At 41.5% G+C, this 72,089-nt stretch overlaps 1 protein-coding gene across 1 annotated transcript; it reads right to left on the bottom strand.

Moving 5' to 3' along the window:
- Positions 1–17,779: 17,779 nt before the first annotated feature.
- On the bottom strand, positions 17,780–51,010 carry LOC147881867 (putative E3 ubiquitin-protein ligase ARI7). Its single transcript, XM_087401297.1, has 15 exons — positions 50,023–51,010; positions 48,903–49,027; positions 43,510–43,618; positions 43,215–43,305; positions 42,772–42,944; positions 33,849–33,953; positions 33,618–33,706; positions 33,359–33,466; positions 32,931–33,021; positions 32,736–32,825; positions 32,537–32,584; positions 32,227–32,298; positions 31,139–31,238; positions 30,920–31,046; positions 17,780–18,633 (listed from the first exon to the last, which is right to left on the bottom strand). The coding sequence occupies exons 1-15, from the start codon at positions 50,218–50,220 to the stop codon at positions 18,360–18,362; spliced, it is 1,800 nt and encodes a 599-aa protein (XP_087257423.1). The 5' UTR covers positions 50,221–51,010; the 3' UTR covers positions 17,780–18,359.
- Between the last annotated feature and the right edge of the window lie 21,079 nt (positions 51,011–72,089).

Below are 72,089 nucleotides of genomic sequence, written 5' to 3'. Positions count from 1 at the left end.
AAGTGTATAAGTTCTACCAACTATTATCATTGGACCTTTGGAATATGGATGATTGTGAAGCAAATTATTGGTCGAGATGTGTTGAGAGTAGACTTTTAGAATTCCCTTCTTGCTCATTTGTTCTATATGAGTTTGCCTCTTGTTGGGATTTTCTTTTGTTACATGTCAAGACTAAGTGTTACTTCTCTTATTTCTTTTGATCTTTATTACTTGTTTCCAATGACATTTATTTCATTAATTATTCCATTTGACTTTTGATGTTCTTATTTCTTTGTGGGCAACCCAAATTTTTATGTAGACTCTATCATGATTTGAATTATTGGACTTGTATATGTTGTGTATTCCCTTGTATTACAAATGATGGCAAATCTCCCTTATTATTATACCAATGATTTGGGTGATGGATTAATTATTCAATATTCCATAGACCTAAATGGGTCTAACTTCAGGGATCTCCTACTTCATTAATGATCTTAACCTAGTGATGAGAGTTTTTGCAAGGATTTTTTCACTTTAGGTACACATTTTCTATCAAAGCCCCAGAATTTTGTATTTAACATTGTCCACAATAAAAAGTCCCATAGGTTATACTCAAAATCATGTTGGATCTTTAAAAGAAAGAACTATATTCTTGACATTATGGAAATTTTAGAATTAAAAATGGCCTGATAAGGAGTGGATTAGGAAAATGGATTAAGGACTAACAACACCTAATAAGGATCCCATCCTCCCATGTGACTCCAAAAAGTATGTCTCTCTAGGTTTTGGTGGTCCCAAACTATGCCTCAAATTTCCACCTCCCTCTGCCACTTGGAGGGGCCCCCACTTGCCCCTCTTTATGCATCCAAGCGGTCCTCATCCCCAAAAAGTGTCACGCACACTGAAATTTTCGAAAAGTGCCCAAATTGTTCTTAAACCCTTCCAAATCTTTCCCAAACCATTCCTATGCACCCAAATCACTTTCCAACCCCTAAAACTATCTTGTGACTACCTTTTCCCCCAAAAAAAATAGGAAACTTTTCCAAGTGTGCCAAAAATGGCCCGAAAGCCTTCCAAACCTTTCCGCAAACCATTCCCATGTATCCAAATCACTTCCCAACCCTTAAATTATTCTTCTTCTCCTAGTTGATGCTTGTTGCCATCTTCTTCTCCTAGTTGGGCTCCTATTGATGATGCCATTTCTTATGCTTGTTGAGGCCTGTTTGAGGATAAAACCTTTCTTGTTCCTGGCACTAGCAACTGGTTAACGTAGGTTGGAGGACGAACTGGATCCCTAAGGATTTTCTAGGTCATGTTGGAGAGAGTGTCATCATCTTTGGAGATTTTGGAGGATGGCAAGTAGCAACACCTTGTTGAGAGCCTGGCATATACCTTTTAGGAATTGCAAAATTTTCCTAGTCTTTAGGTTTTTGTTGTGACTGTGTGGATCGATTCACTCTCCCACCTTAGTACTGTCAACATAGAATGGTTTCTTGAGAGATTTGGTATTTCCCCTCCCTATCTTGTATTTTGGTTGCATGCAGAGGTTTGGGATTGAGCTTTCTCTCCCTATCAACTATAAGATCTTTTTTTTTTTAATGGAATAAGTTACGTTTTAATGTAAATCCTTCTTCTTCTCAACATCTTGTCAATATCTTGCCAATAAGAAGTCAAAAAAGTACCTTATACATTAAAGTTTGTATTGTATGTGTATGTGTATGTATATGTGTATGGGTATCTATATGGGTGCATTGTATGGGGATGTGTATGGGTGCATGTGTGTGTTAATTATAATATTGAACGGGGTCTAGACTTTTTAACAAGAAATAACTAAAACAAGGTGAATGATAATAAATCATTCATAAGGCTTGCCCTAGATCAGGAATTGGATGTGCAATACAAAAAAGAGGGCCGAGACGACAGAAGATGATGGAGAGAGAGAGAGAGAGAGAGAGTAGAAAAAGATGGAGGATTTCAAGGCAAGAAAATACCAAGTAGAACTTGGACTGAAGGCAAGAAAATAGCAAGTGGAACTTGGACCTATTATAACAATCTCAAACTAAAGAAATTAAATTAAAAATTTTCCTTTCTCAAACCAAACATTACTATAGCCTTCCCGTAGGGTACACCAAAAAGGCATCTTGGGCAAGATGGCAATCAGCATGCACATGGTCAAGACGACGATGGGCATGCACTTAAATTTTTTCTTTCTTTTGTTGCCCCTCTCCAACTCCTCCCAAGAACCCAATTTTTTGAAAATAGGGCCATTGTTGTGATTTTGCAAGTTCTCTCTTTTTTTTTAATACAAAAAAACGACCTTTTTTGGAGGCCCGTATCTAGACCCACACAGTGCAAAATCTGGAAATAATCAATTGTTGGACTTTTAGCCATCTTTCGATTCCCTTCAACTTTGCTCATCATCACTTTCTAGCAAAATCCGCCATCTTAGGCCTCAAACCACAAATCTAAGTGCACAAAAAGTCCAAAGTGCCTTTTCTTGATCTTCGGGCCATTATTTCCCCATCCAAATGAGAGAATCACGTAGATTACAAAGTATAAAAAAGTATAGTACTAGAAAGTCTACAACTCTCTCATACAGACTTTTCCCAAAATAAATCATCTTCCCATACATATTTGCCTTCCAAAAATGGTCACTATCAATGTTGGGATGACAAAATATAAAAAATGTGTAAACACAAAACTTGGATACAAAGGTAGCATGCAATGAGCATGGTTTCACAATATTCAAAAAATGTACACATATTATACACTACAAGGTTGATATACAAATTCTCATTTCGCAATTCATAGTTTATGTATATCCCATGTGCATCCCTTTTCTTGTTATATAATTATGATGCATGCAATGGATTTTGGATGCTAATCATTACAATATGATATGGATACCATCGTATGTTGGCTTTAAACCTTATATTCCAAATTTATAAACCGCACTTTCCACTTCTTTTAATAAAGACATTTAACTATTTTCCCACGTTTTCCTATCTATTTACTAAGATTTGCATGCTTGATTTCCACGGGGGATGTTTAAGGCAAGCATGCCAAAAAATGGCGAGCACACTCTCTCTCTTCTCTCTTCTCTCATCTCTCTTTGAATGTCTATTTCCCTCTCTCTAATCGTGCATGTACTCTTTCTTCTTCCCAAATCCCCTCTATCTCCTCATCCCCCTTTCACCCCCCTTCCCCAAATCTCCCCCCCTAGAGCCCCCCAACTTTTCAAAAAAAAGGCCCATTGAGAGAATCAAGAATATTACAAAATATCAAAAAGTATAGCCTACTAGAAAGTCTACAACTCTCTCATACAGACTTTTCTCAAAAATAATCATCTTCCCGTACATAGGTTTCTTCCAAAAATAGTCACTATCAATATTGGGATGAAAATATAAAAAATGTGTAAACAGAAAACTTGGAAGCAAAAGTAGCATGTAGTGAGCATGGTTTCACAATATTTCAAAAATGTACATATATTATACTCTACAAGGTTGATCTACAAATTCTCATTTCTCATTTCATAGTTTATGTATATCCCATGTGCATCCCTTTTCTTGTTATATACTTATGATGCATGCAATGGATTTTGGATGCTAATCATTACAATATGATATAGACATCATCCATCAAGCCTTGATGGATATGTTGGCTTTAAACCTTGAAAACCTTATAATCCAAACTTATATACTGCACTTTCCACTTCTTTCAATAAGGACATTTAACTATTTTCCCACGTTTTCTATCTTTTTAATAAGATTTGCATGCTTGATTTCCACCGAGGATGCTTTTTGGCGAGCATGCCAAAAAATGGCGAGCATACTCTCTCTCTCTTCTCCATTCTCTCGTCTCTCTTTCAATGTCTATTTCCCTCTCTCTAATTGCACATGTACTCTCTCTTCTTCTCAAATCCCCTCTATCTCCTCATCCCCCCCCCCCCCCCCCCTCTCTCTCTCTCTCTCTCTCTCTCTCTCTCTCTCTCTCTCTGTGACTCTCTCCCTCACACTTTTCTCTCTCTTCTCTCTTTGAATGCCCATTTCCCTTGCTCTCATCTCACATGTACTCTCTCTTCTCCATAACTCACCTCTATCTCCTTGTCCCCTTGCACCCCCCCCCCTCTCTCTCTCTCCCCAATATCCCCTCCTTACCCCCCTCCTCTCTCTCTCCATCTGCCCCCTCTCTGTCTCTCTCCCCCCTCCCTCCCTCTTGCTCCCTCCCCCCCCCCCCCTCCCTCTCTCTCTCTCTCTCTCTCTCTCTCTCTCTCTCTCTCTCTCTCTCTCTCTCTCTCTCTCTCTCTCTCTCTCACGCACACACAAAATAATTTTGATTAGTAATATATCTCACACACAAGGACACTTATTTCTTTACACACACACACACACATGTATACTTCGCCAACTATGAATTATTGTTTTATGTACCCCCATGAAATCTCTGCTTTACACTCTTTTTTTAATCACCCCACACCAAGCATACTAGTACTCCCATACCTCCACTAATCCCTTCTCAACCCATGTACTCATTGACTCCTTACTCCGACTTAAACTTCACTTGTGACTTAAAAGTTTTTTAAATTATATAAGAATCCATATTGTCTATATTCCTAGGTAAAGCGATAACAAGTCGAGGAAAATAAGCATTACCTATCTATCCAAATGTAACTATGATGTTCTAACACCTACTTTGTTTGGAGGGTGGTAGGTAAGTGGACCTTGACCTCGAATCCTGGACTCGAATCCTAGACTGCCTGAGGATTCGACATTTTTTTTCAATATTGTGTTTGTCAAAGTCAATATTCTTAAAATTTCTTAATTTTGGTGGAAATTTTTGCAAACTCTAGCTTTTGCATTTTTCAACTTAGATGTCTCAAACATTTTTTTCCCTTTTTTTTTCTTTTTATCCAATTGATTGTATGGCTCAATTGTTGATGGGACTTTTTAATCTAAACTCTCTCTCTCTCTCTCTCTCTCTCTCTCTCTCTCTCTCTCTATCTATCTATCTATCTATCTATCTATCTATCTATCTGTATCTATCTATTATCTATCTATCTATCTATCTATCTCTACACATCCCCCTCCATGACTCTTCTTATATCTTCCCATGTCCCTCCAACCACACCTTGTTAGAATGGTGATCCTCATGGAGTGCACTAGTTGCTTACTTGGCATGAGGGAGTGCATGTGATGGTTTGGCCTGTGCTTGGGCAGCTTACAATATGGGAGGTGATTGGATGAGCCATGCATAGCTACAACGTGGCAACATGAAGGTGGTTCTAGGAGCATCAAGTAGAGGTGGTTTACACAACTGGTTGTTTTGGCTTTTCATATACATGATCAAGTGAATTTGTTCTATCCTTTATCGAGGCCATAAGTGAGAGTGCCATGAGCCATAGCTTGTAGAAGAGTATTCTAGTAGTGTAGCTCTATATCAATGTCATAGGTTCATTAGTGGAGTCTTATAACTTCCAACAACAAACTTAGTAGAGGTGAGGTGAGATCATGAGTCAAGTCGTTTGGATGTATAGAAGATCTCGGTTGCAATTTGGATTGTATCTCTCATTTACATGCGTTCATCATTTGTGAAGCTTCTGGTTGATCATTGCATGTTATTTAATTATGAATATGTGAAGAGTGGATCTCATTGAAGGTTGATTTGCGAACTCCAACAAGTGGTATTAGAGCACGTGATCCTGAAGTGAATTTCATCCTAAGAGGAGGAGTGGGATATTGAATGCATGTTGAGAATATCTTTCAGGAAGATTGGTTCTGAGGCAGACACACTTACTTTCCCATGAACATACATGAGACCGAGGAGTAGGTCCAGTCTAAGAACAAGACTTGCAATTATGTGTTGGCTAAGGCATGTTTTCAAGCATCTCTATGTATTACTTTTCATTTCCGATTCAGTGAAGAAGACTAAGATTGAAGCATCCATTGTCAAGTTAAGTGATAGGAATTTTGCAAGTTGGCAACTACCCACGAAGTTGTTTTCATGAAAAAATGATTATGGGGTATCATTTTTGAGACAGAGAAGGAACTGACCACCACTGGTGAAGTTGAGAATCGAGCACAGAAGAAGGATACTGATAAGGCTATCAGGATGATGGGGAGAGCCCTAGGAGAAGACTATTTTCACCATTTGAATGTTATGAAATCTATAGTAGCCAACTAGACAATATTACAAGCTTTGTTTGGAGAGAAGATGTGTTATTCCAAGACTAGCTTGAAGCAAAAAATTATGATTTGCACATGAACAACAACAAAGATCTAGCAATCTTTCTGAACCACATGCAAGCCTTGCTAAAGCAGCTCCATGAAATTGGTTCCAAGGTCAAAGATGATTATTAGAAAGCAATACTATTGAAGAGTCTACCTTCCAAGTATAGTGACGCTGCTCAAGTGTTTAGATTGAATGATGAGGCTAACTTCATCAACTGTGTGGGATTGCTCATGAGTGAGGAGAAATGTGAGGAGACACTATTCCCACGTGATACTTCATATATGGAAAAGCACAAAAGAAAAGCAACTGGACACCTGAGAGCAAATGCCCATGTGTGTTACTATTTGTGGGAAGCCATTCCATATAGAAAGACATTGTGAGTGACAAGAAGCAAAAGGACAAGGCAGCCAAATAAGGAAAACCAAATGCTTGCATGGTTGAAGAGTCTTCACCCCTAGATGAGCTAGTGGTTCTTGTCTCATATAATTTTGCTAATCAAGATTAATCTTTTTGAGTCTTGATTGTGCTATAGGTTTCCAATGTAGATGGCTAGCTCGTGATTGTTGTTTTTTTTTTGGTAATGGTCAGTGACTGTTGTGGTTTGGCTATGAATCCGACACCAAGCTATGATGCTTGGAAAAGTTTCAATATTGGGCTACGATGCCTAGGTTTGTTTATGGGACTATGACATCCACTGGTTTCTGAAACCTCCCTATTCAAATCAAAGGACGGCGATAGAATGGTGATCCTCATGGAGTGCATTGGTTGCTTAGTTGGTTTGATGGAGTGCATGTGATGGTTTGAAGGTGGCCTATGATTGGGTGGCTTTGGTGCAAATTCATGGCTAGAACTGAGCTTTTGTCGCTCACTATTTAATAAATTACAAACTCTAGATTCTAATGCTTGAATTTAAGCATGGAGATTATCCTCTCTTCACCCAATTGTGGTGTTAGAGCCATCTCATGAGTCAGTCTTAATGCTTGTTGCACATTAAGCAAAGATTTGATGATATAATCTCCATTTTGGTCTTTTTGATTTACCTCTACATGAATATTTTCCCACGTGTCTCTTGTGGTTGCTACTAGATTATTGGCTATACTTATGGTATAAAAATGAGTGCATCCATCTTTGAGTTTTGGTCTCATAATTCATATAGTTTGTTAGATCCAATCTGCTATAGCAACCTATTACTTTTCATGATGTTGGTACTTGAAATGATTGTTAGTGGACTAGGATGATACGTGTATCACTAAAGTAAATAAATATTATTTAGGCACAGTACAGTCAACAATGTTGGCTCATTATAAGAATCCCTCATGAAATAATCTTTAAGCATTTGAAAATATCTAGTGTTCTCGTTATCTTCTTCTTCAAGTTGTAAAATCTTGTGAGGGTGAGAAATTAGAGAGGGTTGTGATTTGTTGAGAGCTTGGAGAGAAACTACAAAGGCTTATGAAGATATTATAAGTGGCCTAAAGATATTAAACTTGTATATCATTCTTTCATTATAAAGAAGTATACATCTATATAGAGTTGTGGTTTGTTGTTGTCATCTCCTAAACCTTTGACAGTTTCTCTCTTTTCCTCATCTCCCACATCTTCAACCACTTCTCTCAACATTAGGGGTTGCTCTTGTGAGATATCTAGCCATAGATTGGCACCCTATGGACATGAGAAGGGCCTAAGACAACCTAGAATCTTGACCTACATAGCAGCCCATATGATTGCACTTCATTAGTCTTATGCATTAACTAGTGTTGCCTTATTGGTTGTCCTGAATTTAAGTTAGGAAGGAAATACAAGTGTTGTTGTTATCCACATAAGCATAAATTTTTGTCTTGTCTCTAAGTTTAAATAGTCAATTTTTGAGGTAGGTCATGGAGTTGTTACCTGAGATCGATTTGAAGATAGTTCTTTTTCTTCTTCTTCTTCTTCATTTTCTACACACACACACACACAGACACACATGTATGTATGTATGTTCATCTCATTAAATTTTATATGTATGTATGTATCTATATATGTAAAGTTTATTTGTGTAATCTAGCCTCAAGAGTGACTCTAGGCTTTTGACATGGTCTGCAATTACCTTGGCACAATGCTTGTGAAAATCAATTCATTGCATTGAAAGGTATTTGACAATCTAGCCTCAGAAGCACTCTAATCTTTTGACATTCCCTTTGTAGAATGCTTATGAAAATCAATACATGTCATTGAAGTATATTTGTTCAATCTACCTTAGGAGCACTCCAATTGTTTAACATGGTTTGTACTTTCCCTGGCAGACTACTCATGAAAATAAATTCATCTCATTGAAGTGTATTTGTGTAATCTAGCCTCATGAGCACTCCAGTCTTTTGACATGGTCTACAATTCCCTTGGCAAATTTCTTATAAAATTAATTTATCTCATTAAAGTTTATTCATGCAATCTAGCCTCAAGAGGACTCCAGTATTTTGATATGGTCTATGATTCCCATGGTAGAATAGTTGTGAAATTAGATTCATCTCATTTGTAGTGTACTTTTGCAAACGTTGGAGCACTTTAGTCTTTTGACATGGTCTACGATTCCACTAGTAGAATTCTTGCAAAATAAATTCATCTTATTAAAGTATACTCATGCAATTGAGCCTCAGGAGAACCCTAGTCTTTTGACATGGTCTGTGATTCCCATGGTAGAATTATTGTGAAACTCAATTCATCTCATTACACTATATATATGTAATCTTGCCTCACGAGAACTCCAATCTTTTGACATGGTTTGTGATTCCCCTAGAAGAATGCTCATAAGAATCAATTCATCTCATTGAAGTATATTTGTGCAATTTAGCCTTAGGAGCATCCAGTATTTTTATATGGTTTGTAGTTTCCCTTGGCAGAATACTCGTGAAAATCAATTCAACCTGTTGAACTATATTTTGCAATCTAGTCTTATGAGCACTCTAATCTTTTGACATGGTCAATAGTTTCTTTGCCTGAATGCTTGTAAAACCTACTCATTTCATTGAAGTGTATTTGTTCAATCTAGCCTCAGGAGCACTCGAGTCTTTTGACGTGGTTTACAAATCCCCTAAAAAGTGCTCATGCAATTCAATTCATTCCTACAAGATAACATTTTAGAGTACGCCTTAGTTCTCTACATTAGTTGAAAAACAAACTGCATAGAAAGTTGGATGATAACTTAGATCTGATCTTGAGATTTTATTCTTGTTCTTATGATTTTAGTAGCTTTTGACATGATTGACTACTATGCACTTTGAAAGTCAAGTTGTAAAAGAAAAGATCTTATAGACTACTTTTTTCAAACTATCCACTATGACTTTGAGAGAACATTTTGCAATGGATTTGAAGGATATTCATTACCTTTGAACATAATTTTATTCTTTATGTACTTTATAACATCCTAAAATTGGCCAGTTAATTTATTTTTGGATTGTGCTAGTGGCCTATGACATAAGAAAATGCAGTAGCTTTTGGTTTTATTGATTTTTTTAATGTTTATGAAAGTTGTTTAAATGCTCGAGAATATTTTGCCAAAATTTAAAAGAAAGATTCTAATACAAGACAAACTTCTTCATCAATGATTCAAAACCATAAAAATAAACTATTTTTCTAGTATATTACAATTCTATATTACTATACCTTTGATAAAAGCATCCTTGCATGATAGGTGTAAGCTATAGCATGGAAAGTAATTATTGTGGACCGAGGTGGAAAAGAATCCTTGATCACAAGGTTTAAGGGAGATTATCATCTCCATCTGGGTTCAAGGGCACAAAAAAGGATTATAGGATTTAGGAGAAGAATAGGATTGAGAAATCTAACTAGGGATTTAAGGTTGACAGACAGTTATAGGGTCTAGGATGAGTTCAAGATTGAGGAGTGGAGAGAAAGTCTCCGTCATTGATTCATGAGGTTAAGGGTAGAGAAAGTAGGAGGGAGGAGGTGTTGAGAGTTCACGCTCAACATCATGTGATCATGTGTGCATAGCACCATCACGTGATCATATGTGCATAGTACTAACCTTATAGAGTGCTATAAAGGAAAGGGTTAGATGCCCTAACCCTAACCCTCAAAGGGTTTGTATATATTCTATTTTTTCAACTAAATCTAGTGTACAGTTAGTCATTTGTGGTGTGCTCTCTAACTGTGCCCTCTCTCCTCATCTCCACTCTTCTCCTCTCCCCTCTTCATATTTTGTCATGGTATCAGAGCTCCCTTGCCTTCCGCTGAGGCATTGCGATCCTTGAGAGTGCGAGAGAGATCGAGAGATTGAGATCAATTGAGTGAGCATCCTTTCACTTCCATTGAGTGATAGAGAAATTTCCATCCATCCGAGAGGAATTTCCGTCCATGAGAGATTTCCATTAATCTCCTTCCATTTGATTCATTGTTTCATTGAGAGATTCATTCGATTCTCTATTCTGTTCATTCTTCCGTGAGAGTGAGTGGTTCTTCATAGTGTGAGAGATCTCCTTCAGAGTTCACCCAAGAGATTTGAGAGAGAAAATTTTTGTCTATCCTTTTTTCGAGAAAGAGAGAGAGATCTAAATCATTGCTTAGAGAGAGTGATTCCTGAGTGTGTGTGATCCCTGTGAGAGATTCATATGTGAGAGGTAGTTTCAAAGTTTTTCGAGTTCTGCAAGGTTCAAGTAGACTCCATAACGAGATGCTAGCAGCCTCGACCTTGAGCGCTTCTACCACGCAACCAAAATGAATAGCAGCAAGCCCATAGCCTTACAGCCAAAAAGCCTCCATCGACATCCAACAGCCTTTGACTATCAATCTCCAAAGCTCAAATGCATCTCTTCAGCTGCAAGCGAGCTTTAGTTGCCTCCAAAGCCTCTCAACAAAGCTCCAACTCAACAATCGGCCAGCAGCAGCCCAAACAGTGCCAGTTCGTAGCCCCAGCGACGCAACCTCTCCATCGATAGTAGATATACACACCAGGCCTCCCACACGGCTACTCCGATGGAACCTCAAACAACCTACACGACAAGTCGGCTTGCCAATGACCGTAGAGCCTCACGGAACCTCACGCCTCCAACACGACTGTAGTAGAGCCAAGTGCAAGATGACCAGCGACGGCTCATATTGAAGGACTACTTGACATCAACGACCAATGACGGCTCCTACGTGACCCACTAGGCTCTATAAGCCTCTCCATCGTCCAGCAGCTCACAAAGGCAACCTCCATCGACAGACTTCTCTTGCAAAGCAACGATCCCACACATGGGCAACGACTAGCTCCATCGACGAAAATCCTGAGTGGTCGACGGAATCACTTGATTCCGTCAAAATCTTCAAAAAATTTCGGTGCCTCGCGTTTCGACATGTGGCAGATAGGTCTTGCTCGAGTTAGGTCAGCGGAACCTGGTTTGGTCAGTGGTCAGAGTTTTGCCATGTGGCAATGTTATCTTATCTGCCAACTGTCACCAACAGCCACATGTCAGTCCACGTCACCAACTGCCACATCATCATCAACTACCACGTCATCAGCCACGTGAGGTTGCCACGTCACCACTACCATGTCATTTGGCCACATCATCAGCCATGTCACTCGTGCCACATCAACACAAACATGTCATCACTGCCACATCAACATTGCCATGTCACCTTGCTGACATCATCATCTGTGCCACCTCAACAGTGCCATCACAGCTGTCCAGTCAGCACTGACCCTCTGTAGGCACACACAGTGCTTCCAAATGGCAGTATTCAGAGATACAAAGACAGACTAGTTGCAAAAGGATTTGCACAACAATATGGTCAGGACTATGATGAGACTTATGCTCCAGTAGCAAAGATGGATTCCATATGGTTCTTGATATCACTAGCAACACTCAGCAAATGGAATGTGTATCAGCTCGATGTCAAGAATGCATTTCTCAATGGTTCTCTAGACGAGGAAGTCTACATGCAACAACTAGCAGGTTATGTTGAGCCAGGAAAGGAGAATAAGGTTTGCCATCTCAAGAAAAGTCTCTACGGCTTAAAACAAGCACCCAGAAGTTGGTACAGCAGAATCAACAAGTATTTTGCTGATCTGGGATACATGAAGTCCAATGCAGATCATACTCTCTACTACAAAGTTCAAGGGGAAAAAATTACTATTGCACTTTTGTACGTAGATGATCTGATTGTGACAGGAAGCAAGGATAGCTTCATCAGAAAATTAAAACAAGACTTATCTACAGAGTTCGACATGAAAGATCTTGGACTTATGCACTATTGTCTTGGAATTGAGTTCTGGAGAGATTCAGATAGCACATTCATGAGTCAGCTCAAGTATGTTTACAGTAAATTTAAGAAGTTTCATATGGCAGATTGCAAGATTTCAGCCACTCCCATGGAATAGAGTTTGAAACTTACTAAAGATTCAAAAAAGCCTACAGTCAATGACAGATACTACAGGCAGCTCATCGGATCTCTTATATATCTGACAATCACACGGCCAGATATTTGTTATGCAGTAAGCTCACTAGCACAGTTTATGGCAAATCCAAAACAGTCTCACTGGAATGCAGCCAAAAGAGTCTTGAGATACATCAGAGATACAAGACAGTTTGGCATAGAATACAGAGGAAGTCATCCACGGTTGCATGGACACTATGACAGTGACTATGCCGGAGATCATGAGACCAGGATATCGACACAGGGATATGCATTTTTCCTTGGTCAAGGTTCTATATCATGGTTGTCAACAAACAACCAGCTGTTTCTTTGTCTTCGATTGAGGCAGAATATAGAGCACTCACTACAGGTGCATGTGAGGCTATATGGCTCGGAAGACTATTGTCAGAAATAGATTACTTTGATGAGACAAAGCCAACAACAATATACTGTGATAATCAATCGGCTCAAGCATTGGCCAAAATCTAGTATATCACTCCAGGACAAAGCACATTGATGTGAGAGAGCACTTCATTAGAGAAAGAGTGTTACTTGGTGACATCACACTGCAGCATTGTGATAGCAAAGAAAATGTTGCAGACATCTTTACCAAACCACAGTAAAGAGCTATTCGAGAAACACCAACTAGCTCTTGGTTTGACGCAAAGGAAGGACATTCCCATTAAAGGGGTGTGATGGAATGTAATGCTCAGTCCTTCTTCGATTCCCAAAATCATCATCTTGAGGGAAGGCCTACTTCATGATGTTGATCTTGAGGGAAGGTGTTGAGAGTTCACGCTCAACATCATGTGATCATGTGTGCATAGCACCAGGGCATGGATACAATTCACACTCTTTACATACACGATCCTTTTGGTAAGCTAAAAGCTACTCACAAACCCCCTAAAAATTCATTTGACACGTGATCATATGTGCATAGCACTAACCTTATAGAGTGCTATAAAGAAAAGGGTTAGATCCCCTAACCCTAACCCTAAAAGGGTTTGTATATATTCTTTTTTTTCAACTAAATCTAGTGTACAGTTAGTCATTTGTGGTGTGCTCTGGTGCATTGTTGATTTGGTTCATGAGCTATTTGTGGAGATTGTTTAGCTTTAGCAATACACCCGAGGAGGAAGGAAGAGGAGCAGGAAGGAGTAGAGAGGAGGAAGGAGGAGGAGGGATTGCAACAGTATGGGTTGCAAGGGTGACGGCATAATAGTACACATTGATGGTTTAAGGTAGTATGGTTTCCTAGAGATCAAGCACCTGAACACCAAAGATAAAGTAAATACTAAACCCCAAAGACAGGGAGATTCCTTGCATTAAGAGAGATTTATGAATGTTCTTAAATTTCCGTCCCTAGTCAAAGAGAGGGAGATTCTTTGCATTAAGAGAAATTTATGCATGTTCTTTAGTCTCCATCCCTATACAAAGTGTAAGGAGTTCCTCTCCCAAATTGTATTGATTTTCTCTTTCTAGCATGAAGTGTATGGAGTTTCTCTCTCATAAAAGTTATGGCGTTTCTCTCTCACAAAGTGTATGGAATTTCTCCCTCACATAAAAGTGTGGTTTATAGTCTTTCTCACTCTAGATCATGATTTTGCAAGTATGTCTAGATCTTTTGTAGAGATTGCTTTGGCTATCCCTATCCTATCAGATCCACCAAATCTGTCTTCAAGCTGAAGATATTACAAGAAGTGGAACTTTGTCACTACTCCATAGGCACACTGTTCTTCATATAAGTCTCCAATAGAATTACTGGGTAGTGGAAGTTTTCTATTTGCTATGCATCAATTCCAACTCCCATGTGGGTGTTTGGTCTGGATTATCCAAATCTTGAAACTAATAGGTTGACTCATTTTTTGCTTCATTCGTTAGAATGTCAATGGTGTCTAAAGAAGAGGATGAAGTTATGGGAGATAGTTATGAATGTCATTCGTTAGAATGTCAATGGTGTCTAAAGTCTTAAAGGAGAGGATGAAGTTATGGGAGATAGGTATGAGATGGAAACAAGTACAACAGTAGAAAATATGGGAGTGGGTATGACTAGGAGAAATGGAGGAAGGTTAGGGAAAATTGGCATGAGCTTCCTGACAGTCCTACAATGTAGGTTTATCAAGAGGTGGGAGAAAGTTAGGCATTAAAGGATGATATGTTTGAGAGTCATGGATTAGTTGGAAGTGGTGGGAGGCATGAGAAAAGAGGCATGGTAAGGAATATTGTTTATCTTGGATTTCAAGAAAGGCAAGGATTATGGTACTTGTTTTGGGGAGGGATGTGAGGCTATAAGTCCAGAGAGATATGGCATGTTGGGGTAGACCACACATTCTTCAGACAAGCTTTTTCCTATTTTGGATGGCATTGTCAGCCTTAAGGTTAGATTTGACTTGGAATTAAATCCCAAGAATGATGATGATGGATTTGCAAATAAATGCAATAGCCCATCTACTACTAAAGAGGAAGGATTCCCATCAAACATTACTACATCTTGTTTCATGTGTAGGAGACATGCATGCACTAAGAGACAATGCATTTTCTCATTCTCATCCATCTTTTAGCATAGATACTGGAGAGGCTTTTCAACCACTAGCCTATCCCAACTAAGAGTGGGTAATGCATGAGTTGCAATTGTCTTCACTGAATTGGATCTCTTCCTTCAAGATGATTATCTAATTTTATGGCTACAAGATTATCTTGGTACGATGTGGTGGTGTTTTGTAGCAATAGATCTTATACTAGCTATTCTAGATTTTCATTGGTTTTATTTAGTAACTAAAGTTCCAATTTTAAAATTATTTCCTTTAGCCTTACGTCTTTGTGCATTTCTCCCTATACTTACCATGTGTGGAGGTATAAGCAAGTCTAAGACTCTTGAGATATTGAGATCCTTCGGTTTGTGTGAGCAATTGGTCATTGTTAAAGGTAAGTGACATCCTTCAAGAGGAAAGGATAAAGAAAAGAAAAATTCAATGAGCAAGAGGACAAGAGAACCCAAAATGCAAAAGCTTATTTTTGTCTTATTGTGCCTCCTTCCTTCCAAGATACATGTAATATAGAACTCCAAGTTGGAAGGCCAATGGTATTGTTGGGAGTTGGTAAAAAAGAAACTCTAGAGCCCTTCACATCCCCTATGGTGTAAATGCACCATTATTGTGACTACTCTCTAATCTTAGTCTAGAATTTATCAACACCTAGCGATGGGCAAATTAAAAAAATATGCACTTGAACCCACAAAAAGCTTTCAAAGTGCTAAGCCTATTGCAATGCAAAAGAGCTATCCTATAGTACATGGCATGATATATGTCTTATTGTATAGTGAAGTGCATATGTGAATACAATGCCACCACTTTATGGTGCTATTTCTCCTACCCTTGAGAACCATTGATGTCACATTTCTCTACTATTGATGTGAAGTTTCTTTATAGCCCTCTCCCTTGGATCTTTATTATGTCATGTACCAAGGGACAAACGTCCAAAATATGCTCTTCCAAGGGAAAACCGTCCAAAATAGCCATCCTTATTTCACCCTTTTTCCCCTCCATGACATGAGCCCGTAAGTGAATGTTGGGAAAGTGGGATGGGTTGAATCAACTACTTGGTTATAAGATGATTTGATGTCAAATGAGGGATGTTCAAATTTAGCCTAAAAACCATTGCCAATTACTACAATATAATGAAGACTCTCGAAGTACATTGCATCCCAATCAACCTTAAGCATGTACTCTCCCAATAGATCAAATTAACCAAGTCAAGTGAGGAATGGCCCAAGAGGTGACCAAGACAATATGACTACCTTGCAGAGATGCTCTTACCTTGTATTTGCACTTGATGGAGGAGTATGTCCAAATTGGCTCTTGGTGACTACGAAAGAGATCCATTCACTTCTATGTCACAACAACATAAGAAAGAGATCCATTCACTTCTATGTCACAACAACATAAGAAATATCACCTTGGCCAAGGAAACGTTCAATATTCTCAATCATCAAATTTGCAAGCTCACAATTCCAACTTCTGATAAATGCTATAATCAAATATGGGTAACCAGCTTTGAAACCCACAAAGACCTATGCAAGGTTAACCTTGCAAAATTGGCAACAAGCAACAAATGCCTCTTGACCAGCCAATGTTTGACATCTATTGAACCATCCAAATCTATTGAACAAGGTGCATGAACTTGACTTGGTAATCTACACACTGCATGGGATCAATTACTAAAGGTGATCACTTAAATTCAAAGGCAACCTCTTTGATCACTTACCTTTACATGGCTTCAAGTTGTAACAAGTGTCAAAAGTTTGAAATATCACACCCATCCAGACTACAAATCAAGGAGCTCAAGTCCTACAATATAGGTTGACAGCATGGGTGCACCACCAGAAGTATGTGAATCTGTACACTATTTTGACGCAACAAAAATCAAGAAGAGTGTCAAAGCTTTGGATCCTTGTCATAGCATTGGAGATGGACACTCCCCTACTCAAATAATACACATGTGTGTATTACATTGTATTTTACATATTTTCCTCTTTGTGTGTGATCAATAATTGCTGCATTTGGAAAGGGCTATGAATTGTTTCTTATGTTTTCCTAACGGCAATATTCCTTAAAGATTTGAGTGCAACAGAAATGAGTTCGACAATGCATTCATAGTATCTATAATTTCACAGTGCGGAATGTAAATCTACCGCTCCAAGTGTGTCGAGAGTAGGCTAATGAGGCTATTTAGTTGAGGACCACACCGTTGAATCGACGTTCCGAGTCAACGTTGACTCATGCAGGTATTCATGAGTAAAGCACCTTCTCCTGGGGAGACGCCCAGAGATTTTAGTCCCCAACAGTGGAATGGAGCAGTGGAATACTATAGGCGGCGAGCTGGGACCCATAGAGGCTCCTTCAGCACCTCATGGAGAGACTAAATTTTTTATTGGTCTCAAAGCTTTTAATTAAGAGGGAAGGTCCATGCACAACTCAGTGCCAGGCTGATCTCGAAGAAATTCAGAGTACAACTGCGGTTCTTTTTTAAGTTACTGATCTTTCGTTCTCGACTAACCTCTTGGCACGCTGGCTCTATATTCTTTTTAAACCTAAATAATTAAAGCATATTTTAAATAAACACAACAAGGATTTTTTGAGCTGAACCCTGTGGAATATATTATTCACAATTGAGTAGTGAAAACACACCGTTGCACATCATACCAAAATTTTGTAGTATCAATTACAAGTTAAACCATCGTCGCATACCGGCCACTTCTTTTTCATTTGGCATTAGCTTTCCCTGATATAATCCAATCCCACCCTTATTAAACACCTGGCCTATAAACTGAGACAATCCTCGATTCACGACTGGAACCAAATCTAGCTTCTGATCACCCTTCATGATACAAAGTTAAGGCTGTACAATGTGTGCTGCAGGCCCACCTTTTGGACCATTCTTCAGCATATACTGATCTTTGAAGACAGTAAGTACATCAGACCTAATTAATGCGAGCATTTTATGGTAACTGCCAAAATCAGTCACCCCGGTCCCTGTTGCTCCTAAGGCTCAAACCTAAAAAGCTACCTATGTGGCAGCCATGAGCTCTACTTGTGGATTGAAACTAGAATCAACATAGAAGAGTCTAAATTGTATCTTCAAGTTGAATTAGCGAAACTCGCAGCACATGCAACAAAGAAACACCCTTCGTTGATCTTCAAGGTAAACACGGTAAAGAAAAACTTGGGAAATATTGCAAACATTGAAAGACTGAATGCACTTCACAACTGTGACTGATGGCACATGGCACATGTTGTTGCAGATGCGACATTTGCATACGTACACCGATTACAACCCCAGTGATTACTATCCTCTCCTGTTCGACTGGAACCACCTGTTTTTGAGCTGCCAGCCTTTGGTCTTCCTCCCCTTGCTTTGGAACTACCTGATGCCTTAGAGCTGCACCCGGACTTGGCTTGAGCTTTTGAATTATCTACATCTGCCAAACCATTTTCAAGCGCTCGAACTAGATTCTCAAAGTATGTTCTTGTCACACTGCACACAAGCATAACTTTTTGTCAGCTATACAAGACTCAAAAAATGGTATTGCATAAGCTTTGTTCCGTCATCTTTAATTTTCAAAGTGTGAATTATTCTTTAAAAGCCACAGCAATAGCGTATGCCATACATCGCTAGTCATATCATAGTACTCTAGTTTGCAGCAAGGATAGCACTGAACAGCATCGTTGAAGCTCTCTTTCCAAAAAGCGTACAGTACAAGGAAGCCAAACAAGTACAAGAATGTGTGACAGTAATCAGTCAGTTGCTCAATTTTACCAACAATTGATCCCCTGTACTACTTACCTCAGCCAGACAATCAATCAGAACATAAAAATGCTAGACTATTGCCATAGATGTTTGTTTGCAACAGTCTGCAATTGTAGAGAAGTCAAACTCATATCTGCTAATAAACATTCAATGATATCATTTACCAAAGGTACTGATTTCTTGCATCTGTCCACAAAGACCAAGGGAGAAAAGCCTTTTGGATTTGGGAGGGCCGTTCCCTGACAGAGGTGGAGTGGGACCCAGGGGAGTGGCGTTGGCCACCACTTGATGCTTCAGAGAACCTTACCCCCTTCTTCTCATATAGCGCGCATACCGGTAGGCATGCTCTTGGGGCTCTTCAGCGCAGGCTACCCACCCAGGCACATAGCTGGTATGCCTAGGGGATATCTCTGGTCTTTCTTCGTACGTTCTGGAAGACTATGGGCAAGCTGGCGGCCGAGGAAGATCTCTTACTTTCTTTGGATGGTGATCCATAAGGGGCTACCAGTTGGGGGCTGGCTGAAGCAGATGGGGCAGGAGGGGCACTGCCAGATGTGTTTTCAGGATGAGGAATCCCTGAAGCACTACCTTTGGAGCTGTTCGCATGCTCAGACAGTGTGGAAGGGAGCCATGGGGATCTTAGTGAGGGCGGCACCCGAGCTAGGACCGGTCACTTGGGGAGCTTTTTGTTGGTGCAGCACCGAGATGGGACATCACCTGGCCTACGAGTTCTCGGCAAGATCCAATTTTCTTCATCACGCAGGCCACCTGGGCACACATGGAAAGCTTCCCTTGGCATCTGACAGAGACAGATGTAGGAGCGATGACTCGGCACCCAGTTTGGGAGATCATTGGGAGTATCGTAGGCTGGCACATCTGGACCTCCAGATGCGCGCAGACCCTAGAAGATCAGGCTTCTTCCACTACCCAGACCCTCGCGGACATCTGGAGCACGATCATTCACACGCTCAAGGGTCAGTGGGATCAGATTCAGAGGGACTCCCGGGCAGGGAAGGAGAAGAGACGGCGCTTCCTTCGCGACTGGGACCATCAGGAGCTTTTCTTCCAGCACTCTGCTCAGAGTCTTCAGTGGCATTACTCGCTCCCACTGTGGCTGTTTGTCCACACTCAGATGATTATGCCCTGAGAGGCTTGTAATTTAATTTTTGTTTACCCCACTGGCCTTTAGGCCTTCTTGTACTCTCGTTTTTCAAGTAATATAACAAGCACTACTTTTTGAAAAAAAAAAAAAAGGGAGAAAAGCCAAAGCATGCCACAAGTATTGTGTCAACATCATCTAGAAGAGCTGGAGAATTAATGAAGGCGTCGACTGAAGGGTATTCACAACTCGGCCTTGAATGAATAACTGTTCAATTCAATTATATGAATTGCAACAACCTTTGTTGGAACTAATCAGGCAAGCATAGACTATCTAGCTTGTTTATCATAGCTGGTATAGCAAATAGAGAAAGCTGTATATATACCTTTGTAAGACTAGAATAAGTCCAATCATACAAATTTAGAATTTTTGTTGTTCTAAAGATCAAAAATCTACAAAGAAAATAAAAGAGAAAATGAAAAAGAAGAAAAAAGAGGTAAACAAAAACTTTTATGAAAAGCAAAAGGAAGACATACTTAGCAAGCAAAGCAACACTTATGTCGTCATCAGTGCCCAAGCATAAGCAGCTATACCGGGTTTCTAAAGACCCGCGGAGTCTCTTGGGCAAACCCAGTGCTTACTAAAATACGTCAAATAAACAAAAGAGAATGAAAACACGAAATAAAGAAGAAACGAAGCAGGTGACTTAAGCAAAAATAAACAAGCAAGTCAAGAAACAAAAACTTCCAAAAAACTAGAAACTCTCTCTCTCTCTCTCTCTCTCTCTCTCTCTCTCTCTCTCTTATTTAAAACATAAAAAGTTAAATGGCACTTTACACTTATGTCTCGTTTCTGCAAAGAGGCAAAAACTTAGAAAGCACAAGTATACTCAAATAAACTCTCTTTTGAAACTAAAAGAAAAACGGGCTATTCAGCTCCCCGCTTTTTGTTTTCAGCTTATGTTCAATCATTCTAAACAAACCTAAGGCCGAAACACCATAGATAAAAGACTTCATATCTAAGAATGTGCGAACTTTTTTCATTATTTTCCTTGGATTATACCTCTTGTGTAATAGTAAAGTGATCAAATTACTACATTGAGTGATAAAAGACTCCTTAGTTGTACAAAGGCGGGAAAGTCTATGGAATTGGGAAGAAATGACTCCATATTTCGCCAAATCAGAAATGTTTATGAGTCAATGTGAGGCATTTTTATAATGTGTAAACCACTATATTCAGGTTGTTCACGTTTATCGTATATATCATTGATACCTCTAATCCTATGGTAGATTGAGAAAGTCTAAGATCTAAGAAAACACAAGAATCCCCTCTTGAAGTGCAGTTCAGTTCACAAGAGTCACGAGGATAGATTCCTTCTCCAAAAGCTCTAGCGTCTTTGTACATAAAGTCTTGAAAGTTAGGAACATCTGGTACAAATAAATCATCTATAAAACGCCTAACTTGACTAAGCTTATGTAAAATGATAGGGCGGGTATTGATAGAAATAAGACGTTGCATAAACTCAAATTCATAAGTGAAAAGATAAAAGTTTGCTAAAAAGACGGCACAATTAGTGCCCATGGGGATTCCTATAACTTGTTGAAACAAAGAATCACCTATTGTGATGTAAAGATCATCTAAAAGAAAATCTATCCAAGAGCAAACATCTTCTACACTTACTACCTTTGTGTATCACTTCTTTTTAGAACCTATGTCATGATCTTTATTTTTTAGCCACAAAAAGTCAAAGCATAAGGCTGTTTTCTCAACTTTTAGCACTTTGCATCTATCTTTGTCAAATCTCAGCTTGAAAACATCAGCCACTAGCTTTTTAATTCTAAACTTCAGGTCTTCCAGCTCAATCTGTGTAAAGTGTCGTTAAATCATAGGTTTGAAGGAAAATTAGAGACTCTTTTTCCTGAATGCTTCGAGAGGAATTAAAAAATTTTACAACATGAATCACTGCTTGAGTTCGAGGGGACATCTGCCTCTTTTAATAAGTCCCTCCAAAGTTCATGGGCACTAGGCAACATGGCTTTGAAGCAGTAGCTTAGCCATTTAGAGACATTCGTCAAAGTAGTCTCACAAGCAGCTGCAATAAATCTTGGCTTTTTTGGAGTTTTGTGAAACTTCCAAGTAGCACAAAGAAAAGGTATGCTTGGATTGCAAACAAACCCAGAAGACTTGCAAAAACTCTGAGGTCTTGAGATCAAATCCTTTTGAGAAACTAAGGCAGGGGCGTAAGTTTTGGCAGACGAGTTCACTTCTCTCAAAAGACATTCTAAGTAAAACTTTTTGCAAATAAAAACAAAGTTACTGGAACATTTGTCCACATAAGAAATGACAAAATTCCTATGGAATTTTCGGAGAAGAGTTTCATCTTCTTTAGAAAGATGGTTACTTTCCTTTGAGCAAATAACCGAAGGTAGTTTCAAAGCAACTTTCTTCAAAATCTTCCCTTTCCATTCTGATAAGATATTTTTAACTCCTAAACATTCTTCTAATTGCAAAACAAACTTTGAGATTCCCTTATCGATAGCTTTTAAAAGGCAAGACTCTTTAAAAGAGTACAATCGAAATTTTGTGCCTTTCATGAAAAGGTCTCTTAGGTTACTAGAAAGCAAAATTGAGGTATCAGTTGTGACTACATGTCCTAAATCAGCATTAATAAAGCTTTGGAATCTCTTACTTTTACAACAACAAGGTTCTTTAAGGATAGAAGATTTTGAATGCTCGCAAAGCCTTTTACCTATCTCTCCATAGTTGAAAGCCTTTTGTCCTAAAGTTTTTACATACTTCCAAGCTACTACTGGATGCTTCCAGATTCTTCTCACAAAATGAGGGAGAGAATCCATTACTTCAGGAGACTTCAAAATGGAGTTTAAGCCTATCTTGTCAAGTGAGGGAGAAGTAAAAATACAAATCAAGAGTTCCTTATTTAGATAGACTTCTTTGCTTTGAAATGAAGCTTTTACTTTTAAGAAGCGATCCAACGAAGTTTAAGTTGTATATAATGGAGCTTATTTAGATTCAAATCCTCAAAAGAGAAGTTTTCCAAGGTGTATTGAAGTTTAAAAAGAACTTTGACATTATATTTTTCAAAAACTTTTATTGAAAAAAGACCCAATGACATTAATCTATCTAGGTAGAGTAGTCTTCTTGTATAGTCTCAAGAAGCAAAAACTCTTGGAACTGAGAAAGTTAAAGGAACTAAAGGAGGAGGAAGTGGAGGAAGAGGAAGTGAGGAAGGCAACTCACGAACTACATGTGAGATTGCAGGAGAGCTAGGACAACCTCGTAACATAGCTTTAGGTTTCCATACGATGTTAGGTGTATGAATATGTTGGTAATGATGAATGTTAAAGGGCTTGATATGAGTTCTCCACATCAAAGGGTTCTTTTTAGAGGTTCTTTTATTTTTACAAAGAGTTGATTTTCCTTCCAAATTAAAACCTCTTGGGAAGAAAGTGTGTAAAGTTCTCATCCAAAACAATTCACGAGGACAAGCAGCCTTGTAAAAGTCCTTGGCATTATTAAAATGGCCCTCTATATGCTCAATGGGAAAGCAACGAAACGATTCAAAACCAGACTTTGCCATTGCTGCATATAAGGGTTTTGAATTCTCAATTAAGGAATTCTTCCTATGAACTTTTCTAGCTTCCCTAACATGTTCTTGAAAACGAATAAAAGCTGTCCTATAGGTTTGTCCTACATAAAGCATATTACTACTATGTATGTTATAGACAATATAAATTACTTGCATGGCATGAATAGGACTAATAGAAATAGAAGTCTTAAGATGCTTGTTTCTAAGACGTCTTAGTTTATTAAGAATTCTTATGTTATTATTAGTATAATGAGTGCTAACTAATAAAGCCTTAAAGTTAGACCAATTAATGTTACCTTCCCCAAAATCATGAAGATTATTCATGTTTGACCTAGCTAAAAAGTTATACCTTTCTCTATAAATGTTTCTTCTAACTTTTTTGTTTTGATTTACCATGCTAGACCCAACTAAATCACCTACCAAAGAGACAAGACCATCACTAGAATTTCCAATGTTGTTCGGTGAGGTCAAACGATCCAACATTGGGAAACTTGCTTGCACTCTCCTTGCCCATCCCAAGGCAGTTTCTCCCTTGCTATATCCCCTAACTCTAGCAGGAGCGAGACTAGTATTTAGGGGGGGGCTTGCTTGCACAGTCGTTACTCGTCCCAAGGTAACTCCTCACTTACTACTACTACAAGGGAATGTCACAGGAGCCAGATGACATCCCAGGAGATCGCCCTGTTGGTTTCCAAAAGGCGAATTCATCATAGCATATATACCTTTCTAAGACTAGAATATATCCAATCATATATAGAGGAAGCTGTACTCTCGTCTAGTTGTATAAACATTTAGTGGCATGGCCTGTCTACTCCTCCAGCTGAGATTTAAACCTTGCTAGGGAGTCCAGATATAAAAATATAAACATTGGGTGAATGGCAGGATTTTGATTTGGTGGAAATTTAGATGACAGAAACTGCACCGAAGTGCAAAAGAGCTATCAAGAAATTGTTTAAGACAGAAGCTGCCATAAATGCAAGGATAAAATCTCCTTTTCATTTAATACCTGAAAGAAAATAATACAACATGCACTGTAAAGGACGTGTATATAACAGACATCACGTCTCGATGAGTTCTACCTTTGCTGGTTTCATGGCTTGCATTCAACTAATCCAAAAAGAAGAAAATATGACAATGTGCATAAGGCTAAAAGCCATGCATTCACGTTTGTTAACTCTGAAAATCAGAAAGATTCATTATTGAGCTGCACCAATCTTGGAGATTCTACTCTACCTATTTTTGCTGTGTAATCTCTAACCTGTGTCTTCAGTGCTTATGGCTCATGATGGTGCACTGAACTTGAGAAAATGAACCTAAAATGTTTCTTCCTTCCCTCTCAAACAGAACGTGCTGCATACATAAGGTGCCTGAAACAGATTATATACTACAATTTGCTTGTCCCTACAGAACAAGTAGAGATCTCTGTTAGAAAACAGAAGGAAAGAATCACTCAAACCTCCAGCCAAGATCTCTCCCGCTCTTGCAACACTCAACTCAGATAACTGATCACAGATACAATACTCACTCAGAGAAAACTTAGACAGAGAGAGAATATATTCATCCACCGGATGGTGGGCAGAAAACTGGCTCCAGGGGAGCAATACAAAACTCAGCCAAGTGCTGAGGAGAACTGAAGGAACTCTCTCTGTCAGAAGATACCAGATCTGAGTGCACAGCACAGCCTATGACTGAGGCTTTCTGTCCTGCACTGGATGCCAGAATGGAGAGAAGTGTGGGCCTTTTATAGGCACTGCCCAGGCCTTCTGGTCTGGCCAACCAGCAGGGTCGGTCCCCTGACTGGTGACCGACCAGAACAGTCTGGAAAACCGACCAGGGTCGGCCCTGGTCGGTGGCCCTGGTTGGGCCGACTGGCCCTGCCACAGGCCCCTATAAAAGGGTGCCCTGTGCAGCCAGTCCATGCTTCTAGGGAGGCAAAGGGCCCCCCCCAATTCTCTGCTGCTTGCAGACAGCAGCCAGCCCGTGTGCTGGTTGCCAACTCTGTTTTCCTGGGTCTCTCTTTCCCATCCCTCCTTACTCTCACTGCCCCTTGTCCCCACAAAACGGGGGCTCACAGGTGGGCACAGTGAGTCTCTAACACCCCCCCTCAATGTCACAACTGTGGGCCAATCCCCATGCGTTTGATGAGGTGCTCCATCTGTTCTCGAGGGAGTGCCTTCGTGAAGAGGTCGGACAAGTTGTCGGCGGTCGGGCAGTAGATAAGCTTGATCACGTCGTCGATGATGAGCTCTCGAACAAAATGGTAATGAACTTCAATGTGTTTGGTCCGCGCATGGTACACTGGATTCTTGGCAATAGCTATGCAACTCTGATTGTCACACGTCAGCACTGTCGCATTCTCCTGACACACATCCATGTCCTCCAGAATCCACCTCAACCACAGTGTCTCACAAGCTGCTGTACACGCGGCTCTGTACTCTGCCTCTGTAGATGAAAGGGACACTGTGGGTTGCTTCTTACTTAGCCAAGAGATGGCACCAGATGCAAGTAAGAAACAATATCCTGTCGTCGACCTTCTGGTGTCCACATCACCTGCCCAATCACTGTCACAGAACCCGCCTAGTTCGATGCCTTTGGTGTAGCTGATCCCAAAGGTGCAAGTACCCTTCAGATACTTCAGCACTCGTAAACCTGCATCCCAATGACTCTTCCTGGGAGAAGCAGAGAACTGGCATAATAGCCCAACTGCATAACAAATATCAGGGCGAGTATTGGTAAGGTAAAGCAAACTTCCTACCAATCGTCGATACAAGGGAGTATCAACCGGCTGAGATGTGTCGTGAACACTTAGCTTCAGCCCGACCTCCATGGGAGTTAATGCTATTCTGCAATCCTCCATCTGAAATCTCTTCAGAATTTCTTTGTAATATTTCTCCTGTGAAATGAAGATTCTGTCTTTGGCCTGCTTTACTTCAATCCCAAGGAAGTAATGTAATAACCCAAGGTCAGTCATCTCAAACTCAGACATGAGTAGCTCCTTGACCTGTGTAATCTTCTTGACATGATCGCCTGTCAAGATAAGATCATCAACATAGAGGATGAGTACCAATCACAATCCCTTCTCAATGAACAAGTAAAGGTTTGCCTCACAAGGACTCCGACTGAGCCCTATCTTCTGAAAGAATATATCAATCCTTTGGTACCAAGCTCTGGGGGCCTGTTTCAGCCCGTATAACGCCTTCTTCAACCTACAGACCTTTAATGGGGACACTGGATCTCGAAAGCCCGGTGGCTGCTCCACGTATACCTCCTCCTCCAGGGTTCCATTAAGGAATGCGGACTTCACATCCATTTGAAAAATAGGCCACTGGAATTGGGCAGCAAGGGCAATCACTGTCCGGATAGTAACCATGTGGGCTGTGGGAGCAAAGGTTTCATCAAAATCCATGCCTTCAGTTTGAGCAAAACCTTTCACTACTAACCTTGCTTTATACTTATCCAAGCTGCCGTCGGATTTGTATTTAAGTTTGTATACCCACTTAGTGCCGATGACTTTCCGTCGCAGGGGCCTGGCCACTAAGTCCCATGTATGGTTCTTCAGGATAGCATCCATCTCTGCCTGCATGGCAGCCTGCCATTCAGGATTGTCCTTCGCCTCCTCGAAGGTTCTTGGCTCAACAATCTGAGCCACCAAAGCAAAATTCACGGATGGGGCCTTTTGAAGACGTTGAGACCGTCGCAATCCGGAACTGCTACTCTCAGGTACTGAGGTAACCCGAGACTCTTCCAATGTCCGGAGGTACCATTGGGGCAACTTTTTCTGCTTCTCTGTGGGAGGAGGAACGGGAACTTCTTCTAGAACATCCTGCTCTTCCTGAGTATCTTGTGGAATATCAGCTTTTGATTTGGTAACCTCTTGAATGGTCAACCTGGGACGGGGTGGGATCGGGGGTTGAACAATCTCCTCCTCCTCAATCTGAGGCTCCTCCTAGGGTTCAGGTTCTTTTTCCGCGAAGACAACATCCCGACTGATGAGTATTTGCTTCTTTACTGGGTTGAAGAGGTGGTAGGCCTTGGATTCTTCACTATACCCAACAAAGATACATTGTCTGCTCCGGGAATCAACTTCGTCCTGTCTTCCTTGTGCACATGCACCCATGCGTTAGAACCAAAAATGCGGAGATGAGTGATAGAGGGCTTCTAACCATAAAATGCCTCATATGGAGTCTTGTCCTTGACGGCCTTCGTCTTGGTCCGGTTGAGAATGTGTACGGCTGTATTGATAGCTTCACTCCAATAGGCTTAAGAAAGATTCCTCCCTCGAAGCATAGCAAGCCCTGTCTTGGTGGTGGTTCTATGCTTTCTCTCGGCTACCCCGTTTTGCTGAGAAGTATGTGCCGTGGTGAGTTGTCGCTTGATCCCATGCTTGCGACAAAATGTGTTGAACTCACTTGAGGTGAATTCTCCCCCCCTGTCTGGCGGAATGTCTTGACATCCTCCCCTGTCTCCTTTTCAACTCTAGTCTTCCAGTCTTTGAACTTCTCAAAAGCCTGAGACTTTTTAGCCAAACAATATACCCAAGTCATTCTACTGAAATCATCCACAAATAGAAGTGAATACCTGGATCCTGCCCACGATGCTGTAGACATTGGACCACAAATGTCGGCGTGAACCAACTCAAGTGGTTTGCTGGCCCGAAACGAAGCCTCTTGTGGGAACTTATCCCTGTGCTGCTTGCCTTCTAGACAAGCCTTACACACATCATCCTTGCCTGTAATTGGTGGAAGTCCATCCACCATCTTCGACTTTGACATTTCAGCCAAGATTCCATAGCTGACATGACCGAAGCGCTCATGCCAAAGTTTGGACTTTCCGTGATCGTCATGAACCAACATTGCACTGAGACGGTACAGTCCATTCTCTTCAACACCCTGAGCCACCATCTGCCCATTTCCTTTGGATGTCACGGTGACCTTGCCATCTTGAAAAAGAACTGCCATGTTGTTTTTGTCCATCTGACTTACAGATAGTAAATTCTTGCAAAGGTCGGGTACATAAAGTACTCCAGAGATATCCTTCTCCTCACCCGCTGTGGTAATGAAAGGAATGCTACCGATGCCCTTCACAGGACATGTCCGGCTATCCCCGACAGAAACTTTGGAATCCGGGTGTGTACTTTCCATGGTTTTGAACCAAGTCCTTCTGTTGGACATGTGCTTAGAAGCACCGCTGTCAACATACCAACCCTCTTTACCTTCACTAACTGCATAAGCTGAACAATGTTCACTGAGTAAGAATAACTGTCCAGTTGTCACATTGGCAGAATCACTCTTAGGTTCTTCTTTGTTTTTGGCTTCTCTTTTCCGCTTTTGATCCGCCTTCTTCTTCCGGCATTCTTTGGCGGAGTGGCCAAGCTTTTCTCAGTAAAAGCACTTCATTTTCTTCTTACGTTCGGCGTCCTCTGATTTCTTGGAATCCTTTGGCTTGCCTTTTCCAAGCTTGTCTTTGGCAACCAATGCCTTTTCGTCGGTTTGCGTAAAGAGTTTCTCTCGAGCCTCCTCCTGAAGCAGAAGTGAACCAAGCTCCTCAAAGGTGATTGGCTTTGTCCGTTGACCCGCAGTGACCGTAGTCACAAAACTTTTGAAACTCCGTGGCAACTTGTGGAGTGTGAGTAATGCTAATTGACTCGTGTCCACCTTCTGACCAACCGCTGCGAGCTGGTCCCGCACAACTTTCACCTTTGTCAGATGATCATGCACACTATCACCCTCATTCATATCAAGATTATAAAGCTCATGCTGAAGTGTAATGATACGAGCTGTATTATCGGTTTCATACAGCTCCTTCAGTATGGCCCACGCCTCTGAAGACGTCTCTGCCAACTGGATATGAGGAATCACAGCATCTGCTGTCGTGCCTATAAGCATTGCTAAGGCTTGAGCATCCCTCTCCTCCCATGCACAGAGTTCATCCGCATCTGCTTCAGCTAGAACTTCACCTCTTTTGTCCACAAGGTCCTCCGGCTTTTCTTCGGTCCCATTCACAATCTTCCACAACCTCCGTGCCAACAGATGGCTTCGGATCTTGACTTACCAGATTGGAAAGTCGTTCCATCGAGCTTTCCAGCTTCACCGAAATTAGGAATAAATGCAGAAGGAAGATGACTGGAGAAGGAGGAAGGACGAGCAATGGATGTAGAGGCTTCTGATCGCTGATCCATCTCGGTGAATAGCAAAAAAAAACTGAATAACTGAAACAGAAATAAATGAACTGACCTTCTGTACTAGACTGAGCTGAAAACAGAGTTGCCTTACTGCCAAGGAACTCCTTCCTTCAGAGAGTGTTTTGATGAGGAAGAGTCGAGAGCCTATGGCTCTGATACCATGTTAGAAAACAGAAGGAAAGAATCACTCAAACCTCCAGCCAAGATCTCTCCCGCTCTTGCAACACTCAACTCAGATAACTGATCACAGATACAATACTCACTCAGAGAAAACTTAGACAGAGAGAGAATATATTCATCCACCGGATGGTGGGCAGAAAACTGGCTCCAGGGGAGCAATACAAAACTCAGCCAAGTGCTGAGGAGAACTGAAGGAACTCTCTCTGTCAGAAGATACCAGATTGAGTGCACAGCACAGCCTATGACTGAGGCTTTCTGTCCTGCACTGGATGCCAGAATGGAGAGAAGTGTGGGCCTTTTATAGGCACTGTCCAGGCCTTCTGGTCTGGCCGACCAGCAGGGTCGGTCCCCTGACTGGTGACCGACCAGAACAGTCTGGAAAACCGACCAGGGTCGGCCCTGGTCGGTGGCCCTGGTTGGGCCGACTGGCCCTGCCACAGGCCCCTATAAAAGGGTGCCCTGTGCAGCCAGTCCATGCTTCTAGGGAGGCAAAGGGCCCCCCCCAATTCTCTGCTGTTTGAAGACAGCAGCCAGCCCGTGTGCTGGTTGCCAACTCTGTTTGCCTGGGTCTCTCTTTCCCATCCCTCCTTACTCTCACTGCCCCTTGTCCCCACAAAACGGGGGCTCACAGGTGGGCACAGTGAGTCTCTAACAATCTCTACCTTAAGAGGTCGCTCAAGTTCAAGGTGAGTTGTAGGCCCTACAAATGAAGGTATGAAGGCTTGCTAACAGCAAACCACCAAGAATAACCACACAAGTGCTCAAAATAATATGCCTTCTTCCCACACAACTAAGAACCCATTACTGTCTACAGTGGAATTTTCACCAAGGACACATATAAACATCCAGTCTTGATTTTTTACCAATTAAGTGCAACTCTTGAATCTAAAAATAATGCATCAACCAAGAAACATACATATGAAACAACTATGTCCTCTGTCATCACCTGGTCAGTCCAGCAAGTTTGGTTCGAAAATCATTGAATGAACTTTGTGGTGACTCCCCATCGACATAAACTTGCAAGTCCTTTTCTGCACATTGATGAAGTCTCTCTAACCCTGCCTCAGCCTCACCTATAATGGAAGCAGAAAACCCAATCAACGTACTGAGATTACAAATTGCTTTATCAAAATTCAAAAACATGTGTTTTAAGGGCAAGTACTACCTTGTAAATACTCAAAGAACTGCCTTTTTGCATGCTCGTTTTCTGGAAGATAATAACCATAAGCATAAGTCCATTTCAACACGCGGCGACATTCTACTATCTGCAGCACATAGATAAAACCATTTACATGACATGTAAAAGGAGTTGCATATCCAAATCATCACCAGCATCACCCCCAAGCTTCCTTTCACTTTCAGTTCCTTTTACGTTTTCACAGTTCGAAGAAGGGAAAAAATGATTCACTAAATTGTTCCTTCTATATTTCAAGAAGGCATTCAACACAATGCCTGGGAGAAGATTGAGGGAAAATTAACACATTTAATGTCCCCAAGAAGCCACGAGAAGCCATGTACAGGCTATATCAGTGGGTATTGGCTGAACTGGCAAGACAGTTAGTGGATGGCAAAGAATTTAAAAAAAAAAGCCTAAAGAAGTAGTTGCATTGGAATCAAGCAAGGATGCTCTCTTCCCAATAACTGCATATATAAATACAAACACATAGAAATATGAGAATCCAACTTGCTGGGCATGCCCTTCTTAGTTCTATATGTAGATAATCCCTATTAGGGATAAGACATTAAGATACTCTCAATATCTATGAAGAAACCCAATCAATAAGAAAAGTAAATCCTCCATTGATAAGTGGAAGGAAAAGGGAAGAGGACAAGAAAGGAGGGGATATAAAGGAGTGAATACAGGGTTAATACAAGGAGTGTGGAACCCATTATTTAGGGGATGGAAGAGGTAGAGTAAATGGGAAGTGGAGCCCCATGCCATACATTGGATAAAGGCCCCACCACTAACTAATGATTAGCTAAAACCTACATTAGGTCCAGCCCAAAAACGCTAACCAGAAAGTCAAGGAACGATAGATGAGAGAAGACTGTAAGATATGCAGTATCAAAGAGGTGGAAAACCAGGAGAACGTATCTTTGCATTGTGAATATATGGCATTGTGAATAAGGCAATGAATTCTCATACTCTTACATTATACTTGCATCAACATTTAGGGTGGCACTTTGCTGTATCTCCCTCTCCTCCAGTGAATGATAACTAGCTTCCATTATTCATGTCAAACAACAATTTACCTGAAGCCATGCTTCTGTTACAAACTTTAGCTGAGATACTGGCTGGCACTGTTTATCACTCAGTTTCTCAATCTGCATCAATGAGTCTGCATTAGGAAGCCTCAATGAAATAATCTTACTTTAACTGCAAATAAGTTCATACTTACAAACAAAACCAATCATAAAATAACCACTAAAAAACAACAGCAGACAGCCTATAAAACAAACATGGTAATCGCCTTTCACTGAATTGAACTATCTCAAAACAGCAGCCAAGTAATAAGCACTCAACCTGAAGCTAACATTATTTCTGCAGAAACTCATCACAAACCTGTACTGCCTGCATTTGATGGAGATCTTGAAGCGCCTTTGCCCTGGACTGTGTGAATCAACAAAGTACAATCAACTTTATTCCTTCAGTATCAAAAGGAGGATAAACAAAAGCTATAACACAGAAATAAACACTCATGACATTGTAAAAGCCATATTATGTCCCCACATCGAAGTACAACTCTCACACATATCTTAACTGATTCATTTGTGGCCCATCTCTCATAATAATGTGTATATCGCTCCAAAGAATTCTTTGCCATCTCCCTTCTCCTCTCGGCTTCATCATACTGAGCACAAAATCATTCTTTCAGGTGTATTAAAACATAGAGTTGATATATGTGCAAACTATCGATACTCATTCTGAGAATTTCACAAATAACATCTTAAGTTACCACGCCTTCCTGTTTGGCAGCTTCATATCGATTGCAAGCATAAAATCCACCAGTCCTTTCCCCATGTTCAGACCATGCCCCAAGACAAAGCCTGTAAACAATCTAAAGTTATCCCCGTGAAACACATGAATAAACCAAGCTAAACCAAGAAAACATAATATATATGCACCATCACTACACTCCTTGCAGACAAAACACCTGACTAATCGACTTTTCTCAGCCTAGCTTTAGCAGTCTAGAATGTGAAGAGAACCTTTATTCAACCGGTCATTCATCCTTTTTCTTCAAACAACCCTCACCGTAGATAGGTATCAAACTCACCAGCAAAACTCAAATTTACAAGGTTGTGTACAGGTGATATGCATGCAGCCTTGATTTTTCCCAATAGGTCGCTACAAAATTTACCATATGATAGGTATAGAACTCACCAGCAAAACTCAAATTTACAAGGTGGTGTACAGGTGATATGCATGCAGCCTTGATTTTTCTCAATAGGTCGCTTGCACTTTGGACAAGGCTTTGAGTTCGCAAGAATCCTGTGGACAAACAGAAACATTCGAGAAGAAAAGGAAAACATGTAAACCAATATAAATGCAAGCAACTTTCAGCATCCACCTGCTTGAGACAAAAATCCCCATGCGGAATTGAAACTTGAACTCCAAGTAAATTAAAGTAAGGTGAACCCACCAATTCATGTTTTCTGACTCTGCACTGTTTTTCAAAATCCACTTTGCAACTGTATCACAATCCACAGGTCTATGTGCCTCCTCTAGGCACTTCACAAACAACACCATCAAAAACTTTAGTCATGTCCTCTAAGAACAGAGATGACTACAATAAACTAACAAAGCTCTTATAGGTAGTGGACTTAACCACAGCCTTGCAATTCCGGTGACTTAATGTTGTTTTGCAACTTACATTCCAGCAAAAATTGTAACCACACTTGCAAATGATATCATATGGCCCACTTCCAGGCATAAACTCCACAGCAAACTCACAATTAGGCGCCGGACACCATTTTGTCTGCAAAGGACCAAACCCTCCTAAATGAAAAAGCTGGACAATAGATTTTAAAGTGGATTTTAAAGTGAAACACGTTAAAATGGACTTTGAAAGGCAATGGACTAGCACCTTCATTGCTCAACTCCTCTATTTGCATTTCAAACTAAGGTCAAAACGTTTTCCTACAGTTGAGCATTAAAAAAATACAACAATAAAATTCACGAACTTATATAAAGCACAAAAACAACAGTGCTGCAACATCCCAACCTGAAGAGCCCTTATATCATCAAGGAAATTTTGATATAAAGGTATCGCCAAAAAGCAGGGAAAAAAGGCACATCATATCCTTTTAAGTTGTCAATGAAAATTTTTATGAGAGAATCACAAGATTATTCATACATAGGACAGACCAAAAGAACCTTGTGTCTAGAACAAAAGGAACTACCCTTAACATACTCTGGATGTTTGAAACAGAGCACACGACATTTGTGCCCAAACACAATATGTACAACCAAATAATGGGCAGGCTATGTAAGAATAGAAGTGGGCAAAACACTCTGAACACCTGCTGTGATGTTCAAAGCACCTGGGTGTTTATACAATGTTTTGAAAACCTAATTTAGAAAAACTTATTTAATGGCTTCCCCTTTTCTTCTATATGGCTGCCACCTAACCTTTGGGCATGGATGCCATGCACTTGTCATGCCTACTTGCCACCTTTCATGTGCTGTGGTTGAATGGCTCAGCTGATGGAACGTACTCAAAGGCAAGTCAATACTCAATGCAGTACCAAATTCATTGGATTCTAGAATTCCCCCACTAATGCGATATTAGTTGGAGTTTCATATTTGCACATATATGACTCAAGGATACAAAGACAACTTGGATAGAAAACTATTCTTAGTGAATGGTCAGCTTTCTTTGTTGGAAAAAACCTAGATTAGTTTCCACATCCACAGACATCTAGCTATAGTTTATGCACGCAGTGCAAATATCCGATGGGTACGGTGTATGTCAGAAATATAGGGTCAATGCCCCACCTATGAGCTCCCAAATGAGGAGAGCTCAGCTGTTTGACACTTACATAGGACTGTGGCTAGACGGACCTGTAGGGGGAAGGGATGAGGCTGCCATGTGGGCAACAACATGGCTGCCACATGGGCAGCAGATCCGAGTCCTTTGTGTTATTTTTGGGGAAGCCCACTGGGCCACCAGATTAGCATGGAGGGCCGGCTGACTGCCCACGATTAGAGCTGACTGTGGAGCTGGAACAGTCCCAACCATGGCTGGTGCCATTTAGAGGCCTGGCCCCAGGTCAGCAGGACAGCAGACCACGTCTCTTTCCTCCTTCCAAGTACCCCTCTCTTTCCCTGTTGGCTATGTTCCTTCTTACTACATGTCAGTGTCTCCCAGCTTCCCAGCTTGAGGTTAAACCTTGATGCTCAATATTGTTTGAATTCTGTGCCGCATAATCAACTCAAATAAAGCCTTGCGCCTTTTCTTTTCTTTCCCTAAAACTTCTCACGTTGGAACTTTTTCTTAGTTTTGGTCATCTTTTGGAAATTGCAATTTATTGCCCCTCAAAACCCTCACATTGTAGCATTAGTGTTTTTTCCAAATGCTGCCTTTGAAAAATGATAGCAGTCCAATTAGGGAATCTCTCACTAGACTATAATGTGATGCGAACGCTTAGACTTACTTCTTAGCAACTTTAGGCAATGATTATGATTTTGGGAGATTGACAAGAGTCTTTATTGACCTACTTCTTTTTCCCAATCCCATCTTATAGCCTTTAAAAAAATAATCCGACAAGTGGTTTCTCTCTCATAATGCCAAGTCGGGTGGCTGCAACAGACAAAACAGACCAAGTCGGGCCACCAGACAAATCAGTCGGAGCAAAAGACTTTCCAGGTGAGCAGCAGGGGCTGACCAAGTTGGGTGACAGATTGGTCAGCCAGTCTGTCACTGGGTTGGCCAGTTCCAGGCCTATGTAAAGGCCTCTCTTCGACGCATTCTAGTCATTCACAGGGTTGCAGAACTGAGCTCTTCTTTGGACACTCCAGCCAGCAGACCAGCAATCTGCCGGAGAGCATTGTAAACGGCAGGAGTGCAGCACTGTACCTAGGTATAGCAACGGAAGTTTTGTATATCATGGGAGCGTTCTCGTTGCAGGAGTGCTCATCCTGAGCATCTACTGAAGCCTATCACAGAGGCACATGGCCGAAGAGAGTTTCCTTCAAAGGGTACAGCAATACAGAGCCTTGTTTTCATACCTTACCTCAGAAATTGTTTCTAGAGGTGTTGGTACCTATGTTGGCGAGTTTTTGTACTTGACATTTACCAATATATCTATTCTGTTTTGGCTGTACATATAAGTTCTCTTTCAGCTCTGAGTTGCCCTCTTCACATCTGAGTAAGTATATGTATTTGACTTGTGTTCATTTAGTATAAAGTGATCTCCGGGTGAATCTTCTGCTGCATAAAAGTGTTGGCCTCAAGCAAGCAACCTCCATCTGCTTTTATAATATAAAAGTGTATACGATGAAAGAATCTCATCTGGAGAACCTAGAAGGAAATGCCTAATCCAACTTCAAGCGTTATGTGTCCACAAGAGAGAACTCACAAGCAGCAAATCTGGAGTAACAGACAACAATAGAACAGTCCAAAATACCTCAAAGCATGTTGCGTAAAGACTAAGCCAGCCATTTTTTACAGATAGCTCCCACAGAGACCCAAAATCCCGCTGCAGTGTGCTGCCTGGATGCTCTATCGCAAGCACATGTACTGCTCCTAGTGCTACCCTTGCACTTCTTAGGTTGCGTGCTCAGCAGTGAGCATCAGTGGCCCTCTGCAGTGCAAGTTCCTCACATTGCACCCTCCTGCTCAAGTGGCCTCTCCTACTGGCTGTAGGTATGCACCAGATGATGCTGCACAAACGGTAGGGGCTGCTCCTAGACTGAATTGCTGAACTGCGCCTGGATGGGGCCTTTTAAAGGGCTGGGTAGCCCTATAACTGTCCGACCCCATGAGCTAACCAGCCGATGCGGTCAAGTCTGACCCAATTGCCACAAACTGAGCCGACCCAGTGTGTGCTGTTGTTGCCCAACAATGCCACTTGACCTCTTGCCAGTGATGTCACCACAATGTAAATATCCTAAGTCAAAGTACAGTTGACCATTCATCTGATCATAATTAAAGAGTTTTCCTATGTGTTAATTATGGTCAAAAAGTTATTTTAATGGTCAAAGAATTGACTACGGTCAAAGATACTTGACTCTGTTCAAGTAAGCCTAACTTCGGTCCAAGAGACTTGATTTAATACCAAGGGGGTTAACTACGATTAACCAGAGAACCACATAGCTGACTACGGTCAAAGAGTGTTGACGTCGGTCAACGGGGCTTGGCATGTGCCAAGAGCCGACCCTTGATCAAAGCCCCTTAATTATGATCAAGAGCGTTGACTTCGGTCAACCAGAGAATAAATATATATTTTTATATTTGTTATGTGTGCACATGTGTTCACTGGGGATGCCCACCGTGACTAGAATTAGTCCATTGTGTGTTATTTGCATGCAAAGCACTAACAATTAATGGGTGCCATGGTGGTGCGCTTTAATTAATTGTTGCAGGTACTAGGAAGGGTTATTTTCCTAAGCGCTACGGAGCCTAACAAGCATCTAGGAGGCTATTCGCGTGACCAAGTGCTTCGAAGACTCCATAGTTGCCCTTAATAGCATGTAATTAGGAAAGTTATGTAGAATTTGACAAGTGGCTTGTTGCCAAGAAAGAGCCCCTAAGAGGTCATGTAATTTCATTCACGTTTTGGATTTTATATAGGCAGCTTCACACTGGACTCTTGTACTCAGTTTTCTCTCAAGTAATAAAGTACCTTCGGGGGGGGTCCAGCCTGACATGTTGTCCTGGGCCCTAGTTGTTTGCACAGTGAGGGAATGAGAGAGAGCATGAGAGAGCATAGTGAGCGCAGGATTTTGACGTTGGCGTGTGAAAAAGGTTACATTGGTATCAGAGCCAGGTTTTGATCCTGGGATGTGGGTTATGGACCCACCACGCTTCCGCTGCACCTCTCTGATACCAAATGTAACCTTCTTCACACGCCGACGTCAAAATCCTGCGCTCACTATGCTCTCTCATACTCTCTCTCATTCCCTCACTCTACAAACAGCTAGGGCCCAAGACAACATATCGGGCTGGACCCCCCCGAAGGTACTCTATTACTTGAGAGAAAACTGAGTACAAGAGTTCAGCCTGAAGCTACCTATATAAAATCCAAAACGTGAATGAAATTACATGGCCTCTTACGCTCTCTTTCTTGGCAATGAGCCACTTGTCAAATTCTATATTACTTTCCTAATTACATGCCACTAAGGACAACTCTGGAGTCTTCGAAGCACTTGGTCACGCGAACAGCCTCCCAGATGCTTGTTAGGCTCCATAGCGCTTAGGAAAATAACCCTTCCTCGTACCTGCAAGAATTAATTAAAGCGCACCACCATGGCACCCATTAATTGTTAGCGCTTTGCATGCAAATAACACACTATGGACTAATTCTAGTCACAGTGGGCGTCCCCACTGAACACATGTGCACACATAACAAATATAAGAATATATATTTATTCTCTGGTTGACCAAAGTCAACGCTCTTGATCATAATTAAGGGGCTTTGACCAAGGGTCGAGGCACCTTAATTATAGTCAAGTCTCTCTAATTGAAGTTGGGACAACTCTCCAACCGAAGTTGACACATCTTGGTTAACCGTAGTTAACTCTCTTGGCACATGCCAAGTCCCGTTGACCGAAGTCAACACTCTCTGACCATAGTCAACTATGTGGTTCTCCCCAACCGAAGTCAAGCTTACTTGACGAGAGTCAAGTATCTTTGACCGTAGTCAATTCTTTGACAATAAAAAAATATTTGACCATAATTAACACATATGAAAACTCTTTAATTATGATAAGATAAATGGTTGATTGTACTTTGACTTAGGATATTTACATTGTGGTGAAATCCCCTCGACTTCTATTCAATTGACCTCAACTGAAATGTAAACCTCCAAAAGCCATGCGTGGATGATCGGACAACATGTCTTCATCCATCCACTTGGCATCCAATGCCGTATAATTCTTGAATTTTACAAGATACCTGAAAAACTCCTTGCCCTGAGGGCCTTTGCGTACAGTATGGTACACAATCTGCTCTGGCTCCAGCTCATCCACTTCTGGTGGATCCTCTGATACTGGCTCTGTAGGCTCTGGCCCCTGGAATTTCTTTAGAAGACTCACATGGAATGCATTGTGAATCCTCCAATGCTCTGGCAATGCCAACCTGTATGCAATCTCATTTATTCTTTATGTAACCCTGAAAGGGCATAATATCTGGAAGAAATCCATTACTTGGGGCATATAATATCCAAAGATGAAATACGGATGGATGCGGCAAAGATCCATGCCATTCACGAATCCACCAATCACTATTCCTTGAAAGATGGGTATTTAATGAAAGATGACTGCCTATGCATCACCCAAGAGATGAGGAAAAAGATTTTTGAGAAATGCCATGCACCTCCCTATGCTGGACATAGAGGAATTACAGCAACAACTCAAGCACTAGAGATGTATTTCTTTTGGCCAGGGATGCGGAAAGATATACATCAGTTTGTTACTGAATGCCTTACGTGTCAGAAAGTTAAGTATGATTTCGAAAGGCACCTGGCCTACTTATGCCTCTTCCTGTGCCTTAGGCACCGTGGGAAAGTATTGCAATGGACTTTATTTTTTATTTACCAAGATCAAAGTCAAGGAATGATGGGATTTGGACTGTCATTGATAGATTCAACAAGCAAGCTCATTTCATTCCAATTCGTAAAACCATAAAGGCAAATCATATGGCTAAGCTTTTCATGGCACAGATCTTTAAGTACCATGGTATGCCTAAGTCCATTGTCAGTGATCGAGATCCCAGAATGACCAGTCTTTATTTGATAATATGGGGATGAATCTGAATTTTTCTTCTTCTTTCCATCCCCAGACAAAAGGTCAAAGTGAAGTAGCAAATTCTACAGCATTGGATATGCTGAAATGCTACGTGGGTGACCAAGGTTCAGACTAGGAAAAGTACCTACCATTGGTAGAGTTTGCTTACAATAATACAGTATACAGCTCTACAAGGAAAGCCCCCTTTGAGGTCATTTATGGGAAGGTGACTTTGCCACCTATCCTGAGGACCAAGGATAAAATATTTGCAGCTAATCACTTTGTGAAAGACCTCCAGACAGCTTATATCCAAGTCTGGACAGCAATTGAAAGGTCTCAAGAGAAGCATAAAAGAGCTGCAGATAAGCATAGAAGACAGTTAAATCTCAAGGAAGGGGATTGGGTACTTTTTAAAGTTCGAGAAAGCTAGGCTCCGCAAATTTAAAGGCAAACAAAAAGTATATGCAAAGTTATCTTCCAGATATTATGGCCCTTTCAGGGTTACAGAAAGAATAAATGAGGTTGCACACAGGTTGGCATTGCCAGAGCATTGGAGGATTCACAATGCATTCCATGTGAGTCTTCTAAAGAAATTCCAAGGGCCAGAGCCTACAGAGCCAGTATTAGAGGATCCACCAGAAGTGGATGAGCTGAAGCCAGAGCAAGTTGTGTACCATACTGTACGCAAAGGCCCTCAGGGCAAGGAGTTTTACAGGTATCTTGTAAAATTCAAGAATTATACGGCATTGGATGCCAAGTGGATGGATGAAGACATGTTGTCCGATCATCCACGCGTGGTTTTTGGATGTTTACAAGGAAGCTTTTCAGTTGAGGTCAACTGAATAGAAGCCGAGGGGATGTCACCACAATGTAAATATCCTAAGTCAAAGTACAATCAACCATTTATCTTATCATAATTAAAGAGTTTTCATATGTGTTAATTATGGCCAAAGAGTTCTTTTAATGGTCAAAGATTTGACTATGGTCAAAGATACTTAAGTAAGCCTGACTTCGATCGAGGAGACTTGGTTTATTACCAAGAGGGTTAACTACGGTTAACCAGAGAACCACATAGCTGACTACGATCACTTCGGTCAACGGGCCAAGAGAGTTAACTACGGTTAACCAAGATGTGCCAACTTCGGTTGGAGATCAGGGGTTTCAGGAGTGCTTGGGATGTGTCACTTATGCTCCCATGTATGATTGTAGCATGAAACCTAAGAATAGGAACCTTCTAAGGATGAATACTACTATGCATATCTAAAGAGTGCAATGGAATTGTGGTCCAAGTTGAGCAATGAGGAGGGAAAACCCTTCAATCACCCCAACGCAAGTTCCACACTTAGCCATTGTGAATTCAACTAGCTATCATGTATTTTCTAACATGCGTTGTCAATAAAGTAAAGTGAACATACGCGCTAAAATTTGATTGCGTATATATAGATTGATGAGATGCAAAACAATGTTGGGAGAATTTTGAGGAGGCCAACTAGGAGGAGTTGGATGATGCATGCAATGTCCAATTCCAAGTTGTTAAGAGTATAGATAGATAGATATATAGTGGCTAAGTCCCCTTAAGGGATTTTTTAGATAGATATATAGTGGCTAAATCCCCTTATGGGATTTTCTAGATAGATATATAGTGGCCTATAGCCCATTGTGGAATCTTGTATGTACAATAATTTTTTGTCAACAGAAAGGGGTTCTCTTACCATACGAGCATTTCAGATTACATGTTGGATTGGCAAATGAATTTTCAATTGGCTTCAAAGGTGGAGTGACACCTTTTCAACATATGAATGATATTCAGATCACTTTGAAATCAAGCTTGGCTAGAGTTGCTTTCAGAACCACTTGGCTGGCTCCCCACGCTTCTGAAAATGAGAACAAATACGAGGAGCAGGGAAAGTATTTGCATCAATTGGCCCAAAACCAGATGTGACATATTGCAATATCAGCAAGCCACAACATGGACTAAAAATTCACACGGTGAAATTCGCATGTCCACTAATATGCAGGAACATATATCTAGTTGAATCCAAGAACATGTCCATTCGTAGTTTCTGGGACTACATGGTTCGGCTCTGACACCGCTCCAATCGAGTTGTTTGGTGCCACCCGTTACCAATGGGATCAGGGAACTCAGTGTGCAGTTTCAATCTCATGACAGTCACAAGGTTGAAAACCATCAACTCCATCACGCATAGCTAGGACTAGCTACTATGACCTCCCCACCAACGTCTTGAGTACCGAACCATGGGTGTAGACCATAGCATGAACATATGCTCACACACCCAAACATACATGAGCATCCATTTATACAAAGATCTTTGTAGTAAGTTTCAGTCAGCACTCCGGAAAAGGATGGGCAGGATGAGTATAACCAGCTCACACCATTTGACATGGAAAGTAACAAACCAAAGCAAGATTGTAAGCCTGCTGATAAGCCCCTAGATCCCCCAAAAAAAAGAAAACATTTAGTTTTTTACTCCAGGACAGTCAAAAGACAAAGGTTTCAAAACACGCAAACCCCAACTGCACCAGTATTCTATGATTTACAACTCAAGCCGCTATCTCTATCAATGGATAGCCACTTGCACGTGTATAAAATATACATTATACAACCCATGCATTGAACAAAAATGAGGTTCAGGGACAACTCTTCACCATTGAGGTCATCAGAATCAGAATCATAAACAGAAAGGTGGCTAGCCCACATGGTGAATCTAAAAGCCAAACACTATGATGCTAGATCGTTCAATCCACTTGGAATTGTTTACGAGCTTAGCAAAAGCTGTTGCTGCTTCATATATTAATACGATTAGTTTTTGTGGAGATTGTAAACAAACCTTTCTGTTATCCTCCACATAAGACCTCAACACGTAACGAGTGTATTTCATTCTGTCCTCATCTGATACCAAAGAAAGAACCATATCCTCACCCACAGACGCACAACATGAAGGATCAGGACAACGTAACGTTAGACAGCCAGGTCCATCATTGATGGATGTATGGATGTAGCCTGCACATGCCCCCCCAAAAAACAAAAGAAATGTCACTGCACTATAATTGAGGTCCATGTTCCTTTTAATAAGCCCTTTACTTCTAATGCAGTAAGATGATCTAACCAATTTTCCCAAATACAGTGAACACGTTTGCTCTTACTATCCAGAGGTCCAGACCTCTACAGACCCTGTCTTAGCAAAATAGTAACATCTTCTACTGTTTTCATACATTCATCTTTGTATTTGTTTGTACAAAGGGTCTGTTTCTAGGTTTTCACAGAGCATACCTGTCCAGCACAAACTACAGAAGTAGTGTCTACAGACTGCAGCTTTCATACAATCAGGAGGATGTGACTCAAAGCAAATTCCACAGGCAAGCTGCAAGTTTTCCAACAAAAATGCGTTAAAAATGTAAATCATGTCAGAAGGTGATGTTAAAATGCGTGCTTAGCCAAGAATCACAAACTGCTGCAGTCTCACTGGAGGCAATCTTAGAGTCCATGAAAAACTCCCCAACTGCTTGTTTGACAAGCCTCTTAAAACCAAAAGCACAGCTACTAAAATATCACATTTAGCACTCACATCTCTTGTATTACAACTTTGCCCAGATAAAGAATTGCAAAGCAGCCCAACATTCTTTCGCACCCCTTCCTCATCTGCAAACCATTCATCGTTCACTTTGCTGACACTCCTGTTTAGTTAGGCATAATCCAGAGAGAATTCCACAAGTTAGCCATTCTCCATCACCAATTTTCTTTAAAAATCAAAAGATAGAGAAAAAGAACATAGACTTGAAGGTCAAACTCATTAATTATACTTAAGCCAGCATCAACCAGTTACCAAATGTTGCGGGAACTAAGAAGCCCACAACATAAGCCCAAAACTCTACATAGCACAGTAATTGTTTATGCCCATAAATCTAGGTATGCCGTAGTTTTCTTTTAATTCCACTACTATTAATAATGCTCTGAGCAAAATCCATACATGATGGTTTTATTTCACCTGCAAGGATATGCACACACATAAGCACATAACACAATCACATGTACTACAAGACAGTATCATCCAATCTTCTATTGTAAGCATTGACCCAACAATCCCCCCCATGATGCAAAAAGACCTTGAGAGTTTTGATGAAAGAGGTTCAAAAACATGACTTTCAGAGTTTTGAAATTAGGTCTCTTCAATATTTTAATGAAAGAAGTTCCAAAGCCTTGCAGTACATGACAGTATCATCCAATTTATTGTGGCTGCTATCCCTACAATCCCTCCATGATGCAAAATGGTGGTGAATCTGACTTAATGATTAGAGGCTGTATCTGCATCATTACTCAAAATACCACAGAGACGTTGAGAGTTTTGATGAAAAAGGTTCCAAAGACATGACTTTGACAGTTGTGAAATCAGGTCGCTTCAGCTCCAACACCTTGATTCAAAGAAGACAGCAGCCAAGGCAAGCACACAACTGTTTTCTGCCCACACTAGACCTTGTCCTTCCCAGTACACGAGGTTTGATACAAAAAGATCATGTTGGGTATGTCACAACCTTCACAGTTGCTCCTTTGGCGGTCACTAATGTTACGCTCGGAGCTCCTTGGCACTGTCATCGCAAAGCTTCCACAAATTGGCAAACCCAAACTATTTCAATATATGACGCAGATGAGAGCTTGGATGAGTCGGAATGACACAAAAAGACCAACCAACCCCTGGTAGCAATCAAAGTATCCAACCTAGTCACCAGAAAGTTTGCAAGAAATGCATGCTACGAATATCCTTTGTTTTTTCTGGAGCATAAAGGAAGTTGTTAAATATCTTACTTCATCGATTCAATATGGTTTGTAAGTGACTCCACTGGTTGCATGGTTTAATCTTGGCTTAAGCTGATTCCAAACCGAGGTCATTGTTTTGATGTTTTGCGGAATATGAACTCCTCCTAGTGAAGGGATTTTATCTGTGTCTAAGAATCTTGCAAAGAAGATAGTGTGGCCTCTTGCTCAGCTGTTGAATCAGTGAACACTTGCTGGGTTGCATCTGAATCTTGCGAATGGTTGATGGTAAGAGCTTTGGTGACTGCCTTTATGATAGTGGCCACAATCTATTGAGTATATTTTGGCTTGCACTCATGCTGAGCTTCTGATGCATGGGTATTACGATTGGGCATCTCAGGTGTAAGTGAAATCGGTGGGTTAAAACTCAGGTTGCATACAGGTGCTTCCTGTATCGTGATGGGGAATAGGCTCCACTTCCATATGTACACCTCTATTCCTGAGAGCATCGGAGCATGAAATTGTATACTGTTTAGACATGCCCTTGGGTAGGTATGCACCAGGTCAAGCCAAGGAGCCAAGGGCATGACAGTGGACAGCATGAGTGGTTGGAAACCTGGCAATACCTATCTGTAAACCCCCAAATGAGTGCATCTTCAAGACAGTAGCATGGGATAGTGACAAGGTTACAAGCCAGATAGGACCCATTTGGTCGTTCTAACCAGAAGCTACCAGGTCGACCATCTCGTGAGTAGTCTGTCACAGGCCAGATCTGATCAGTTTTATGGGGGGGATAAACAGCCCTCCCCTGGCTATACAAACAGCCACTTTGGCCCCTTCTCTCAAAACACGCCATAGTTACCAGGGAAGGGGAACGTTCCAATGATGTCGGATGCCAAAATGGGAACATATCGGGAAGAAAGAACGTAAGAACTAGAACCTTGCCATCATCAAATAAGTATACCAAACTATGAAAAGCAAACCAATGTTAGCAGCTCTACACTTTCCATTTCAGCTTTTTTTTAAAAAATTAAAACAAAATTTTTAGAAAACCAAAATGCACATTGTACATGGTTGCAATGTGCATAATACCATAGAAGAGCACAATACTATAGATTAGAGAGCATATGATATGCAAAACACAAGAAAAGGAGGCCATGCCTTGGGCCTGAAGGCCTAAAGGTGGCATAGTAATAGATCCTGCTGAGCCTCATCATCCTAGTCTTGGGCCCCCATCATCATCCTCATGCTTAGCCTGCGCAGGAGCATCCTCTACTACATCATCGTCTAATTCCAAATCAGGTCAAAAGGAGTGCACTCTGCCCTAAACTTGTTAAGCAAATGCAAATTCCCATGAACAAATATAAGCTCATTTGCCTTCTGAACCCCAAGCATGTTCCTCTTTTGGGATGCAATGTTTCCAAAATTGCTCCACAAGCGCTCAACAAGTGAAGAGGTAGCACCCTGGCTGAGTATGCAAATGGCCAAACACTGCAACAATGCAGCCCCCATAGACCTCCCACCAACAAACAGAAGAAATCTTGAACCTGCCATTCCGAGCATCCTCCAAACCAAACAGCCCCTTTCCTTGCCTATAATAGACAGCTACTCGCACACTGTCCACCCATCATCTCCACTTGAGACTAGTCATCTAAATACTGTCTCCCATCCTTGTACCACCTACGTATTTGTTTCTTGCCCTTTCCCTTGAAATTATGGGTCCAAAACAAAGGCTGTAGCATCCAATGGTGAATGATAAATTTGTCCACCCAGAGGTTGCAAGTGGCCTCAACTCCTCCTTCCTTCAAGCATACAAAGTATTGAGACTTTGAATTGTCTCAATCAACCTATCCATCCCTTTATAATACCCTCCCCATGCAAGGATTACCCCATCAAGAAGCCTCAACATCAAAAGAATAGGCTTTGTAATCTGAAGCAAGAGCCCAAAAGATCTCGTCCAAGGCAATGGACTTACATCTCAAAGCCGCTGCAGAGTTACGCTCACACCTTGCATCCTACAACAAAAGAAAAAAGCTTGAAATTTCAGCTTTAAAAGCCCCTTCAACGTGATGAAATTATAAGCGAAGCATGTGTCAGAATACTTCTAGAGATTCTTGTTTGGCGATATCTTCCCAATAAAAAAGCCCTCGCTCAATTTGTGCCTCCATTTTTTGGTACTTCACAAAAGCAACACCACCACTTGTGTGCTCCTTTCACATTGTCCTATGACAGGATCCACTTCGTTGCACCAAGGAGATTTGTTGTCTGCCTCAAAGCCATGTGGAGGAGCCACTGAGAGAAGGGGGGGCTGATGGTGGAGAGGACTACGAGAACTTTGAAGGGGGGACTGAGAGTGGAGAGAAATTAGAAGAGGGCTGAAGAGAGAAGGGAAAGAGAGTGGAGAGAGGGGGGGCTTTGAGAGAAGGGGCTGAGAGGCTTAGAAGAGGGCTGAATAGGTAGGTACTAGAAGAGGGCTGAGCGGAGTGTAGGAGCTTGCAAGGGTGTGGTAGAAGCCAAGCGCACAGAAAAATGCAGTCTCCAGAAGCGGAAAAAAAAATTTCACTGCGGTTATACCAGGCCTGTGCCATGGTCCAGTACCCGGAACGCCAATTCTAGTTCCGATATGCGTCCTACATTCTGGGGCTATTACAGGTGCCCCCGTGCACCTGCCTTCATGGAACAGCATTCCAGACGTTCACAGCGTTCCCCCCTGGTAACTGTGAACCAGCAAGGGTTCATAAGCACGTAGGAAGAGGAGTAAAGAATCAGCAGTTCCTTCACTTATTCTAGCACTTGGCTTAGTTCATAAGTCCAGGCACTTGGCTGCTTTAGTTTGTGACTGAGTTTCGTACATGCTTGCGCTAGTTTGATTGAGAGAGTTGAGAATCCTTCACATCCAAACTCTGTTGCAAGTGAAACCAGCCTCCAGGTGAATTACAGAAAGACTAAATGCCCTTGCACCAGTCCAAACACAACCCAACTAAATCTCAACATTGACAGCCACAAGCAACCTGCTACTCAGCCCATTCCTGGCCCAAAAAGGCATAATCCATGGTCAATGGTTCCAAAAATCCCATCAAGGCAGAATCACCCTCCTCCCGGCTGTCCAAGGATCAATCCCTCGGACACACAAGATTTGCACACAGCCCAGAGCTGTTACGAGCAGCCTATCTCAACCACACAGCTCTCACAGGCTATCACTAGTACCAAACCTTTGTTGCCCTCGTGGGGATACTCTAGCTGACGCGACTCTCCATGCAAACTGTCTGATAGAGAATTCTGGAAGCAACTCTGCTGCCCGGAGCTGGCACACAAAACCAAACCCAACAACTAGCCTTGGACGAAGACGAATCAATCAGGAGGCTCTTGGCAGGCATGCGAATCAATTGGACTGCTAGTTCAAACCATTCGAAACCATCACACCAGCTCCTATGGCATTCCTACCAGCTTCGTTAGTGCTCCCAATATTCAAAGCAGGCCAGACCATCGTTAAGCATGTGCCTTCACAGAATCGCAAATATCCACGCCCTCCCCGTACACATGACATACACGCATACAAAGACTTTCTACTGATTTCCTCTTGAATATCTAGACATGAAGAGCAAACTCATGATGATAAAGACAACAACTTAGTTGTATCCTGATGGGAAATGACAAGTATAATGTAATTGCTAGAGTAGGCTAAAAAACAAAACAATGGTGTCCTTTACTAGACATGAGTGCAAGGATTATGTCCTTAGATGGATGAATGGCATATTGACCTAAAAGGACATACACAAGGGTTTGAAATGATCCAATTGGTGACAAACTCAGTGAAACACAATACAAGAGAACGAATCAACAAATAAGCAAGAATGCCAAGTTTTGACAAGGGTGTTGCATATTGTCTAGCACATCAAATGCCCCAAAAAACGCCATCGAGAATAATACAATCGACTTGACTTTCAACCTGTTTTCATGCAGTTTATGCTACATTACCATTTAGTGTGCAGAGTTTTATGAGAAGTCAGCCCCATTTTAGTTTCAAGTTTTGATGCCTTTCTTGAAGTTATGGCATACACTAAGACATATAACACTGTCCCAACAATAAGCCAGCTCCCCTCATAACATAGAAGTAGACATAATAAAAGTTCTGTGGTGACTTCCAAAAAAACAGGAGGTGATGAACTGGAGTATTCTGAGCAACAAAAATATGGTAGAGAGGAGTACCATTTAAAATGCCGTAAAAGGATACCAGCTTGTGTCTTTGAAATATCCAACACAGTTGCAACGCTCGTCACAGCTTCCTCTTGTCGTTGTCGAATATCCTTTTCACTTAAAATTGTGTAAGTGGCCTGCATAGCAAGCAAACCAATGGAAAGCCACTGAAACTAAGCCATGATTTCAAGCTTTGAAAGTATACTGACTTATACGTCCACATCAACACAAAAGGCATATCCATCTATTCAAAGCCAGTTGTTCAAGATCCCATTTCTATAAGAATGACGTGGAATTAGTCGAAGGCAGAGCCATACTGCCTTCATTCAGTTGAACTTGCCATAATCGATGTTGCACAGTCAGGCAGGGCATACAGCAAATTAAAGTTCTCTTCTTAAAAGGCTGACTAATCAACAGTCAAACTCATCTAGAACGTATTTTATGAGTAAGGCTGACTAATCGACACTCCAATTCTCTGAAGCAACTCATCTAGAACGTATTTTATGAGTAAGGTTCCAGCTGCATTGAAGCTCAATACGAAATTTGTCTAAGGTTGGCATTCTTTATCAGGTGGTAGCTGTGCCTAAACAGTCTTTAGACAGTCCAGCTTCGACTACTCGGTCTTCCCAGAAAAAACCCTAAAGAAAGGGCATATGGCATCAAGAGAAAAAACAGGAACGGCCAGTTCTGACACAGAACTGAACAGGGCACGTCGATAATCAGCCAATGTCATAACGTGCTCTTCAAAAAGAACCTTGTCAATTCCAGTGATTGTAACTTCAGACCTTCCAGTGCTTGTAACTTCAGACATGGGCAACTGTGGTGCAGCAAACAGGCTGTGTTATTGATAGAGATGAGTGACAGTTGCAAGGCATGTTTGCTGAAAGTGTTCCGAATCACGACAGCTCTATAAACGACATTTTGAACTTGGTGAAACTAGGGTTAAGCTGTAAACATGATCTACAGAGAAAAGAAAGGGGTAGAACAACAGCAAAATCGTGCCGCAAGGGTTTGTCTCCAACGGCAGGTCCTGATAAGATTAAAGGACCCCTCAAGTACACTTGGAGACTATTACACGAGGCAGTACTACATAGCGATGGAGGATCCGGTTCAAGACAATGAAAAGCGATACCTGTGAATAACGGTATCCAGGCTGCGGATCATCCACGCCGTTGTCATCAAAACCATAGTCCGACTCTTCGCCCTCCTCGTCGTCGTCGTCGTCGGTGGGCATGAGATCGCTTCCGTATTCATCCTCGTCATTCCGCTCGTAGTAATCACCGTCCGATGTGCCTCCCAAGGCATCGTGCATATCATCTTCGGAATCCATGAAGTGGGCGAGTAAGATTTGAGGAAGAGCAGATCGCCCACCAAGGAAGCAGAGTTCCAAAGGTGCCGAATTGCGATTCTTCGGCAGAAACGAAGCTGAAGGGAGCCAAGAAGCGAGTCAGGGGGGAGCTAAGGGGGAGCTAAGGGGGGGAATGAGAGAAGACATGGGGAGGAAGAAGGGGATTTAAGGCATGGTAGAGGGGGGGGATGCTGCTGGATCGGAGGTGGGTGAGCAAAAAAAACACCGCGGGCAAAATGTATGAGCAGGAAAGCGACGGGGGGAAGAGAGGAGGAGTTTCTAGCGTAGAAGCAAGGGAATGCGCAGCGCTGGCTACCGTTCCAGGCCGAGAATGAGCACGCAAAGAATGCCCAGAATGCGTTCCTGCTGCCCCAGAACAAAGCAAGCGCAAACAGCTACCGCTTTGCTTTCTTTTGCTCCAATCCGGCCCAGAATATATAAAAGCCTCACAGTACTACTGCACACAGCAAAGCTGTGTACGCAGAGGATACGTACGCCTACGATTATTAAAAAAGCCCAGCCAATCGCCCTACCACCACCAATGGAGGTCCCGTTTGGATCCTCTCTCTCTCTCTCTCTCAGAATGCACCCACCCAACAACAACAACACACTGATTCAGGCCAAACCCACAAAAGCAAAATGGCAGTCCTCCCACAGAACCAGAGGCTCAGGCTCACAGAGGGAGACCGAAAGGCAGGGGAGAGAAGACAGAAAGGGAGGCGCAGAGCTTTAACAGAGAGACACCGACACAGAGAGAGAGAGAGAGAGAGAGAGAGAGAGAGAGAGAGGCAAGTGAAGAGACGCATGAAGATACCCAACCTAACCCCGGTCTCTTCTTCTGCCGCATTTGTTAGCATCCTCGTTCATCAACCCACGCTTATGGTATGGTACACACACATTATGGGGTAGGGGAAGAAGGGCCTTCCCACTTGGATTCCGATTGAGTCCGCCGACGACCGGGAGCCAAAACCCGACTGGATTTCGATTAAGAAGGCCGACATGTGGCCTTCCCTAGCCGTCAGGAAGGCGACAAATGTGACACATGGCGTTGGATTTTTCATAGGGACGCTGTATTTTGCAACGTAAGATTCTATCAAATGTGAGTGGGTGTTATTTTGTTTAAGGGATAGGCAATTAGCACCACTCGGCCCTTATCACGAGGAAACCGATAAAACCAGCGACTCATCGTCGTGAAGTCGAGAGACACTATGGTACACCCATTAAGCAATAAGGAATCGGCACTAGCTGAACTTTACTAGAGAAAACCAGTGAAACCAACGACCTGTTGTCAAGCCCAAAGCTGGTTTATGACCGATAAAAACCAATCGGCCTCAATTCCCAATCATCAACGACTTGGAGAGGCAAATAAATGGCGAACGTTTGACAGTTTGAAGGGTGCATAACTAGCGCATGTTTTCATGTGCAGGATCTAACGGCTACAACGAAGAGGCACAATTCGTGTACCGTCTGATGAAGACTTTTGAATCAGTGGCACTTCACAAGCGCCGACGAGTGTCTTTAATGTGCTTGGGGACAACGATTGAGTAGAGCTGGTCACTATAATATTCTAGACATAATGCAACTGATGATTATTGAGTGGAGCGTTGATTACAACTATGAATGATTTTCGATTAGACAACTAGGATTGGTCTTCCACCGGCCCCAGCCATTGACAACGTATAGAATCGTGGATGCTACAATGTCTACCTACCAACACGACAGCCCACGTTTGAACCTTGTTGCATGCAACCTAGGTCTAGGGTAGGGACCTCTCGACCGAACTATGTGTGGGTGAGTGGGTGGGTGATTTTTTTTGGGGGGGGTTCTTTAAAAAAGGTATACAGAATCAGCAATGGGAGGTGAAACAAAGACTGGCTCCCATCAATTTTTTATCAAGAATCAACAATCACGGCTAGCAATTTGAAGCCATCGAGAGTACACGTGGTCGTGGGATTCAACCGAATGGTAGGTGTGTTGGTGTGTGGCATGTGTCTTTGTTGGTTCATTGGTTTTGCTCACATTTGGCACGTTAATGGTGGGTGTGTGCCAATGTGTTCATCAACTTTCAGTTTGGGAAGCAATGCATGCGAAGCATATAGGAGTTGTAAGGAGTTTGGAGTCACAGTCAACAAGCCCTGAGAGCTGTGGAGTAGCTAATGACGGCCAAATGGAAGAGGTAAGGAGTGTAGTAGCCCAAAGCACAAGTAGCTTGGAGTAAAGGAGTGGAGAGAGAAGAAGAATGTTGGAGAAGAGTAGAGGGAAGGAGATGGCAACCACTTATGAAACATGAAGAAGGAGAGGAAGAAGACACAAATGGTGATGCTATAGAGAAGGTCTCTTCATAAGAGGCCATTCCCACCACGGAAGGGAATTGTAAGCCCTAAGTTTGCAGAATTGCAAATAATAGGAATTTGGAGAGGTTTTCACCTTGCTCATTGGCTGTAAGGAAGCACCCACTAACATCGGAAATATAGGCGAAGTTAAGCATGTAAATAGGAGGAGAGGTTTTTTGAGCCACTCACATATTGTTTTTGCTACAATAGTTTATGAAGCAGGTAGATTGCAACAATAAATCAAGAGCTCCATTTAACGCAGAGCTATTCCTAGGAGCACTTGGCAAGCATTCACCCTACTTTGACGCTCCATCACGGGAATGTGCTCTAAGTATTTTGGCCTAAAACTTAGGGCACTTACCCTAAGGCCCATCCCCTTTCTCTCTCATCCAAAGGTAAACCCCTCTCTCAGCCTCTCTTTTGCAAAATTGCTAAAGAGCACAAGTTGTCCATTTGGAATTGTCCAACTCTCCATATCGCTTTCTTAACACATTTTCTCAAAAGCTCTCTTTCCAAGGCCCTTATCCATTCCAAATGCTCTTTTACACTCCATGGTGCACTAAAAGTGTTTTGCATTTTCTACAAAAGAAAGCGATTTTGCATTTTGGGGGAGCTCCAACTCCCCAAATCACTTTCTTTCATACGTTTTTCCTACAGAGCATATCAGACTTTCGGAGCATAATTTTTTGCTTCAAACTTAAAATGTAAAGCTTTTGAACCATAACAAAGAGCACAATGCAATGATCAATAGGAAATTTTAGGCAACTTGATGGGCACTGGAATTAGAAATCCAACTAGCAGTGATTGAGCCATCACTAGCATGACATCATTGGGAGGAGAATGTCATGTATCGGATGGGAACAACTTCCACACCTAGAAATGCTGAATCAAGAATCAAGAATCACTTTGTCAATAAAAAGTGATGCATTTGATGGATGCATCTATGATATGCACTACACTAAAGTCCACTTATGGGGGCAAGACACTGGTCACTATCTTAACTTGAAGACATTGGTCACTATCTTACCTTGAAGACATACTTAGCAAATCTTCATAGGGAAGAAGGTGATGCATTGTTAGGTCATTTGAATAAGATGAAGATCCTCAAGGACAAATTGACTCATAATGGCTTTGAAATGGACAACCTAGAGTTTGTTGAAGAGTTACCACCATCCTATGAGAGCCTCAAAGTGGCAATGATTGCTAGAGGCATGGCTATCCAGTTTGATGAATTGATAAGCCTATTGATAAAAAACGATTAAGGGATGACCATGTTGAAGGCATAATGATGGCAAAGACGCACAACATGTAGTTCAAAGGCAAGAAGCCTCAGAGGAATGCAAGTCAGAGAAATAAAAGTCAACAGTGACAACAGTCTTTTGCTAAGCATAAGCCATTTGCAAAGTGCAAAATCAAATGCTATGAACGTGGCAAGGTGGGTCACATTGCCAACAGTAACAAGACAAATGATGACAAGAAGGCACTCTTGTTCACTCAAAAAAGATCATCGAAAATGGTATGAGAGATGGCATTTTTTATAAATTGGCAATCACAATCCCTGGTCAAAGAGTATGCATGGTTGCACATGCAGACTTTCAGTTATGGCACCAAGGGTATGGGCATCTTAATTTCATATCCACCATGCAGTTGCTTGAACATAGGAACATGGTGAAAGAACTCCCATTGGAAACAACACAAATAATATTTTCCAAGGAGTCAGGCCAGATGAGCCAAGAGACCCTTAGAAGAGTTGGTGCACACTAATGTTCTAGGGCATATGACGTACACACCATCACTTGGTGGCAACAAATACTGTGTCACACTTATTTTTGACTACATAAGAAATATATTTTTCTACACCATCATGAAAAGGTCTGAACTGCTTGCAAAGTTCAAAGAGTTCAAGACTATGGCAGAAGCTGAGACTAGTTGTCAAATCAAATGCCTTAGATCCGACAATGGGGGCCAATATGTCTCCAACGAGTTTATTGGGTTTAGCAAGCAACAAGAAATACGCAAAGAGTTTTACTTGCCTAAAACATAGCAACAAAATGGAGTAACGAAAAGGAAAAATCGCACCATTGTTGAGTATGCAAGGAGCACGATGCAAACAAAGGGGACATGCCTGACAAGTTTTAGGTAGAAACAGTTTGTACAATGGTCCCCCTAATGCTTTACGCAATATGACACTAGTGGACGCATGGAGTGGAAGGAAACCAAATGCCTAGCATCTCATAGCATTTGGATCAAGTGCCTATGCTTATGTGTTAAAGGACAAGAGGGGTGATTTTGATGCCAAGAGTGAGATGCATTTTGGTTGGGTATGTGGAGGAACACAAAGCTTATAAATTGTACAACCCTAAAACTCATAAAATTTTTGCTTCCCATGATGTGGTGTTTGATGAGAAGGTAAAGCAAGCTACTTGCCATCATGGTTATGCAGAATCAGATGGAAGAGAAGAGAACCCATTGGTTGACAATGCTAGGGATGCAGATTTGTACAAAATCTAGAATATTTGATGACATGCTACTTAACACAAGTAGGAGAAGTCAATGGAATGGGGGAGTGTCTCCTAGACATTCTGATTGTTGGTTCTCGATCGAAAAACAGTGGGAGCCGGCGGCCTCCCATTGCTGATTCTATATAGCTTTTTTTCAAAAAGCCCCCCCCCCCCCCTTAAAAAAAAAAACTCACCCACGCATGGTCCTATCAAGAGGCCCCTACTCTAGACCTAGTTGTATGCAACAAAGTTCAACCGTGGTAGGCAGACATCGTGGCATCCATGATTCTATACCGCGTTAATGGTTGGGGTCGGAGGAAGATCAACCCCAGCCGTCCAATTGAAAATCATTCATAGTCATAATCCATGCTCCACTCAATGCATTATGTCCCAAATATTAAATCGACTGGCTCCACTCAATCGCCATTGCCAAGCACATTAAAGACATCTGCTCATGCTTGTTGTTGCGAAGTGCCATTTCTTTGCCCTTGATTCAAAAGTCCTCATTGGACCCTCTTCCTCACCGTTAGTTCTTGCATACGAAAACATGCACTAGTTATGCACTATTCAATGTAATTGCAACTAATTGTTAGATGTTCGTCATTGACAATTAGGAATTGAGGTTGATCAACTGTTACCAGTCATAAATGGCTCTCAACTTAATGGCTGTAGGGCATCAATAAAGGCCAACTGGCATCGATTCCCTGTTCCTTACTGGGTGTACTATTATGTCTCTCGACTTCATGACGGGTCGCTCGATTCATCGATTTCCTCTCGATAAAGGCCAGTCGACAGTGATTCCCTATTACTTAATGTGTGTACCATAAGCTTGGGTTGATGTACTAGCATGCTAATAAATGCGATAGATGAAGAGACCCGGGTTAGGTTACATGTCTTCATGCATCTCTTCACTTGCTTGCCTCTGTGTATGTGTGTGTGTGTGTGCGCGCGTGTGTGTTTAACCTCTCTCTTTCTACTCCCCCTGCCTTTTGGTCTCCCTCTCTACTTTTGAGGGTGCCTACCATCCTATGTCTATGGGTGCTTGCCTACCATTTTGCTTTCATGGGTTTGGCCTCAAAGAGTGTGTTGTTATCGAGTGGGTGCATTTTGAGAGATAGAGATGGCAAGGATGGAAGGATCCAAGCGAAACCCTCATTAGGGCATTGCAGGTTGGGCTGGGCTTATGCATAGGTGTATGTATTCTACATATAAATCACGATTGTGTTTTGTGGTAGAATTTGAACCTATTGGGATCCCTCTAAGGGTTGAGTGCCCATCTCAAGGCCACATGAATGGCTTCTTACACGTATTGCTCATGGCTGCCCACTAGTGCCCTCCATACTCCTCTATGGTTGCCTGCAGTGAAGGCTGCTCCCTGAAGAGGGCTAAAGGCATGTAGGTGGAGATAATGAATGAGGATAGCCCAGGCTTGAGGGGCGATCACTCGGCCCCCATTAAATCCCAACCTACTCCTTGGACTAGTTGATGGGGTGGTCCAGCCATGTGGAAGCCACAGGGTTGTGTCATCACCTTGTGTGGCAACTTGAAGTCTGGTTGGACAGCCAAGAGTTTCCTTAGTTGTGCCAAGTATGTGGCTACCTATTGGGCTGTCCACACTCATGTCATAAAAGATAACAACTCAATGCCTGGCTTGCCGTTCACGAAGACGTGAATTTTCTAGTTGTGAATACCTTTGGCCTCTCATTGATTAGAATTGTAAAAAGGGCCAATCTAGTGTATTAATTCCATGGGACTAGGCAAGGAGTTGAAGGGCAAGAAAGGGGTAAAAATCCCATTGCTACAAATAGCTACATGGGCCACGTTTGGCAAGCTATCTTGGGAAGCAAACGAAAAAGTTGAAATTCTCTTGGAAGTAGGTTTCTGGATCACAGGAAGACAGAGAGAGGCAAGTCATAGGCTAGGAAACGGCGGCCCCAGGCTTGTTGTCAAATCACCTTACTTATTTTTGGCTACTAGAGTAGTACGTGGGCTCCCAGAATCTCCAAAATTGATTCGCCTATAGCCAGGAAGGCTCCAGAAGGATTCACCTATAGCTAGGGAGCCTCTAGAAGAAATCACCTACAGCCAGGTAGCCTCCAAAAGGATTGGCCTACCACCTAGGAGCCTCCAGAAGAAATCACATGTTGCCTCTTGCGTCTAGAACTGAATCGCCTTAAATTAGGTAGCTGCTAGGTGAATTCACCTTCAACCAAGAGCAATCCGAGTGATTCACAATCAAGAGCAGTCCGATTGATTTGGAAACTTGTCGAGAACCTCCAGATTGATTCGTTTTCATCCAAGGCTTAGTTAGTCATTGGCCCTCACCGCATGGAGAAACTCGGGACAATCACCCCACCACCCTTATTGATCTCATCTCCCTCAAACTCGACAAGCCTCTGACAAGATCAATACTTGTATCACAAGCACCATGGGACTCTTAAATATAACCCAAGCACATCCAATGTCATAAGTATGTCAACTAGATTACATTTGGTCGAAGGTTGGGTTAGATGGTTACTAATGTCGAAGGGCCTATTACGGATCTTTATCTCTCCTCATCCTTGTTAATAGGTCTCTCTAATACTTACCAATTTCAATGGCTAGCCCATGAATCTCATCGAAGACTGCTTGACGTTCACTATTCTTAGCCATCCTTTCCTTTAGGCCTAGTACATAACTCCCATTGGACCTTAGCCATTTTTCTCTGTCCCAAGTCCCCGCCCCAGAGGAAATTTCTAAACAAAGTGTTGATTTGCAATAATGCCTTTCTTGATGGAAACCAACAGGATATGAAATAGATCACATAAGAGTAGATGTAGTGATTCAGAACAAACTTCCACCTAGCTAAAGTGGGTTGTAATCCTTGCCATCTAGTGATTTTCTCTTTGATCTTCTATATTAGGCATTGATGTCCTTGAGAATTCATGGCTAGTGCATAATCCATGGCCAACAGTCCCAAAAATCCCATCAATGTAGAATCACCCTCTACCCACATAGCTCGGAGCTGTTACTAGTAACCTGTCTCAACCACACAGCTCTCACAGGCTATCACTAGTACCAAACCTTTGCTGCCCTCCTGGGGATACTCTAGTTGATAGAGAAAAGAAAGGCGACTCTCCATGCAAACTGTCTGATGGAGAATTCTTAAAGCAACTCTCTGATGTACGGAGCTACCAAACAACATATAGGCTTGTGGTTTTCTTTTTCTCATATAAGTTATCGACCTTGCTTGTCTACATCCTCCATACCCATGTCCCATGAACGTAGGCTCTACAAGAGAGGGCAAGTGTGAGACGTTGCATATGGGCCTTGAAGGCAACAAGAGGTTATCTTTTGCTCATAGGGGCCAAGAAGGCAACCATAGTGTAAGAGAGTTGTCAATGGCTTGAAGCAACTCAATTTAAAAAGTTTCTTAAACGTGATCTAAATGCTTACTAGCTAGTTTATGCAAAAATTAAAACAAACTTTATAAAACACAAGGCTAGTTTATGCACATGCACAACTCACATGAGGGCGCAGTGCTTTGGCTTAGTTAGAGTGATAATGCTTCTAATTGCACTTCTAGAATCCACTGACAAAGGGTTGGCTTTTCGATATGCTAGTACAACTGAATGCAATGTATGCAACATCCTCTGGGGATGCGATCTCCTAAGAATAGAGTAGGATATTTGAGCGGCTATAGATGATTATGTAGTCCAGGATGATTCGGTGTAAGCCCTCAGTCCCACATGAGATAGTGCAAGTAGAGTTTGCCATGACACCTCTCTAGGTTGATGCCATCTTTCAGACAGTGACTTTAGAGTCTAGGACTTACCTCATTAGAGACTTCTGAGGTTGGCCCTAGAGTCATCGAGATGGCTAGCTAACACATGGTATGCACACATATCCGCATGGCTTGCCAGAGATAGTATCCAAATGGACAGACTCCCCCCTTTCAATATAGCATGGATGCACCTCATGAGTCTCTCCCACAAGATGAGATCAATTGTATCATACGGTTAGATCGCCTCTAGCTCCATACATCTCAGTCTTGGGGGGTGGGACCAAGAGCTCCCCATAAAGACCTAGTTCTACCGCAACCACTTCCTTAGACTATCAGAGGAGGGATTCATAATCGGACCCCAGTATCTCAAGGACAGAGGAGTCTCACATGCATTGAGTTAACTGCAAGTAGCATTGAAATAGTTCTAAGAGCCAGTGCAGTGGTTTTAAGGAAATACATTTTCCTTGGTTTAGGATTAACTATAAACCGCACTAGAATAGAACTAGTGTGGTGGTTGCACAAGGAAATACATTTTCCTTCATTTAGAACCACTTGTTTTAAACTACTAATTGCACTCTCATTACACTATAACTACATGCTATTCCAACCACTAAGTTGGTTTTAAACTAGTCCAATGGCATGCTAAGAACATAAATTAAGCTATTTAAAAATGCAACTGTTGATATGGCCCTTGAGGGGTCCCCTTTAGGGGCAAGGGCCACATCAACATGCCACATAACTTATGTGGCATGTCTATATGGCCCTTGCCCCTAAACGGGGCCCTATAGACACAGGATTGACATGGAGGGGGTCCCAGATCCCACGATGCAAAATATATGAACAATTGTAGGACTCTAATGCAAGTCTCATCTGACCCAACCAATTAAGTTAAATATAATTTCTTTTGTTTAATTAGGAGTAGCTACAACCACCACTTAAATAACTCCAAGAACCAGCACGGTGGTCGCTCCAAGCCAACAAAGCATGATGGTCTCTAATCTAGATCAGTGCCATAGATGATAGGTGGCGAGTTTTGCGAGTAGATGATAGGTGGCGCGATGTGGGTAGATGATAGGTGATGAGCTATGGGTAGATCATAGTTGGCGAGCTACAAGTAGATGATAGGATAGACTGAGGATAGTCTCATGCACAAAGATGCAACATAGAGACTGTGTGAAGCAAGGTAAAACTACTCATGTAGTGACATGTGTCAAGCTCTGCAGTGTTTAGAACATCAACTTTTGACAAATTGTATGTCATTATTATGCCAATAAGGCAATCATTAATTTTTGCATCAGAGAGTCCACTCAAAATTCAAAATATTGCCCACCAGTGTGTCGTGTTGTGGCCCCAAAAATTACCCCTAAAATAGTTCCACAATTGGCTACACCCGATCCTACATTGACCCTTGGAAAGAAACCATTCAAGTCTCTGCTCCAATGAAACACCAAACCCAATAGGGCATTTGAGGTATCTGAACAATGCTTAAAGGGTTAGCATATTAAAACCCAAAAGTCTCCAACCATGTAGGTGGCACATGCCTTGACCTAGTCGATTTTGAAGAATTCTTATGTCAATAAAAACATCTATAGAAAACTAAAATATATGCAAGCCTTCATATTACTAAGGTCAACAATCAATATTCTTGTTTTTTTATCAGCAAAAAATTGAGAAGAGAAGCTTGACCATCCAACAATTGGGGACCATGAATGACTCCCAATTGTGTTCGATAATCAAACTACCAAAGAAGCAACTCTATGACAATGGCAAATAGCAAAGGGGCAAGTGGAAAACTTGGCAAATAGATTACTTTAGTACAAATCCACCAAAGAAATATCCATTCAAGGATATCATTACAGTCACATTAGAAAATAGATTTTGAACTAGCTTATATAAATCTGCTCCAAATCTGAGCTTCATCATTACTCTGATTATGTAGGTCCAACTTACCCTATCATAGGCCTTCTCAAGGTCTATGTTTAGCACGATGAATGGTTTTTTTTTGCGTTATAGTAAAATTGATTGCTAGTAAGACATACAGATTGCTTTGTGTATTCTTCTACCATGTATGAATCCATACTATCGAACATGGGTAATTTGCTCCATTATAACCTTTTCCCAAAATCCTAAGGCTTTTGCTAGTACTTTAACTATAGTCAATGAGCCTCTAGTTTCTTGGAATATTTGGAGATTAACTTGATCAATCCTTGATTGATAAACTTTGGCAAAATACTTGATGTGTAGTAATGATTGATTAGGTTGAGACCAGCACCACAAATTGACCAATACCTTTGATAGAAGTCCCGAGGGAACTCCATATGAGAAGAGACTTCTCTACCACCATTTCTTGATATCTTCTTAATCATAAATTTAAGTTCTGAGATTGTGAAAGGTCACTACAAGTGAATATGCTCCTCCTTGGTGAGCACTTCACTCGTAGATTTCAAGAATGAAAATACTAGCACATATCATACTCTGGTGGTTGGGCTCATACCCATGACCATGGGCAAATGGCAAACAAAAATTGTTGCTATTTCATTTGGCTTGTTGATTTCACACCCTATCTCATCTAAGAGGACCTTAATTTTTTCTTGGGCTCTCTTTTATTTTGTTCAATTAAAGAAGAATTCAAATGGCTTACCTCCTAGCTTGAGCCATCATAGGCATGACAATTACATGCATGGTCCAACCAATCTAGCATGATCTATAGATCTCAAATGAAACTCAATTGTAGGTAATATTGGAGGACAAAAATGATCTATAGGAGGTTCTTATAGTGCCAAAAGTAAAGGAGAATGAATAGATGTAAGAGTAGTCTCTTGGAAATGCCTCATATTATCTTGCAGCTGAACATGAGCTTTAGCAATAAACGCAACCCTACCCATGTATATTTCCCACCTACGAATTGGAAATTTGGCATTGTGGAGACCACATTGCAATGTAGTAATGAGATCATGATGAAATTCTAGTCTCACAAAGAATGAAATGTTCATTTCAAAAGGAAATAGGGCTCTCTCTTCCCTCAAAATAGATGTGTTATGAAAGCAAAAAGTAATGGGGAGGTGATCGGATGCAAAATAGTGAACACTCACCTTGCCATGCACACATGGATCCATCCAAGAAGCATTGCTAGAGACATAGAGTCTATCCAATCAACAAACCATCCATGTGAGATCTTTGTGCCTATTGTGCCTATTTATGCCACATTTATTGCTTCAAAATGTCAAAGTTGATGTATGTGGCAAAGAGATCCACAATGGGAATGTGCCTTTGTCAAACATGTTATATGAGCTTATATCCACACTTTGTGAAAGGTTTCCTAGTATTCTTGCAGAATGTCTTAGGATTTTGAGCTTTGCTACATCTAGCTCTTGAACTATATGAGTATCTCTCTCATATGCAAAGTCTAGTAGGCAACTTGCCTATCTTTTATCCTTGCATTGAATTCTCGAGAAGGATAGTGTCTCCCCGTCTGGAGAACTGTATGATGTCATTGTGTATCATCTCAAATGGGACGTGCCTTCGTAGTGACCTCATTAGCCTATGGTGATGTGTTTGAGAGGAAAAGTACATTGTAATGAAGATCGGTCGGGAACTCGTATCCACATATGATGTGCATGCTCCTCTCTTCGTACCACAGATATGAATGGTCTCAAGTGTGTCTTGAAAAGGACAACCATGCCTCTAGAGCCTTGTACCACACTCTCTTCTTATTTCCCAAGTGTATCCTATCATAGTGGGCAGCCCTCTCTTTGGGTTCTCATGTATCTCAATGTAGAAGATGATGTCTCTATCTATGTATGTCTCCAACAAACCACCCAGATTAGAGCAAAGGGTACCGTTACAATTCCATATAGCCATACTTAGCTTGTCCCTTCCTAGATCTGACACTGTCACAATTCCCCTTCTTCCTTCTCCCCTCCCCCCTTCTCCCCCTTGTCTGCTCCTTGCCAAATAATCCCTTTGCCATCCCTGTAAGCAACCCATTTCCTTGCATCCCTTGCTACCATTACTCATGTCATTCCTTCCCGTTTTTCCTACTGTAGAAGGGTGAGGTGATCATCCAAGTAGATTTGGGTCCCCTTCAAAGATGCTCTCACGCTCATGAAGGTGGACCTATCTATCGCAGCTCAGAGTTTCAGCACTAAGGATCTTATTGGTATCTCCATATTCCCTACCCTCCAAGCTACCTCACACGTAAGGTTGACCCCCATCTTGGTGAATAAACTTTGAGGATCTTATTTTTGGCATCGAAGTAGGTTTGGGTCCGCTTCAAAGATGCTCTCATGCTCATGAGGGTGGACCTATCTATCGCAGCCTAGAGTTTCACCACTAATGGTCTTGTTGGTATCTCTATATTCCCTACCCTCCAAGCTACCTCATACATAAGGTTGACCCCCAGCTTGGTGAATAAAGTTTGAGGATCTTCAATTGGGATATCTCCCACTATCCAAACTCCTAACTAGGGCATTCATTGCTTTGTTGGCCCTCCTTTTTTCTTTCTCTTGTGTCTCAAAGAACAACTCTTTAGGAGCTGATGTTCCTTTTTTAACCACTTCTGTCCACTCAAGCATCACTCCTTTTCTCTTATTAAGCTGTTGTGTGAACTCGGCATGTTTAGCATTCATGGTAGCCTACATGGCCACCATCTCTTTCTTAAGAGCTGTATTTTTTACTTTGAGCTCTTCCATAACTTTGTTGCTCCCATCTGTTTTTATGTTGTACTCAACCCCCATTGTGTGTACTTTGTCTTGGAGCTTGGTCTTCTCATTTTCCCATCTTTCCCTCTCCTTCATTTGTTGTATCTCAACCCCCATTCTATGTACTTTGTCTTGGAGCTTGGTCTTCTCATTTTCCCATCTTGCCCTCTCCTTCTTCCATTCTTACATTGACCCTCGGAAAGAAACCATTCAAGTCTCTGCTCCAATGAAACACCAAATCCAATAGGGCATCTGAGGTATCTGAACAATGCTTAAAGGGTTAGCATATTAAAACCCAAAAGTCTCCAACCACGCAGGTGGCACATGCCTTGACCTAAGTGCCCTGACCTAGTTGATTTTAAAGAATTCTTATGTCAATCAGAAACATCTACAAAAAATTGAAATATATTCAAGCCTGCATATTACTAAGGTCAACAATCAATACTCTTGTGTTATCATCAGCAAAAAATTGAGAAGAGAAGCTTGACCATCCAACAATTGGGGACCATGAATGACTCCCAATTGTGTTCGATAATCAAACTATTAAAGAAGCGACTCTATGAGAATGGCAAATAGCAAAGGGGTGAGTGGAAAACTTGGCAAATAGATTACTTTGGTGGAAATCCACCAAAGAAATATCCATTCAAGGTTATCATTGTAGTCACATTAGAAAATAGATTTTGAACTAGCTTAAATAAATCTGCTCCAAATCTGAGCTTCATCATTACTTTGATTATGTAGGTCCAACTTTCCCTATCATAGGCCTGCTCAAGGTCTATGTTTAGCACGATCAATGGTTTTTTTTTTGCGTTATAGTAAAATTGACTGCTAGTAAGACATACAGATTGCTTTGTGTATTCTTCTACCATGTATGAATCCATACTATCGAACATGGGTAATTTGCTCCATTATAACCTTTTTCCACAATGCTAAGGCTTTTGCTAGTACTTTAACTATAGTCAATGGGCCTCTAGTTTCTTGGCATATTTTGAGATTAACTTGATCAATCCTTGATTGATAAACTTTGGAAAAATACTTGATGTGTAGTAATGATTGATTAGGTTGAGACCAGCACCACAAATTGACCAATACCTTTGATAGAAGTCCCGAGGGAACTCCATATCGACAATAGCCTTCTCTACCACCATTTCTTGATATCCTCTTAATCATAAATTTAAGTTTTGAGATTGTGAAAGGTCACTACAATTGAATATGCTCCTCCTTGGTGACCACTTCACTCGTAGAATTCAAGAATCAAAATACTGGCACATATCACACTCTGGCGGTTGGGCTCATACCCATGACCATGGGCAAATGGCAAACAAAAATTGTTGCTATTTCATTTGGGACACCACTAAGGGTCTTGTTGCTATCTCCATATTCCATACCCTCTAAGCTACCTCACACGTAAGGTTGACCCCCATCTTGGTGAATAAAGTTAGAGGATCTTCAATTGAGGTATCTCCTACTATTAAGACTCTAACTAGGGCATTCATTGCTTTGCTGGTCCTCCTTTTTTCTTCCTCTAGTGTCTTAGAGAACAACTCTCACTTCTTTTCTCTTATTAAGCTATTGTGCGAACTCGACATGTTTACCATTCATGGTAGCCTACATGGCCACCATCTCTTTCTTAAGAGCTGTATTTTTTGCTTTGAGCTCTTCCATAACTTTGTTGCCCCCATTTGATTTTATGTTGTAGCTCAACCCCCATTGTGTGTACTTTGTCTTGGAGCTTGGTCTTCTCATTTTCCCATCTTTCCCTCTCCTTCATTTGTTGTATCTCAACCCCCATTCTGTGTACTTTGTCTTGGAGCTTGGTCTTCTCATTTTCCCATCTTGCCCTCTCCTTCTTCCATTCTTACATTGACCCTTGGAAAGAAATCATTCAAGTCTCTGCTCCAATGAAACACCAAATCCAATAGGGCATCTGAGGTATCTGAACAATGCTCAAAGGGTTAGCATATTAAAATTCAAAAGTCTCCAACCACACAGGTGGCACATGCCTTGACCCAAGTGCCCTGACCTAGTCGATTTTAAAGAATTCTTATGTCAATAAAAAACATCTACAAAAAATTGAAATATATCCAAGCTTGCATATTACTAAGGTCAACAATCAATATTCTTGTGTTATCAACAACAAAAAATTGCAAAGAGAAGCTTGGCCATCCAACAATTAGGGACCATGAATGACTCCCAATTGTGTTCGATAATCAAACTAGCAAAGAAGTGACTCTATAACAATGGCAAATAGCAAAGGGGCGACGAGTGGAAAACTTGGCAAATAGATTACTTTAGTACAAATCCACCAAAGAAATATCCATTCAAGGATATCATTGCAGTCACATTAGAAAATAGATTTTGAACTAGCTTATATAAATCTCCTCCAAATCTGAGCTTCATCATTACTCTGATTATGTAGGTCCAACTTACCCTATCATAGGCCTTCTCAAGGTCTATGTTTAGCATGATGAATGGGTTTTTTTTGTGTTATAGTAAAATTGACTGCTAGTAAGACATACATATTTCTTTGTGTGTTCTTCTACCATGTATGAATCCATACAATCGGACATGGGTAATTTGCTCCATTATAACCTTTTTCCACAATGCTAAGGCTTTTACTAGTATAACTAGAGTCAATGGGCCTCTAGTTTCTTTGCATATTTTGAGATTAACTTGATCAATCCTTGATTGATAAACTTTGGCAAAATACTTGATGTGTAGTAATGATTGATTAGGTTGAGACCAGCACCACAAATTGACATATATCTTTGATAGAAGTCCCGAGGGAACTCCATATGGACAAAAGCCTTCTCTACCACCATTTCTTAATATCCTCTTAATCATAAATTTAAGTTCTGAGATTGTGAAAGGTCACTACAAGTGAATATGCTCCTCCTTGGTGACCACTTCACTCATAGAATTCAAGAATGAAAATACTGGCACATATACTCTGGCGGTTGGGCTCATACCCATGACCATGGGCAAATGGCAAACAGAAATTGTTGCTATTTCATTTGGCTTGTTGATTTCACACCCTCTCTCATCTAAGAGGACCTTAATTTTTTCTTGGGCTCTCTTTTATTTTGTTAAATTAAAGAAGAATTCAAATGGCTTACCTCCTAGCTTGAGCCATCATAGGCATGATAATTGCATGCACGGTCTAGCCAATCTAGCATGATCTATAGATCTCAAATGAAACTCAATTGTAGGTAATATTAGAGGACAAAAAGGATCTATAGGAGGTTCTTATAGTGCCAAAAGTAAAGGAGAATGAATAGATGTAAGAGTAGTCTCTTGGAAGTAGCTCATATTAGCTTGCACTTGAACATGAGCTTTAGCAATAAACACAACCCTACCCATGTATGTTCCCCACCTATGAATTGGAAATTTTGCATTGTGGAGACCACATTGCAACGTAGTAATGAGATCAAGGTCACAAACTCTAGTCTCAAGAAGAATAAAATGTTCATTTTAAAAGGAACTAGGGCTCTCTCTTCCCTCATAAGAGATGTGTTATGAAAGGAAGAGAAGCTTGACCATCCAACAATTGGGGACCATGAATGACTCCCAATTGTGTTCAATAATCAAACTACCAAAGAAGTGACTCTATAACAATGGCAAATAGCAAAGGGGCGACGAGTGGAAAACTTGGCATAGTAGAAATCCACCAAAGAAATATCCATTCAAGGATATCATTGCAGTCAAATTAGAAAATAGATTTTGAACTAGCTTATATAAATCTCCTCCAAATTTGAGCTTCATCATTACTTTGATTATGTAGGTCCAACTTACCCTATCATAGGCCTTCTCAAGATCTATGTTTAGCACGATGAATGGGTTTTTTTTGTGTTATAGTAAAATTGACTGCTAGTAAGACATACAAATTGCCTTGTGTATTCTTCTACCATGTATGAATTCATAGTATCGGACATGGGTAATTTGCTACATTATAACCTTTTTCCACAATGCTAAGGCTTTTGCTAGTACTTTAACTATATTCAATGGGCCTCTAGTTTCTTGGCATATTTTGAGATTAACTTGATCAATCCTTGATTGATAAACTTTGGCAAAATACTTGATGTGTAGTAATGATTGATTAGGTTACAACATACTCTCGGATCCATTTTATTACCCGTCCTCGGGTTATGGCTGATTGTGAGCACGTACTTGGGTTGCCATGCTTTTAGTCGAGTGGCTGTCAAACTTGTGTCGAGCCAGTCGATCCTGCTGTAAAGCCTTAGCACCATACAATTTTTGCGCAATTTCTAGGTAGCCTGTATCCACCATTTGCTCAAACAGAGATATGTGGCGTGCTTCTAAGAAGATCACTCTTTGATAGAGTTGGCTTGTAATCTGAGCATCGACCCTTTCATTGGGATTAAAGCTGAGTGGAGGCAAATGGGAATCGATCAATGTTGCCATGCATTATTTGCTCATGCTGTTGAAGTGCTCGGACCATTGTGCCCTGGATATTCCATTCTACACCAGAGTATGGTTCAATCATTAGCAAATTAATGGTTCGGATCTTCAGCCAAAGTGTGTATGCTGGCTTCCCATTTTTTACGCCGTGGAACTGCATAGAACTTGGGATGGGTTCTAAGACATGGAGGTGCCCATAAGTACTCCTTTAAGAAGATTACATCAAAGAGCTTGGGATGGCGCTGATCAGGTTGTGGATCCAACTGGCTAATCCAACCTTCACTAATTTGACACTGATGAAAGTTGGTAGGAAAGTTGTCCAGGGTCCACATCCACCTCGAGTTTTCATATCAGGATACTTGCCCCAAAATTCCTTGATGGGGTTACTGGGAAGTGGTATCTCATCAAAATCATACCCATCATTGGAACTTGGCATGGGCATACGAATTGGATTATCCAGATCCTCAAATACTGTGTCATTTTCTACTGATGGAAGCACCAAAAGTATCGGAGGTGATGACGGGGCAAGGAGAGAATCTGGGGACATGGGGGAGAAATATGGCAAAGTGATAGTTGCGGAAGGGGGAGCAGAGGGGAGGGGAGGAAGAACTAGGCAAATGGTTTGAGTAGCTTGGTAATCCTCAAGGGTAGGATTAGCAAGGGAGGGGAAAAAGCTAGGTGTGAAGGGCTAGTAAGTTTGTGACTATTGGGTTAGTTGAAAATAGTGAGAGGCACGAGCAAAGAGATGATGGAGGGAATAAATGTTAGGATGGAGCTCGGGGAAGGTTAAGAGGGTGGTAGCAGCAAGGGTAAGTGAGGTTATGATGTTGGCAGAAAGAGTGGTTAGATATGGGAAGTTGGATGTGAGAAAGGCCTTGTCATCTTCTGACACTTCTTTTTGCTGGTGCGATGGGATGATCAACTGCATGGGTGGGATACCGATTATGTCGTGCCTTGCAAATAATAGGGATGGCCTTTGTAGCAATGGTAACAAGCCTACAATAACCCTGAGGGGAGGACTACCCATGAGGCAGACATATGCAATGAAAGCATCCGTCCTGAGTGTTATAAACCCGACATGTGTAGATAGGCAAAAGATATTTTTCTCATCTTCGGACAAGTCTTGCCAGATTATGCGTAGGGTTTTGGTCCAATGGAATGTTCCCATTTTATTGTTGGATGAGTAGATATGATCCTGATTTGGAGTTGCTTCCATTGGATAAGCACGCATGCATTGAGGTGATCTTCCACTTGTAGAGCAGCCACAAGCTCTTGGTACACCACTGTTGTGCATTGAAGTGGGGCTTCATTGGTGTTGTCTTCCAATGCCTCATTGTTGTGCACTAGCAATTGGAGTTCAAGCTTGGAGATGATTATCTTTTGGGAGTGCATCTCATTCATTTTTTCTTTGTATTGATGGTAGATGGTTGTATAGGCCTCCTTAAGCTTTCTCATTTGCAAGGTGACCTTTTCCTATTGAGGAATGTCTTTAGTAGTATTGGACCATTGGTCCAAGACTTGTGCTTGTGAAATGCTAGCCTCTTGAGCAGTAGCAAGTTGGTCCTTTAAGATTCTGCATTTTCGTGTAAGATCATGAATGCTGAAGGCACGCCCTGCTAAAGATTGTTTCATTTCTTCAAGCTTGTTTTTGCAATCCTGGAGCTCTTCTTCTTTGTGAATTAGAGTGAGTCGAGCTTGTGCCACTACCTCCATCTGTTGAGCATGTGCGGATGTCAAGGAGTTATAGTAGGTGTGTATGATTGTCATTGCTTGTACTGCTTCTGTCAACTGTGTTTGACTTTGGTGGAGGTTGGAGGTCACATCCCTCACTGCCTTTTCTTGATCTTGGAGAGCTTGGTTCATGCACACTTCTTCTACCTCCTTCTCATCTATGTACGCCCAAAGTGCCTTGACCTCTATGGCGATTGCCTGGAATTGGTCTTCGATTTCTGTTGTAGTCTATCTTTGCAATTCCCTTGCATATTTTTCCTTGGCCAAGCTAGTGAATAGTTCTGACATTTGGATCATTTGGCTAGCTTGATGTTGGAGAATGATAGACAGTGATAAGGTCTGGTGATACTATTGATACAAGTGGTGGCCATGTAGCCAGCCCAATGATTCTGTAGTACTTGGGGGAGGTTCTTCCAATGGTATTTCAGTCCCTTGTGTACAATAGTCATACTATTGATCTGGCACTAGCTCCCCTTGTGGCTCATCGACTGGCATGGCATCGATGGGCAATTCTAATACTCATGTAGCCTCAGGTTCTAGTGCCGATCTTTCCTCAGGTTTTGGTACCGATCTTGCCTCGAGCTTTGGTTGCTGCTGTTGGTGGAGACATATTGGTTGCAGTTGTGTACCGAGCTGTAGCATCTCGTGGGGCAATTCCACAATCCTGACCTCCAGAATAGGTATTTTTGCTAAGGCATTTGCACTTAACAATGTGATAGTAGGAGAAGTTGGTGATGGCTCCCATACTGGTGAGAAGGGTATGTCCAACTCCTCAATTGGTTTTGGTATCTGGGGTAGAGTCATTTCTCTTTCTTGTAGTTCTTTTGTGATGATTATAGCCAATAAGTGTGGAATTTTACATTTTTGGCTTGAAGAACCATCGAGTTTCTTTGTAAAGAAGATGACAAAGTGCTGGACCCAGTATTGTTTTAGCTTCCTACTCAGCAAAACAAATGTGTAGAGTGGAAGGGAGCGATTTTTGCCGTACTTAACCCCCAGGATTGTGGATAGGAATTGTGCTATTTCCTTGAGGTGATGGTCAAGGATTGTGCGAAGCAATATGCCGTCTCTATGGATCAGTGTGCCCTTGGTGAGGAGAGACTGTACTTCGATAAACTTTGCATCAGCAGGCTGTTTAGGGTATTTGCCACCTTGTTTTGGCAGTGAAAAAGCCCGTTGAATGACTGTACTATCGAGAATAATGTTGAGTGGGCTCTACTATACAGTGATTGTACTGTACTTGCCAACCTTTGCATTGTTGAAGTAGTAAGAATGGAGAAAGTCCTTGATGTATGTGGTCATGGTAGGACTATCTCCCAAGGATTTTAGGCTCTCATGCAAACTACCTAGACCCCGTTGCTCTAAGTAAGATGTTGCTTCCTGGGAAAGAGCATAAGTCGATGTGGGTGGCCAGATAAGTTCCAATGACTAGGCCTCGTCAATGGTTGTGTAGGCCGGTGGTGACTAGGGTGGCATTTGTTCTGCTTGGTCATGCACTGAATCCTCTTCAAAGCTATCACTCTGGACCACGAATGCCTATGGTCGCCGTGGTTGAGAGGATGTAGATGGCTGTGAACTCTGGAGGGGGTCTTGTGGTTGAGGCGGTGGGCTCTTTCTGCGCATCCTCTTTAGTGGTGGCATCTTTTTTGAACCTGCATCCATGTACATGTAGTGTACCATTTATCATTAAATTGATTGGCATGCCGGTATGACCTTCCTGTGTGTGTGTGAGAGAGAGATCTTACTTTTATACATGCTTTGAGAGTGTGGAATGAAAGTGTGTGGTACAATTATTCATGCAATCATCTATGTGTCTAAGCAAAAGTGTGTGAGTGCACGTGACCTAGTAGCTAGGTAGGGACTAACTATATGTTTTTTTTGCTCGGATTTTCATAGGTCAGCTAGAACTCAGTCATCACTTCTGAGCCCTAGGTAAAATCAATTGATGCTACCTATATGTGCGAAGACGTACATATGCAAGTGAGTGCTCATGATACAATCTAATCCTAACTAAGGAAGACTTGGTTTCCCAAATCTTCATTTTTGTCGGGGATGGCTTGCGTGTTGATGTAGTAGCGCTTCAGTCGGCTCCCGTTTATTATTGTGTTTAATTGGACTCCATCCAATGTTTCTAGCAGCACAGCTCTGATGAGATTCATCTTTCATACTCGGTATGGTCCTTGACCTAGATACTTCAGTTTCCCCTTGTGTACTTTGGCATTGTATAACAGGACTAGGTCACCTTCCTTGATGTCTTTAGCTTTAACGTTTCTGTCAAACCATGCCTTTCTTCTGCGTTTTTCTATTGTCATGGCATGGTAGGCGACTAGTGTTATCTCTGTATGCTTCTCCAACTGATAGAGCCTTTCTTTCAAGGATTCATGGTCTCCCATGCATTTCTGTA

Source organism: Dipteris shenzhenensis, chromosome 30, assembly GCF_047967505.1.
Source record: "Dipteris shenzhenensis isolate YYH24624 ecotype China chromosome 30, Dip_SZ_1.0, whole genome shotgun sequence".
In the NCBI taxonomy this organism is placed as follows: domain Eukaryota; kingdom Viridiplantae; phylum Streptophyta; class Polypodiopsida; order Gleicheniales; family Dipteridaceae; genus Dipteris; species Dipteris shenzhenensis.
The sequence above is the reverse complement of the archived record's forward strand: the minus strand, read 5'-3'. Positions and strand labels throughout refer to the sequence as shown.

Bases quoted from the DNA above. Each gene is read 5' to 3' on its own strand.
- LOC147881867 (XM_087401297.1), bottom strand. From the start codon at position 50,220: ATGGATTCCGAAGATGATATGCACGATGCCTTGGGAGGCACATCGGAC. The intron at 32,826-32,930 runs GTAACTTAAGAT...TTTTGTGCTCAG, and splicing joins CTGCCAAACAGGAAGGCGTG to TATGATGAAGCCGAGAGGAG. The intron at 32,585-32,735 runs GTTAAGATATGT...TGATTCACACAG, and splicing joins GATGGGCCACAAATGAATCA to TCCAGGGCAAAGGCGCTTCA.